The sequence below is a fragment of the Arachis ipaensis genome, chromosome B7, assembly GCF_059453495.1.
Source record: "Arachis ipaensis isolate K30076 ecotype BB chromosome B7, ASM5945349v1, whole genome shotgun sequence".
Taxonomy (NCBI): domain Eukaryota; kingdom Viridiplantae; phylum Streptophyta; class Magnoliopsida; order Fabales; family Fabaceae; genus Arachis; species Arachis ipaensis.
The window spans coordinates 135,807,581-135,871,427 of NC_142442.1; the positions used below are offsets into that span (position 1 = coordinate 135,807,581).

A 63,847-nucleotide genomic window follows, 5' to 3' on the forward strand; every position below is an offset into this window, starting at 1 on the left:
AAAAAAACAAAACATAATAAAATTTAAAAATATTTTAAATTTTTAATAAATTTTAAAAAATAAAAAATATACTTTATCATTATATTTGCATTATATTGATGCCTGGAACCGTCCAAAAGTCAAAAAGTCAAAAGTATTACCCATGACTATGAAGAGGAAGATGTCACTTCATCGCAATTGGGACCATGCCGGGTTGGCTCAGCTCAACTAACATTATCTTTTATCAATGGTGCCTATTAATCCACTTTCATGTATGCAATAATAGCTTCAATAATGCATGCGGTAGTAATAATAAATACTGGATTAGTTAGGTTGCCAAATTTGTAAAATGTTTAAAATTTAAATATAAAACTAAAACAAAAAATGTGTATAGACTATAGATACATAAAAAATAGGTAAACCTTTTCTTAAAAAATTATGCATCAAATACCTCCTAATTTCTTTATTATATAGAGAGATTATCGTGTTAGTTATAGAGTGTTTTAAAGTTATTTTATATCAAAAAAATAAAACTATCAATATTTTAAATAAATAATCTTTTTGTCTTCTTAACAACTACTTTTATACCACTATTTTTTTTTGTTCCCTTTATACCACTATTTAAAAATATAACAAATTCTGGAATTTTTTTTTTTAAGAGTAGAATGATCATTAGATTTTTAAAGATTTTAATTTTGAGAGAGATTAATTGTTAAAAAAATATCAATTAATTTTTTTATGATAACAAACAATAAATATGTATATTCTTTTATTAATAGACAGTGTAAAATAAAATGAAATTATTCATGTATTTTGTTAATGCGAGTTTTATTATTGTAATAACATGAGCATAAAAATAGTATTTTTAAGTTTTTATATAATCTTTATGAACTGTTCTTTATTTAACAGGAATCCTATTAAAATAAATAGGAAGAAGGATTTCGCTATAAAAAATAATTATTTACATAACAATCTTTTATAAATAGACAAATTACAGTAGTTAATGATACATATAAACACCACCGTTAAGTTTAACTCAATAAATTGATAAAAAAATATAACGTGTTCATAATTTACTATGGTAGAAGAGCTGAAAACAAAATTTTCAGATCTAATTATCACTTTATTTTTATTTTTTTTTATCTCTCTGCCAAGGAAATCGTGGCAAGTATAGTTGGATCGGGCCGAATACTTCTTTATGGGAATCTCAAAACCCAATGGTAATCTCTTGGACCGTACGTCAAAAACTAACGCAGATTGAACTTTAAAAAACCCTAATGTTGCTTATCGTCCAAAAATACAATATTAAAAAACTTAAAATAAAATGCTGCTTGATCTCTCTATAAAGGCTTTAAATAGTTTTGCCCGAAAATGATTTACTTTCAATAGAAACAGTAGTATTGAAAAAAAAAAATAAAAAATTTACTTAAATTTATTTTATTTAACATTTAAAATAAGATAAATTTAAATTGTTTAGATGGATTTTAATTGTATTTTTTGTTTGGACGTGGTTTTTTAATTGTATTCTAAACATATTAAAATGGGTGATTCTATACTTTTATCAAACACACATGTACGTACGGGTGTTTATGGTCCCGTACGGTTCGAAGATCTGATCCGGCCCCAAATATTTTAAGAGTTAATTTGATATGATTTTATCGAGTTTAGGGTTGAGTAAGGGTCTTGAAAATAGACTCGATCATTATTTTGGATTGGACTCGGATCAAGACAAACTTAGTTTCACCCGACCCATGTGCACCCTAAGAAAACTAAAAAAGATATATATGTTTTAAATTAATTTTGATATTATGTTATATTAATTATAAACTTATTGTTTTATTTTTAATCACACTTGTTGAATTAAAAAATATATCAAAGAAGCATCAAATTAGAATTTATGGACAAATTCAAGTTCAAATATGAATATCAACTTTTCGATAATAAGTTTTTCTTTATAAATAAGTAGATCATAAATAATTTTTTTTTTAAAATTATTGTTAAAGTTTTAAAGATTCGATTTTCACCCGATTTAGACCTAGTATATTTGTGACCCAAAAATATTTAGGTTTCATCGACTTTAGAACCAGATTAGGGTATAAAAAATAGACCTAATATATATTTAGACCGAATCTGGATCAGGACAAATCCGATTCCACCCATTAACATCCTAAATCTGCGTACCTAATACCTATCTCACACTGTTTCTTTTTTATAATAATATTATTATAACTAATCACATATTTCAAATTAAATTAGAAAGGTTAAAGTCAAACCCCAATGTTTCGTTGTCATAGCAAAGCCATTATTGCAACAATGTTATATAAGTTACAAATTATACATGTTAAAATAATAAATTGAAAAAAAAAATACATTTTTGGCAACATTTCTTTTACTTCCTTCATATAAAATAGTTGTATAAAATTTATGTAAAGAAAATAGTATTAAATAAAAGGTTGATCAATGGCATGGCAACAAGAAAAAAGTGGTCTCATTTCACGTGGGATGTTGTAACATACATAACTTTGAAATGAAATTGAATTGACAAGAAAGGGATGGAGAAGTTAAAAGCAAAGTAATGTAGAGAATAAGTGGCCAATATATAAACCAAAATCAATAGGGGACAGGGCAGAGGTTGTGAACAGAACCCTAGCTACCAAGATTGTCTGAAATTTGAGCTGCATTATGATCTTTTACAATATTTGCCTTTGCTCACACTTCTACACATAGCAACTTAATTCACCTTTTCCCCCCTTTAAGTTTGACAAACAAAATAATGTATGTGCCTTAGTAATGGTTGTTTCACCTAAGAATCATTGACACATTGTTCATTTACTAAATTAAATATGGATCTTACTATAAGTAAAATTCATACTTCACCTAATAAGTTAGGTTAAATATTTATATCACTAATTTGGGTTGGTGGAGTGGTCAACTCACTCATCTGCTTAAACAAATGTCGAAAGTTTGAATTCCTCTTTGTATATGCAGCAATTCATTAGTTAGCGACAGACCATTAAATAGAACTCAAATCCGTAATGAATTTGGCGGGTTAAGAGAATACCGTAGACAACCAAACAAAAATTAAATATTTATGTTTATGTCAAAATTAGAGAATTATAACTATCAAGTGCTATGGCTCAAATTAAGTCTATCAAATCCTAAGATAACGTTGATGGAATAAAAGCAATACAACAATAGGTTGATATAATAAGTAAAGATAGAATAAAATAACAACTATATATGTTGAAACAACCCTACATTTTCATGATATGAATTAATTCACTTTATCACTGGTTACAACTTTGAGGGATACACAATAATTAGTCTTCTCCATTCCCATCACATAATAATTAAAAGCCACACAATAATGCATGTCTTCTACGCAATGCTATATATGCTATACCAGCCACACCATACAAGCACATGTTCATATGAACATATACACAAACACATGCACATATATACAAGATATTACCAACAAAAAAAAAACATCAAATATTAATCATTTTAACTGTGAAATAATAATGATGGTATACATGTGTGTGACACACACGTACATGTGCATGTGCACTTAGGCATATCCTGTGTTTGGCTACTGTTTTAGAACAATAAGAATTGGAGATAAAATGTCTATCAATATACGTAATTTATTGAGAAAAAGACAAATAGGTTCTTAATTTTTTGCCTTACAGACATTTTTGTTTTTGACCATTGAAAAATACTTTTAAGTCTCTGACCTTCACAAAATTTGGACGGATCAATCCCTGACAAAGACATTTGGACGAATCAGTCCCTGGCGGAGGCATTTAGACGGAAGGACTGATCCGTCCAAGTTTTGTGAAGGTCAGAAACTTAAAAGTATTTTTTAATAGTCAAAGACGAAAATATTCGTAAAACAAAAAGTCAATGACCTATTTGTCTTTTTTTCTAATTTATTTAATTATTAATATATTAATAAAAAGACATAAGCATATTTGTTATTAAAAATTAGAAATTTAATTTTGATATACTGATAATTTTATACTATTATTTAATTATATTTATTTTTTTAAATTATTATTTATATGATTAATATAAAAAAATTATTTTTGCGTGCTAATTTTATATTATGTAATTCAATATATATATAAAATTATTTTACATTGACAATGTATTAAATTAAAAAAAAATTAACAAGAACCATTAACAAAAATTAATTAATAAAAAAGCAATATTCTTATTTACATATATGCTTATGTCTTTTTAATTTATAAAAAAGAAATAATTCTTAATTTTTAATGACAAATATGCTTATGTCTTTTTATTAATATATTAGCAACTAAATAAATTACGTATATTGATAGACATTTTATCTCCAATTCCTATTGTTCTAAAACAGTAGCCAAACACAGGATATACCTAAGTGCACATGCACATGTACGTGTGTGTCACACACATGCATACCATCATTATTATTTCACAGTCAAATGATTAATATTTGATGTTTTTTTTTTGTTGGTAAACATGTGTCTAACCGCCATAGACATTTTTATCATTTCGGGAAGTGTGCCCTTAGCATGCATATTCTTATTTCTTAGTATGTAAGACATAAATTTCGATTTATTTTGTTAGAGAATTGAAGATGTAATTAATTAGCTATATCCAACACTTACCCTCAATCACCATGCATGGGACCCTGATATATGTTATCTAAAACGTAGTAAGAAAGCAAAATATATATAATATGCGTTTTGTGCTATGGCGTTGAACAGAATAATTTGAATCATATAATTTCATATGATCCAAATGATGCCACATTAGCTCCTTCATCGGATGCATTTGTTGATTTTAGTGTGAATGAAGATTCGATTTTGTCTTGTCATTTTCGTCTGCTCCGATTAAAGCTTTTCGCTATCACCTTCTTCAACAGTGGTCCTGTATAGTTTGGCACATACATTAATGTCCTTACTCTAAGTTCCCAATTCCCATCACACCGCCATATTTAAGATTAGGATTACCACTTCAACCAAATCAAAGGATTATTATTATTATTATTATTATTATTATTATTATTATTATTTTCAAGTAATTGCTATGATACTTAAAAAAAAGGAGAAAAATCTAAAATAGCCCTGACAATTATCTCGAAAGTCAACGAGATTTTTGACAAAAAAAAAATCTAACGCGATTCCTGATAATTACCTCAAAAGGACAAAGAGGTTTTTGTACAAAAAAAAGTTAATGTTGTTATTTTTGGCACATAGGTTAATTAGTCCAAAAAAAATTAGGAGTCGAATTGGGTGTTTTTTTTTTAATTTCGTTGTCCTTTCGAGGTAATTATCAGAAATCGGGTGGGATATTCACTCGAAAAAATATTATTTATTTTGTCAAAAAATATTAGTATTTAATTTAAAAATAAGAATAAATAATTTTAAATATTTAAAATTTATTATGAAAATAAGTTAGACAAAACAAATTTTGACATTAAATAATAAACACTACAAAATTCACTTTATTTTCATTTTACTCGTTTATTTTTGTTTATTTTATATAATTAAATAGGCGATCATAGAACTAATATAACATGAAATTCACATTCTATCTAATATCAAATCAATAAACATAAGAGTGAATTCATGGCAACAAATAAATTATTGAGCATAAATGAAACAATTTTTAAATCAAAATTACAAGTGTTGATCATAGGACAAGCGCAATAGCAACTATGCAATATGATTTGCACGTGGGAACACCTTATAGTTTGGTCTGATTATTATTGAGAAAATAATTGCTTTTTCCTATTAAAATAATAATTTTATATATAAAAGAAAAAAAAGAGAAATAAAGATAGTACACACTAATAATAAGAGCAAATTACTTAATTAAATAAAATAAATTTAAAAAAAAATGATCAAATGCAACAATTAAAAATTAATTATATTTTGATTCTATAATTAATATATATAAACTACTATAAGAGGTAAGATTTTTAAAATTTAAACATAAACTACTCTAAAATGTCGTAGTTTATGCACTTACTAAAATACAATATAAATCTTTGTAATATCTCGCGATTTATATTGTAATATTATGCAAACTTTATAAACCTTACTACCTAATAGCAGTTTATGAAGCCAATGAATTATAACTCAAATGACATAATCTTTCTATACTCTATTAAGAAGTTGCGGGTTCAAGTCTCTTATCTTTGGTTAAAAAAAAAAATAGCAGTTTACGAAGAGAGAAATTTTTTTCAAATTAAGAAATGGCATTGTTACTCCCAACAGTCATAAAATCCCAAAATATATATATGAGGCTGCATAATGTGCCAAAGCAAGAAAGATAAAAAAAAAAAAAAAAATAGACATGGGTCACAATTTTAAATTTACTAAATTTTTTATTATTATTGTTATTGTTTTTATTATTATTTCATCTAAAAAAATTATCTAATGATCAATTATATGTACAGCTAAAATTTTTAAATTTTGAAACAAAATAAAATACATATTTAAAACAAAGAAAATAATAATTAATTAAATTTTTTTAAAAATATAATAAACTGCATAGCCTTCCTGATTCTTGAATAGAGAGATTTTTGCCACTCATCCTTTAATTTGTTTTGCATCGTTTTTAATTTCTCATATATTATCATGTCATGTTAAAATTGCTAACTGGTTTTGTGAATTAAAAATCGGCCGTTGATTTTTAATTTATATTTTTTTCATTCTATATAAAATTTTTAAATTTTAGATATTAAAAATTTTATAATTTAAAATTTAAAATTGTTAATTTTTAATAAAATTAAATAAATCAGTCCAATTTATCTCAGAATAATTTAAGTTAAACTAGTATTAAAAAATATTTAAATTGAAATATAAAAACTGTTTGCAAATGAGATTTGATCGATTAAAAACATATTTATCTCTTTTATTAATTTAATTAATTAATTAATTCTAATTATTTATTTATTCATTTATTTCTCTTTATCTCTTACTTTGGTACTTAATCCAGCCCCATATTTTAGAATTCTTTGACTGTTAGGAGTGATAATGTCACTCCTCAATTTAAAAAAAAAAATTATTTTTCATAAATTACTACTTTGGCAAGATTTATTGGTAAGATTTATGCAGTTTTCATTGGCAAAATTGATGAAGTTTCTATGATATAAACTCTGGGACGAGATAATATTTAATTTGGTCTCTCAATTTATATGTAATTTTTAATTTAGTTCTTATTTAATTTTAATTGTCTTTATTTAGTATTTAAATTTTGTGAATATAATTTATGTTAGTTTTTGAAACAATTTTCAACGTATAAATATTAACAAACACTGTTGTGAACAGCTGGATGTCACACTAAATTTTGTAAAATGATGTCGTTTTAGTTTTGACATTCAAATAATCAAAAAACATCCTAAATAGTGTTTATTAAAATTTTACCTAACAAAATAAGTGATACGATGCTATTTTTGAGCTATTTAAATGTCAAAACCAAAACTACATCATTTTACAAGTTTTAACCAGTCTATAACAGTGTGTCATTAACGTTTTTATACTAAATATCGTCTCAGAGACTAATATGAGGCACGTTTTTAAATTTCGGGGACTAAATAGAAGTAATTAAAACTTCAAGATTAAATTGAGACTCGTATGTAAATTTATAAACCAAATTGAGTATTATTTGTAAAAGTTCATACTGTGTTTTAGTTTGCGCATAAATTACAACACCTTAAAATGGTTTATATTTAAATTTTAAAAATTTTGTACCCTATAATAATTTATATAAATTAATTACAGGACCAAAACATATTCAATTTTTAATTATTAATTTATTATATTTAGATAATTTAAAAATCTATTTTATTTAGTTGCGTAATTTGTCCTTAATATTTGAATTTCTTTTTTTTAAAAAAATTAAAAGAACAAGATAGACATTATGATCTTCTCATACTAATTAATCAAATCTTGTAGCATTATGCAATTGGGCCCTTAAGCTTTATTGTTTCCCACCATGGCTACCTAATATGGAAGCCTCTATATGGAAAGGAGCTACTAATTTCCTTTTTTTTAATATAGTAATAATTTTCAAAATTAAACAAAACAATTTTCAACAAACTCTTCTTTTACAGCCTGTACTACAGTAGTCTATAGGATGGAGAAATTAAGAAACATAAAATAATAATAAAAAAAAAATGGCAAAAGAGTAAATACAAGAATAAGAACCTCATTCCCTTCTCATCAAAGCTAGCATGCAAAGCAATACCTTTTTTTCCCCCTTACTTTTTCCTTTTTTATAAATTTAAAGCACATTTTCGAATGAAAGAGTGACAAAGCTATTTTTGACTTTAGCATATGGGAAAAAAAAAATAAAAAATAATAGTATTATATATATATTTTTATATATAACACACTTTACAGTAGTCATACTGCAAAGAACAAGGGACCAAATAAAAAGGTGGTTGTTCTTCTTGAATTCTTGAGTAAAGAGTAGTAATGTCACTTTCTTTTACGAGAGACTCTTAAAAACTTTATTCATTTCATTCCATGGTCTTGTTCCTCTTTGTCAGAGTCCTCATCCAATTACTCTTTCTGACTTTGACTCCCTCCACCTTGGTGCCTACGTGGCACACGCCACCTGTCCTCTTCCACCTCATGAGGTGGAATATGTGGCCAATCCTCTTTCGCCACCTCAGCATGTCACGTGACTTTCCATGCTCTATCACACTCTTGTTGTTACTGTCTTTGGTGGTGGTGTTCTTTGACATCATTTTGGTGTTAGAAACCGTGTTCTTTTCCCACGAGGCAATACCATTCTCTTCAAACTTGATTGAAATGAATGAGTCTTCTGCACAAAGTTAAAGTCGTTACCAGAATGTTTATCATTCTAATTCGTCGGTTTTCAAGACCCCATCAAAAGCAAAAGCTTAGTGTATAAAAAATTGAGACTATCCAAGTTTTATTCACCATTTTCATTTCGTTTCATTTTTTCAACCTTTCAATTATGTAATATTGGACCCAACTTTTTCCCCCCCTTAAAAGAAAAAAATTTTAAGGCTATGAATTAAAAATTAAACAAAAAAATTAATCACCAAGCTAGATATGAGAAATGCGCCGCAATCAATTTTTATTTATGTTGACTAACATTTTTAGTCAGCATTATATCTTACACTAGCACTATGCTGATGCATTTGAACTTATTTTTGACATCATTAAATTGTTAATTAATTAATGATCAAAAACAATAAATTATACGGATAACTAAAAATATATAGTAGCTTATTCTATACAGAAGAAATAATACCCATTATTAATGTGATTTTATACCTACATGAAAAATATATATTTGAGCTAAATTAGTGTAATGCACACAAACCTAATTGTTCCGTTTCACTATTATATATGCTGCCGACGGATTTAATGAAAAGCACATGCATATTCAAATTTCAAGTGTATGTACTTTCTTGGCACCAGTTTTCCCTCTACAGTATATGCTACTAGATACTGACATACACTTTTAATATAAACGAAATTTATTTATATAGAAGAATATATATATATAATGTATGTGTTCAAAATTCAAATAAGGGCATATAGACCCATCATGATAACACACATGAATGACATTTTGCCAGATTAGTTGTGCACCCTAATTCCCCCACCAAATCAATGTAACCAATAATAATATTAATATATATATCTTGCAAAAATAATTTAATTTCCTGAGTGTCATAATGCTCTTTGGCGTTTGTATCTGACATGGTCATATGCCACGCCAAGAAGAAAAGGGGTGACAGAAAACCGAAAGAACAAACACTAGTAGGAAATTAAAGTTGCGATCTCAACTCTGATCTACAATGGTTTATTTGTCACTCTTTATTATAATGTCTTTTGACCTTAAATTTGTCACTATCATTATCATCACAATGTGTATCTTATCTTCCCGGTGAAGGGAAGGCACACAACATGCACCACCCATGATATAATTCTCCACCAACAATAATCAAACAAAAACACCAACCATTGCCCCCACTTAATATTTCCCTCATCACCACCATGGACATTATTACATTAAACATGAGGAATATTTGCATCATTTTTTAAATATATTTTAGTGTGAAAAATTTGAACCTTGTTGGTATAGGCAATGTCTTTTTTTTTTCCTCATCTATAATATAATTTTTTAAGCATTATTAAAAACATAAAGGAGCAAAAATAAAACCTTTTTTTTTGGGGGTATTCGTTCATAGTAGGAGAGGCAATGCTAATGACAAGAATAATCATCACAACCGAAGAACTAAAAAGGGTTAACAAAAACTTTCTGTTTTTCTTTCTCGTTTTTCAATGTTTTTGTTCATAGCGGTAGAAAGAAATTAATTGGACGAGTTATTGAGACTGAGAGATAGAAAATGAGAGACAAGGATTAAACGGCTAAGACTAAGTTAAATTTTTGTGTTATATTTAGTATTAAGTATTAAGGACCCAGTTATATTTTATTATTATATTTGATTTAAAATAAATATAAAATTAAATAAAAATATTTATCACAATATTTTTAGTTATTAAAAAAAAATTTAAAAATTTCAGTTGTGTTTCTAATTTTTGAAAATCCGGAAGGATTAAAAATTTGATATTATAAAATTAAAATTTGCACCAAATAGAATACTAAATTTTTAGAGGATTGGGTCTGCAAAGAAACAGTAACTAAGAACTAAACAAGTTAAGGGTATTACCTTCTGGACTTGAAGAAGCATCATACTCATAGTTAATCTGAGTTTTCCACTGGTGCTGATGAGAGTCTTGGCGACTGAAGAGAGAGCCAAAAGCAAAGATCTTGTGAATAGAAGAACTACTTGCTGGCTTTCTGTGTACGGAAGAAGAAGAACTCTGAAGAATCCTATTGTGTGAGGAAGCTTTGGAAGAAGAAGAAGAAGAGTGGTGGTGGTGGTGGTGGTGGCGATGACGGTGGTGGCCTTGTTTTGCAGCTACTATGAGAAGCCTCTCATTGAGACACAAGGGACAAACACCAATAACAAGTTGCTTTGGATGGAAATAGCAGCATGGTTTCTCATCTCTACTGTTGCCATTATTATTATTGTTATTTCTGTTCATATTAATGTATGTTATATTACACTTGAATGAAGAATGAAGAAGAATGGAGAAGGTGAAGTGAAGGGGACCAAATAACAGAAAAAAGCCCAAAGTGGGGTGAAGTAATTTAGAGAAAAAGTTGGAATTGGAAGGTGGTGTTGTGAATATATATGGTGCCACAGGGAAACCAAAATGGATGATAACACATAGGTGTGGGGCCCACCAGCTACTGTTTCGATATTTTTAAAGAGCAATATTACCTTTTCAGCAAATATTATCATTTTTTGCTGTTATTTTTTATATATATTTATTAAAATTTATATACACAACTTAGTATAATTTGTATTTATATTTATCAGAGTTTATATATTTAAATTAATAAAAATTTATTTATTAAAAATAATTTGATATTTATGTTGACTAAATGCTCCAAATTTATTAAAATTATTAACGGATTTTTTTTCAAAATAAATTATAAAAAATGATTAATTCTCCAAAAACGATTTTTTAATTTTAATTTTTTAAATACATTTTTTTTAGACATTTGGGCAAGTTCGTCGGACCCAACAAATTCCACTCAAAATTTTTAAAATGCACATTCTTAATCCATATCATCGTCTCCAAAATAGTATACAGATCTACAAACAGTATATAGGAGTATATAAAAAATACACAAACAATAAGCATGATTTTTTTACAGATTTTTTTAATTATAAATTAAAAAAATCATATTTAATAATAGCAACCATTATTATCGTCTCCAAAAATACACAGGTACACTGGAATAAGCCATATTTAACAAGAACTTTTTAATTATAAATTAAAAAAATAATTTTTTTCCAAAAATAAAATACGACTTATTCCTGTGTACTCTTGTGTACTTTTATATACTCTGGGGACGATGATAATGGTTACTATTGTTAACTTTCCAATCTGATATATTTGGAGAGGATTATTTTTAGGAAATATTTATTTTTTTAATTTATAGTTAAAAAAATTCTTGTTAAATATGACTTATTTCGGTGTACCTGTGTATTTTTGGAAACGATAATAATAGTTGTCATTGTTAAATATGGCTTTTTTTTTTAATTTATAATAAAAAAAATCCTTGAAGAAGCCATGTTTGTTGTCTGTGTATTTTTGTGTACTTTTATATACTGTTTGTAGATTTATATACTATTTCGGAGACGATGATATAGATTAAGAACGCGGATTTTAAAAATTGAATGGAGTTCACGGGGGGTTAAGGTTTATAGAGTTCGCCGGGTTAAAGCGAACTTGCTAATTTTTATAGAGTTCGCTGGGTCCGACGAACTTGCCCAAATGCCAAAAAAAAAGTGTACTTGAGGAATTAAAGTTGGAAAACCATTTTTGGAGAATTAATCATTTTCCATAATTTATTTTGGAAAAAAAAACCAATTATTGACCGCTAAGATTTTCTATTAAATTATAGAATTTTCTCAAAATTCCTTAACCCAAAATTATCCATATTAAATTATTAAGAAAGAAAATACTTGAATACAAAAGCATACCTGAATTTTATAAATATGAATCATGATTGAAAGAATTTGGATCTTGTGATTCTTTCGATTTTTCTCAACCAAAGCTTTCTGTATCCCTAACAGGGCTGAATTGTGACTCTTCTAATGGGAAAAGGGCAACAAAGGCAGCTTTAGTGTGTTGGGGACCAAAACCCTGAAGTCATTGTTTATATTTGAGCAATGCATTCATTAAACCTTAAAGTCCCAATAAACATAGTATCTAAAGTTCAAAAGATAATATATCTAAAGTCCAAAAGATAATATCTGATTTTATTCTCATTTAATTCCAAGTCAAAAGTAATTATAACTTATTCAATTTAACATTTATAATAATAATTGAGATCACTATTATATAAGTCATTTAATTTGAAATAGCATAATTTGTTATTACAATTAATATATGTATTACCCACAAACAAATTAGAAAAGAGGCATGCTACACATACAAGTCTTTTTGACTTACAAGCTATACAAGTTGGTCCAAGTACAAGAAAAAAACACGCTCACCACTCCTTCAAAATCGAACGTCCACTCTTCCACAGCACGTTCGTTATGCCGCACTCTTCCTCTTCTTCCTCAATCAAAACGCAAACCGTCAAGATATAGAAACAAATTACGATTCTGCATAAACGTTCCAACTCGTTGCAAAGAGTAGAAGAAATCGAGAAGAAAAGATACAAATCTCCATCAAAAATCACCAGAAAAAACGAAGAAACATTATTCAAGGTACTGTTTTACTGCTCTTCTAGGTTTTTTTTTTTTTCTAGATTATCTTTGCCATGTGCATCATCCTTAACCAGCAAAACATTAAAAGATTTCAAGAAGAAATATACTGTCTCCCCCATATTTTGGGTGTATTTCTGTAATCCTTTCTGTAACCGTTTGGGTGTATTTCTGTAACCATTTGGTGTATTTCTATAATCGTTTGGGTGTATTTCTGTAATCGTTTAGGTGTATTTCTAAAGTTCCAGTATCTTCAAAACAATTTCAAAATTTGATTTTAAAAACCATGAAAATCGAAAAAAACACGAAGCAAGAAGGAGATCCAACAAATTTGGTAAGAAATTCGAAAAAAGAAATGAAATCTTTTGAAAAATGAAAGTTATATATTTGTACGTTAATTGATTTGAATTGATTTAAAAGTCTGTTAAAGAGGCACGTAAAGCAGCGCGTTTAGTGGATTTTATTCTCTTCAGACTTGTAAAGCTTGTAAGCATAAAATACTTGTACGTAGAGATTAATCCATTAGAAAATTATTATAATCTCCCACTTGGACTATTCATATTCTTTCTTGACAAAATCACATCTTATAAACTTTATGCGCGCATCTGAATGTTATTTTCCTTATTACTTTAACAATCTGGTCCGACTCATATATTAGATATGGAATCACCGCAACTTTTATCATATTAATGTCGTGAACCACAATAATCACCATCCTAATATACTTAACGACATAGATCAAATTTAGATGAGTAATATGGAAATTACATGCCAAGTGATCTCATGCATGTCTATTTCTAGCTGGTCCAACTTTAAATCTTTATTGAGATCAAACACAAAACAAACATTGTAAAGTAAACGTTACATATAACATGAAATCAACCATCAACTTAATTTTGCAGAAAGATAATTCAATATCTGTCATAGGACATATAGCATAAAATAAACTTTCACTAAACCAAGATATTATAAATATTGACACCCATTCGAGTAGTGTACTCATGAAAGACTTTAGAGATCAATTCCTTAATTAATGGGTCTGCTAGCATATACCCTGTCCCTATATGTTCTATGAAAATATATTTTTCATGAACTTTCTCCTTGACAGCTAAGAACTTGATGTCTATATGCTTCGATTTTCTCAAGTTCTTATTGTTGTTGGAGTATAGTACTACTAATTTATTGTCACAAAATATCTTCAATGACCTTTTTATGTCATCTACAGTACGAAGTTTAATGACAAAATTTCACAACCATATGCCATGAAATTGGAATCAGAGTACCCAATGATCTCCAAATTTTCTGATCTCCGATAAGTAAACATGTAATCCTTTGTTCACTTCAGATTACGCATTACGCGTTTAACATCTTTTCAATGATTCATGTCCGAATTTCTCAAGTATCTACCGAACACTCCAACTGAACTTGTGGTACACACATTCATCTATAATATTTACCTCAAAACCATATGAGGTAATGACTTGATGAAGCTTGTGATACCATTGGCGAGAAGCTTGTTTGAAATCATAGATGGATTTTTTTTAACTTACAAACCATAGATTTTGGATCACCTGATACAAAATTTTTTGGTTGTACTATATACATCATTTTATCAAAGTCCCATTGAGAAATATTGACTTTACATCCATCTAATGTAGCTCCAAATCAAAATGAGCTGCTAGTGCCATTATGGTTCTAAAAGAGTCTTTCGATGATACCGGAGAGAAAGTCTCTTTATAGTCTATGACTTCCTTTTAAGTAAAGCCTTTAGCGACTAGACGAGCATTATATCTCTCGACATTACCCTTAGAATCCCTTTTGGTTTTAAATATCCATTTACAACCAATTGATTTCACACCTTCAGGTAATTCTACGAGGTCTCAAACATCATTGTCTTTTATAGACTTTATCTATTCTTTCATGGCATCAATCCACTTTTCAGAGTTTTAACTTTGCGTGACTTGAAAAAAATTGATTGGATCATTTTCTATCAAACCAATACCATCCTCATGTTCTTGGAGATAGACTACATATTCATCTGAAATTATACTTTTTATTTCTCTGTTGGATCTCCTTAATGATATTTCTTGAGGTTGTTGAACTTGTTGTATGGATTGGAATTGAGTAAAATTCTCATTGTGCTCTTGTACTATAACTGTCTCTTAAATAATAATAGGTACAAATACCTGATCATTATCAGTTACAAAATCCTCATCAAAAGCAACATTCGTAATATTTTCTTCCCCCAAACTCAACGTTCTCAAGAAATTTCGCATTTTCCGCTTCAAAAAATAGATCTTGATGCAGGATTGTAAAACTTGTACCCGTGTGAACGCTCAGCGTAACCAACAAAGTAGCAACTAATTGTTCTTGAGTCCAATTTTTTTCATGTGGCCTATAAAATTGCGTCTCAGCTAGATATTCCCAAATGTGTAAATGCTTTATGCTGGACTTTTTTCCAGCAAATATTATCATTTTTCGCCAACACTTATAGCCATCATTTAGCCAGTAATAATTTCTACTTATATTTACAAATATTTTATACACAAAAAATATATAATTTACATCTATATTCACTAGAATTTTACACACATGAATCAATACAGTTTGCACCTATAAATCAATATAATTTACACCCAAATTTTTTAGAATTTATATACATAAATTAATAAAATAATAATTTAATATTTATACTGGTTAAATAATGACAAAAAATACTAAAAGTTGCTGGCTCCTATAAATTTTCTATTTTTAAATTTTTGAATTTTTGGTTACAAAATTAATCAATATTAATAAATTTTTAAAATTATTTTTTATTTTAAATTTTAAATCTCCAAAAATAAAAGTTAAATATGATACTTTTATAATAAAAAATAATTAGTATTAATTAATTACTTGAATAATATTAAATAATTAATTTTTTAACTAATATCAATTAATTTTTAAAAAAATTATTTTATTTATATTAAATTAATAACAATACTACATAATTAGTAAATATTATTATTTTTGGTCATTTAATCAATAATATTTTTTATCTATATTTATAAAGATTTGTATAGATATAATACCTAATTTGAACATATATTTATTAAAATTTATATATATAAGGTAGCATAGCTTATATTTATTATAATTTGTATATTTAAATCAGTAAAATTTATTTGTTAAAAATAATTTGATATTTATGTTGACTAAATGTTTTAAAATTGTTAAAAATTATTGACCCCTAAGATTTTTTTTTAAATTATAGACTAATTCGATAGCCAATTGATAACAAAAAAATAAAAAAAAAAAGTCAAAAATTGATTTAATATTTTAATAATTAACTAATTTAAAATAATTAAATAAAAAGTTATTTTTTTAAAATATATATTTTTAAAAATAAATATATTTATTTTATTATATTCAATTCAATAAAAATTAAAAGTTAAAATACGATTAAATTTCTAAACTTTTGAATTTATAACTTTTGATTGGATGACCAGTTCGATTTTTCAGAATATCGAATATAGGCAAAACTCTTTGTGGCTTAGCCAGTACATTAGAAATGCATCTAAAGCATAAGAGATTTGTTATTTGCGGGCTATTATGGTAGTTTCAATTCTATATATCAGCTATGTGTTAATAATTATTCTATCTCAAGTTGAGGATTTTTTTTAGAAATAAAATAAAAATAATTATTTTTTTGTACTTAATTTTTTAACTTTACTTTTTCAAATACAATTTTTTTTATTTATGGCGAATTCGTGGCACTTCTCCCAAATTCTATATTTTTGATAGAGTTCGCCACAGATATACGAGAATAAACCATATTTAACTAAAATTTTTTTTATTATAAATTAAAAAAAGCTATTATTTTTTATTAAAAATATGATTTATTTTTGTGTATTCTTATGTACTCTGGAGACGATAATAATGATTATCATTATCTGTTGTGAAGCTTAAGAAGTTAAATTAGCCATTTTTTTAGAATTTAAATAAAGTTCGTCCGGATTAGACGAACTCTATACAAAAATATAAAATTCGTTGGGGATGCGATGAACTTGTTCTAAAAAAAACCGTATTTAAAAAATTAGAGTTAAAAAATGGAGTTTGAAAAATTAATAATTTTTTTATTTTATTTCAAAAAAAAAAACCCCTCAAGTTGATGATAGTAATTAGTTATATGAAGTTTACTATGATTGAAGTTCGATAACGAGATGTATTGTTGCTTGTGAATTTTAAAAATATAACAATAATAGTAATAAAATTTGTAAATTTTATAAATGGCTTGTATTTGAAAAAAAGGTCACCCTAAAATGAGGATAAAAAATAAAAACATAATTTAAAATATAAATTAAACAAAATTATAATTACTGAGAGGAATAAGTACTGTTTTAATTCCTAAGATTTAAAATCAAAATCAAATTTGTTCTCAACATTATTTTAGATTTAAAATCGTCACCAACGTTTTATTTGGTATTAAAATTATCTTTTTGATTTTTTACGAACAAAAATATCCTCCACTACCACCATCTTTACCACCACCACCATCTTGCTCCCACCAAATACTAATAATTAGATTCAAGAACACCAACAATAACACATTATTCAAATTTAGAAACAACAAAATCAAATTCAACAACAAAATCAACACACAACAACAATGAAATCAGAAAAATAACAAATCAAAGCAGAAGCAAAAGTAGAAATAGACGCAGAAACAGAATCGGAAGCAGAAGTAGAAGCCGAAGCAGAAGCCGAATCGGAAGCAGAAGCCGAAGCTGAAGCAGAAGCAGAATCGGCGAGGTACAACGGCGAAGACGCAAAGTGGCGGCGAGGTCGGTAGCAGCGGCAGCAGTAGCAGAGCGCGACGGCGAGCTCTCTCCCTGGCTCGCGTCTCCTCTCTCCCTTGCGAGCTCTCTCACCCTCTGGTTCTGATTTCCGACGGCGACGGCGGCTCCAAACTTCACCGACGCCGTCCCCCCTTCCCCCTCTTCTTCTTTCCCCTCATCTTCCCCTCCCCCCTTCCCTTCTTCCTCTTTCTTTCTCCTCTTTCTTCGCGTTCTTTCTTTTTTTATTTTATAATTTTTTATTAGGAGTAATTCAGTAATAAAATTAAAAATTTTATTAAAAATGACAATTTTAATACCAAATAAAATGTTGGAAACAATTTTAAATTTAAAATAACATTGAGGATGAATTTAATTTTAACCCTAAATTTTAGGGACCAAAACAGTACTTATCCCTTACTATAATCACCATAATTATATCGGAAATCAAAGATACTTCGTACATAATTTAAATAAAAATGTTCCCATTTTATTTTGCTAACAGACTAATTTTTAAGGTATTCATATATCATGAATAATAAATATAAACTCTCGCTCGTCTTCATCTTTTTTCTTTTTGTTTTTTTTTTTTACTAAATATAGGGAGATTCGAACCCGTAATCTGATAAATGAGTATGAAGATTGAAGAGACTATGCCATTTGAGTTATAATTCATTGGCACCTTTATCTTTTTTCTTGATTATTTTCAACCCCACGATATTATAGAATTTAGCTTATACATATTTTAAAAAGGTAGGTTAAAGTTATATATTAGTTGAAAAGATTATATAAAAGGATTACAAAATTTTAAATTTTTATTTATTTAAAAAAGTAAAATTGTTTAATTCTTTACAATAATAACCTTAATATATGTTTAGAAAATATATAAAATATATGTTTATCTAATTATATTATTATAAAATTTATGAAAAATTATTTATTATAAATTTTGATTGAAAGCACCAATTTATTTAACTAAAATAATGTTCAATGACTTTAGAAAAATAGAAATCTGTTAAATACTAAAATATATATTTTCAAATTTAATTGAAAGAAATAAAAAATCAATCAGTTTGACTAGAATAATATTCAAAGAATTTTTAAAAATAAGAACTTGTTAAATATTAAAGTATCTAATCTAAATTTTTTTATTTAATTTAGAGGTTTCATCTATTATATATTTATTCAAATTTTAGAATAATTATTCAAACCGGTCTCTAAAATTTTTTAAATCGGACTCTTTAGCCATTTAAGGTTTAAAATATAAAAATAGTTCTCAATGTTTATTTTCGTTAGATACAATTTTTTTCGTTATTCACTAACAGTAACAACTGACATGGAACGTTAACTCGCACTCATGACCATTAAGTGTCTAATATTAGGGGTGTTCAATACCTGATCCACCCAAAATCCGGCACGGACCCAAGACATATTTTGCGGGTTTTGGTTTATTATTTTTACTTTGTGTTATTTTTTGTTGGCTTCGACTTATGCTTTTTATCCGACTTATAGATATACTAATTTTATATCGGGTTTATATGATTTATTCGGATTTTTTGTTGCCTTTTGGGTCAGGACCGGGCCAAATTAAACCCGGCCCGAGTCGGTCCATTAATATCGTTAGTTCACGTGTTTGATATGGACAAATTAATTCATAAAGTGAAGTATAAAACCATCCTTAAAAAATTTTTAAAAATCTCAAAAGATTCCTAAAAAATTTTAAAAATTCGAAACGAGTCTTTTCAAATTTATATATAATTATTTTTAAATTAATAAATTTTTTAATTTCTAAAAAATTTGGTCTATTTATTCGATTATTTATATACAATTAATTTTTTAATGTATTTTTAAAATAAAATATAAATTAATTTTGAGAAGGTACTATTTAAAAAAAATAAAAAATAAACTCATATTTATTTTTGAGCATGTAAGATATTAATTTAATTTAATTCAATTTATATGTATTATATTCTATGATCATTTTTTAATGACGAAAAAGATATTGAGCTAATGTTATTTGAAGAAGAGATAGAAAAACTTATATTTAGCATAAAATTTTGTATATAAACAATTGAGAATATTTGTGTAAATATTTATGAAGGTAATGCTTTGAAACTTGCATGTAATGCGAACCAAAGTAATCTATGAAATTAAATTTGTAAATTTTAGTCAACCACAAAATTAATATGAATGATTTAAAAAATTCAAACGTAACTCTTAATGCTTTACAACACTTAAAGAAAAAATATCTTGATAAATCTAAATGTTTTATTTATTTATTTTTTAAAAAAATTCAGAATTCACTTGTTATAATTTTGTATATAATAAGTTTGCAATTAAAATTGTTTGTGCTACTAGAATTAGCAATTATACTATAAGAAAATAAAATTTTTTCATTTAAGAATATTTTTCTAAGTTTATTTAATGTCAATATTTTAGAAATTTAGGCATATAAATAATGATCTCCATAATGTAATGATTTTTTAGATTCAGTTGTTATTGTTATAGTTTTTATATCATCTTAATTTAGCTATTATAGGTTAGTGATGAAATAATATTATTTTTTATAATATTTTAAATTAATGAATAAAATTATCTTTTAATATGTATTTTATTATTTTTATATTTTTATTTATTATATATTTTTAATATTATTTTATTATTTTGATTAATAAAAATAAAAATTTTCAAAAGATTATTTTAGAATTAAAAAAAAATTTAGATACTATTTTAAATTTTTTAAAGTCTTCAAAAATTAATTTATTTAGTTCGCACATATTGATATTTAATGTTTTAAATTAACTGTCACTATTAATAACTAAAAAAAAGTATATTATTTAACGAAAATAATATGAGAAATCTATCTAATTTTTTTTACAGCCATGCAAGTACTTGTCAGTATACAGAGTGTAATAAAACAAGTTGTACTTTTAAGTCAAAGGGTTGGCTTTGACCAAAATATAAATGCAAATCAGAAGATATACTCTTGAGCCAATTGAAGTAGATAGCTGCAACAAGTTCGACAACTAGTACTTTTTCTGGTTCAACCTTATAAATGCAATGGCTAATGCACGCTATTTGGGGTCCAACCTTGGGAAAATTTTTAAAATTAAGAGCCACTATCACCATCAAGTTAATATTTAGCTGTCGATCAATTCTATTATTTGATTTCCATTTCTTTTTCTATAAAAATAGAGAAGGCTTAATCTTTTAGATGAGTTAATTATTGTGAAAATAAGAATGCATACTTGATACTTTGTAGTAAATGTAATTTGTTATTGAAATGATAAAAACTAAACTTCTATCTTACATAACTATAACACACATACTTAGGTCTAGTTTGGATAAACAATTTAATTAAATTATTTTTAAAAAAATAATTTAAACAATAAATATTTGTATTAAAAGTAACTTATAAATAAGTTATTTTGTATTTGGTTTTTTAGTTTTAAAAGTACTTATTTTAAGAGAAAAGTGATAAAAAGATTTTTATTATGAGAGAAGTCATTTTTTTAACTTCTCCTTAAACACAAAAATAGTTTTTTAGAAAGTTGTAATTTTGTTTTAAAAATTATACCAGACATTAATACTACACATTTTCATAAGTTAAAAGTTAAAAAAAATCACTTATAAACCTATCTAAACGGACTCTTATACATGTTATTAGAGTCTTGTATATAAAAGCTATTATCATAAACAGAAGGAAAGTGTTAGGTAAATAATGACCATCTTGAACAACATAAACAACTACCAATCAAATAAAAATACACTATATCATAATTTAATATTATTAATTAAATTTAAATTTAATTTATTCTTTTAACCCTATTAATTCACATTATTTATATATTATTAAAAAATATTATTACTTACCTATACTTTTCCGATATATTTTGTTCTCTTCAGTGAATGTAAAACTTCACAAAGTAAACTTTGAAGCAAGACCCTTGCACGTTCATTGTTTTCTATTATATACTCCAATAAAATTTAAATTATTAATGTGATCCGTTATTAATATAGAATTGCTCAAAAAGAATATAATATCCTCTTTAAAAATATTTTATTGTGAAACGATTTTGACCTCTTACAATTTTATTAGAGAATTCCAAATCTCTTTTTTGTCTTCTTTTAACAATAATACTTGACAATAATAATTTTGCTAATCATGCATATTTTTCAAATGAGACCTTAGAAAACATGTTGAAGACTTCTATTTATATTAAATAATGAATGTAAGTAGTTAATAATACTTTAATTTTTAAACTCTTCACTTACTAAATAACATATCACTAATTAGTATTAACTCTATCACTAGAATATTGTTTTTAAACAACCAACTAAATATTAGCACTTTAATTATGTGTCACTAAATATGGTTCTATGTTGTTCGCAAACATAAATATACAGAAAAAAATATTAAATATTTAAACATTTGTTTTTATACTTGAAACTTTTAATCAATTAAAATGATGAAATGTAATATTTTAATTTGCATAAAAACCATTAGTTAAAATTTCATTATCCTATCCTATAGCCTAGTCGTCTTGATAGAAAAAGAAAATTAGACCACAATAAATGTACACCAACACCTACAAATAGGAGTACGGTTGTTTAGTGGATAAGGTCAAAATACGCGACTGCCACTTCATTTTGTTATCAGAGCTTTGAAAAGGTCAAAACAAACCACTGTTCATGCCGGCACTTTGGCCTTTGTCATTAAAATATCCAAGGAATTAAAAAAGGTGCGAGTAATTTTGTGACTTCCCTTGATAAATTCAATTTTATTATTTGACCTTGTGTATTACCGGCAAAATAATTTGGTTATAGGTCTAAATTTGGTGTTTGAGATTAAAATGGTGCTGTGTGTGTATTTGTAAATTGGTGGGTGTCAGAATGCACTTTCAACATGCGGCGGGACATGTTGCATGAGACTGCAATACATGGGGGCGTGCTGAGTCAGTATATGGGTGAGCGTAAATATTACTTGGCGAAGTCTGGTTGCACGAGACTGCAACACATGGAGGGCGTGCTGAGTCAGCACCGGGGGGGAGAGAGAGGGGGCGTGTTACACGTGTCGAAGGCTGGTTGGTGATGCAACACGGGGATGAGCGTGCTGAGTGCTTCATCTATATAAGGCAAAGTCCGGTACCATTTTCATTGCGAGAAATAGTGTTCTTTGAGTGTGTTGCTAGTGTAATGGAGGGTACCGCAAACGTGATAGTATATCGCAACGGTGAAATTATATGAAATACTCATAAGAGAGTGAGGTTTATGTGTCAGAATCCGTTTTCGTTTGTGGTTCCATGCACTATGACGTTCATCGAGCTTCAAAATGGTCTCTGTCAAAGCATGGAGAACAGTATATTGAGGAGAGTGAGCAGTATATTGTACCGGAATCTGGTTATAGTTTTTGGTGGTCTAATACAGTTTGATATCATGCCGATAATTGACGAAGAGAGTATACAGAATATGTTCCAAATTCACTGGCAGACTCAGATGCGACAGCCACAGATTGAGCTGTATGTTGTGTTTGAAGACGTAGAGGTAGATGAGATTCAAAATGATTTAGATATAGAGGATGATAGAGCTGCAGTGTACGAAGGAATGAACAGTGACAGCGAAGAGGACTTCGAAGCCACTTATGAAGCTGGCGATGAAGACGAGGATGGTGATGTGGGAGTTGAAGCAGCAGCGGAGAATGTGGTAGTTTACCCCGCAGTCAGTCAACCGATGAACGTCCCACCTTTTATGCGTAATTTGGATCTTGACACCATGAATGCACCGGAATTCCCGGAATATGCAAACATAGGTACGTGATGAGTGAATAATATGTTTTTGTAAATTTATATTTCGGATGGATCAATGAATGGTGATTTCTGCTTTTTATATGTGTTGCTGATCCTGAGGACGGAGAGTTCAGGATAGGAATGGAGTATAGTTCTAGAAAGTCTGTCGTCGCAGCAATCAAAAGTTACACTATCTCTAGAGGAGTCGACTACAATGTTTATGAGCCTGAACCATTGACGTTCTATGTAAAATGTAAGACGTATGGGAATGGGTGCAACTGGCTTATCCGAACCAGCTTGATACGGAAAAAAGGTTGTTGGGAGATATGGAGATACAACGGTAGGCACACATGCACCATAGGAACAATTTCACAGGATCATTCCAAGTTAGATTCGGAGACAGTTGCTGAGGCTATAAGGCCATTGGTTGAGAGTGACTCGTCCATCAAGGTCAAATTTAAAATTGCGGAAGTCCAGTCAAGGTTCAACTACACCATCAGTTACCAAAAGGCTTGGTTGACAAAGCAGAAGTCTATAGCCAAAGTTTTCGGTGGTTGGAAGGATTCTTACCAAGCTTTGCCATGGTGGCACTCGATCGTGACTCAGAAGATGCCTGATCAATTGTCCAAATAGAAACACGACCACTGTACAACGGGACTGAGGAGGCGAATGGTGTCAGAATACTTCACCGTGTATTTTGGAGTTTCAATCCATGCATTAGGGCGTTCAATAATTGCAAGCCTCTAGTTCAAGTTGACTGTACAGAAAATACAAAGGTACACCTCTAGTTGCTGTTGCACAAGATGGGAACCAGAACATTGTGCCTATCGCCTTTGTCCTGCTAGAGGGCGAAACAACTGATGCGTGGCACTTCTTTCTAAGGAATCTACGAAGGCATGTTGTTAAAAAAGACGGTGTGGGTATGATCTCAGACCGGCATGAGTCAATCCGAGCAGTAGTAAATCGTTTCGGTAGTAATTGGCAACCTCCGAGAGCATGTTGGATGTTTTGTATAAGGCACATCGATAGCAACTTCTTAAGGACATTCAAAATACCGCACTTGCAAAAACTTGTTGTCAACATAGGGTATTCAAGGACAGTGGAGGAGTACAACATCAACTATAAGAGGTTGGAAGAGCGAGGCGAGGCATATGCCCGGTGGTGCGATGCCATTGGACTTAGACACTGGGTATTGGCATTTGATGAGGGTCATCGATGGGGCCATATGACGACGAACCTTGTGGAGTGCATTAATTCAGTTTTGAAGGGTGCCTGAAACCTTCCTGTGTTGGCGCTCGTCCGAGCAATGTATTATCGGTTAAACAAACTTTTTACGCGGAAGAGTGCCTAGACTCACGAACGCAAGCGTGCTGGATTTACTTACTTTGTATTTGCACAACAGCAGATAGAACCAAACATGTAACGTGCTGGGAATATAGTTGTGCACCGGTTTGATAAACGAAACGAGGTGTTTGAGGTGCGTGAAATGCCTAATGGAAAGGTGTTGGTAGTTGATCTTCCGCGACGGACGTGTGACTGTGGGCACTTTCAGGTGGAACGACTACCATGTCGACATGTTATTGCTTGTTGTGCAAACCAGCGACTCGATTGGCAGCTGTATGTGCATGATGTGCACAGGATGACAGAGGTTCGTAAGGTCTACAGATTTGAGTTTGTACCATTAGGCGATGCAAAGACATGGCTTGCTTATCAGGGACCCACATTGGTCACTAATCCCGCCTTGAGGAGAACATTGAAAGATCGTCCCAAATTGACCCGATACCTGAATGAAATGGACTCACGCAATATGCATGGTCCTCGGATATGCCGTCTCTATGGTAGACAGGGTCATAGTCGGAGTCGATGTCCTCAGCATGCTGGACTGAGTGGTGCTGGTGACGATAGTGGTCCCTAGATCTTTTCTGGCCTTTGTGTTTGTATGTTTGGCTTGTTTTATCCATTAATATTTTTCTAGTTTGTCGTGTTTGTATTTTTAAATTTGGCTTTATCCATTAATGTTTTTCTCGTTCATCGTATTTGTATTGTTAGGTTAATATTACCATCTAATGCCTTTGTGAGGTAAACATACAAAAGATTAACGAAGAATTATATTTACTTAATTCTGAGACCATATTTTGAATTTCGATTAGGTAAACATACAACAGATTAACTAAGAGTTACATTCAGTTAATTCTAAAATAATAATGAATTCTAAAAACATACACAGGATTAACTAACAGTTACATTCACTTCTTTCGAGTCAACCAGTTCAGTCCCTTACCCATCATGCCCTGACCGAACCGCGACGGAATAAACCTATCAAGTGGATTTCGTTCCCTCCATAGGTCATACGGATGACCCCGGACTGAGTCATCAATAGCCGAAAAAGCCGACCCACCTGCCTTTGCCTGAGTGGCGGACCCACCTGCCTCTGTAGGTGCAGATGCACTGAGGTTGAACTCATCAACAACCTCAAAGGCCACATGCGGCTTGATGAATCCACTATCACAGGACGCCCGCCCTGAGGTGTGATCAGAACAAGGACCCCGCATACCAGTGGCCATATCTACTGATGCCCGATGTGGATCATCTACCTCTACTAGTGAAGGCATAGTGGTAAGAGCTGGACAGCCACCCAAACCAGCGTTGACCCATTGCTGTATTTGCTGAACTCTATGACCATCTACGGGAATCTTCCATGGGACCGACGGAAAGTCAAACCATTTCTGTTCGGGTGGAATGTACAGTACAGGATGAGAGTGTTGGCTGGACTGAACTTGCTGGCTATGCTGAGAATGCCGGCTGGATTGACCCTGCTAAGAGTGCCGACTTTGCTGATGGTGCCCGCTATGCTGACTACGCCGACTGTGATGACTGTGGTATATAATAAGGAAACGGCTCAAACACTGCATACTGAGGTGGTCCCTGAGGTGCTGGCTGTGGTGCTGGTGGCTGTGGGACTGGTGGCTGGTATGGATGTTGAGGAACGTGCTCTGACAATCTCAGCAGATGTCCGTACGAACCCACGTACCAATCTCGGTACTCCACCAACGATCTAAAGTCCCAAGTCGGAAGGGGGTGTAGATCCCGCAACCAAGTGTTATGGCGGTTGCCCCATTCCTCTATCCATCCCCCATGTAAAACTGTCCAGTCATAAAGCTGCACTCCACAAAGAGTGATGCAATACTCTCTTAGTGAAATTTCTCTTGCTACCGCCGGGGGAGGGTTGTGCATACCCAAACTGACGCATCACTCGGTTCGCAGGGTGCCATTCAACACACTCGAATGACAATAATGGAGTAATGATGTCACACACCTCAAGGCGTCCATGTAACTCGTCGGGTATGATCAATCCTTCGTACGACCGTCACACAAATTTCCAAATAACATTAGAATATTAGAACCCTAATATTAATGTTTTGATACGATAATCACACGAACCATAAATATTTACCTCGTCCATGTTGTCTCTCTCCTGCCTAAATACCTCTACGGTCTTCGATAACTAAGCTTTACTCCGATACGAATGATTTCACCTGAAACATGGTTCATTGAAAAAATTAAAAAATATATACCTTCAATCAAATATGCATTCTCAATATAATGCAGGACTAGAAGAGGAATTGTTACCTCATGGCAACTGGTATCTCAGCCGGTAGAAGGGACTGTCTGGGTACGGGCGCAATACACGGCAGTTGCTCCCATGCCTAAATAAATAAAAAATTAAGAGGGCCATCCATCTCCTTAGTATCATATCGTGATGCATGACATAATGCTCTGTAAAGATGCGCGAGACATGCTGACCCCCCAACTATAAGTATTGATCAACTCGAAATCGCGAAGCAACGGTAGATACTTCGCACGGGCATATGTGGTCGACTTATCTGTGAACAGGGTCAAAACCAACAAACAAAAAATCTGGCATCTGACATATCTCTTAATAGACTCCTCGCTATCTAATGGCTCTACGTCTTTAATAATCTGAACCCAACCCAACTTTATATAAGATTTCGAAGAACTACTGACAGCCAGTTCGCGACCGAATATCGCGATGCTCTGACTTTGTAGGAAGTCGCTTCTACTATCTGTCCATCCGCTCACAGGCTCTCCATCAATGGGTAAGCCAAATATATGAGTGACATCTTCCAGTGTCATAGTAACCTCACCCACTGGCAATTCAAACGAATGAGTTTCTGGCCTCCACCTTTCCACCAAAGCAGCTAATAAGGGGGTAAAATCCTCTTATCAACCCAATCCAAAAAATGTGGTAGAATCCCGTTGAGCGTAAGTAATTTTCGACCATCGGATTCCACGTCAGCGGCGGATCCAATTTACGAACCATCAAATTCCTGTTTGGCTGGTTCAACAAAAACATATTTATTCACTAAATATTAGTTTAAATAAATAAAAATTATTAAAAAATATTTATAATTATAATTTACATCAATATAAAATATTATTATTTCTATTCATCCACAAAAAATATTTACTTATTTAAATATTATACATAAATATAATTAGTACAAATAATATTTATTTTCGAAAATACATAAATATCAATAATAATATTTATATTAAAAAATACACTAATATAAATAACATTTATATCCGAAAAACAATTCAAATAATATTAAAATTTATATAAAACAAAATATATAATTATATTAGACAACCAAAAATATTATTCATAAATATTATTAAAAAAATAATACTAAAATAATAATATTATATTTTCATATAATACTAACAACAACAAAAAATTAAAAAAATATTAATTTAAATACATAAAATAATAAAATTTATGAACTTACATAAACTGGATGATCCAAATAATTGATGATATGTTTTTCGGGTGTCGTATAATTACGTACCATTTTTAATCAGTACAAATTAATAATATTTTTTATATAATTTTTTTTTCAAACAACTCTAACTCTAATACTCTTATTCAGCCTCTCAACTTCTTCTCTCACGATAAAATTGTGAACCATTCAACAACAACACAAAAAAAACTTAACTCTAACACTGTTCTTCAGCCTCTCAACTTCTCTCACGATAACATTCATGCATGACAACTGGTCCCAGAAGCTCAATTTATAGAGCTTCTTTGAACGTTGCTGATTAGCGGAGTGGGGGGCTGTCCCCTGTATGTAGACCACTTGCAACACTCCTCCCGTGTTGCTCCAGACTCCTCGAAAAAGAGCGAAGACTCTGCTACACTGCCAAGATTCAGAGGCAACACGCCCCTTGCGTGTTGCCAGGCCCTCCTGCACTGTCAAGATTCGCAGGCAACACGCCCCCTGCATGTTGCCAGGTCTGTGCCACCCGTCCTTCCAAGTCACGTCACCAAGCCCCCATGCATGTTTCCAGTATCTGCCACGCCTCTGAGGCCCTGTCAACACTCCCCTAATATTTGGCCAATACACCAATGTAACTTCCATAAAGAAAATAATATCTGTGTAATACCATGTGAAAACGTTAAAATAGTGCATTTAATTGTATATTTTTTATTATAATTTTTTTCTAATTTACTAATATTTGTAAAGTTATGGGAAAAGGGCAAATAAGTCTTTTACTCATGGACTTTTTTGAAAAATACAAAACGATTCCTGACCATTCAAAATACCATACATATGAGTCCTTCCATTCAATCTGTCCTCTAATGTCAAACGGACAAGGCTGATGTGGCGTCCATGTGTCCATAACCAAGTGATGTATTCGTTACGGTGTCAATGTGTGATGTAGACAAAAGTTGGGAGGACAAGTAGGTCCTTGTGCTCCTGAAACAATGACGTTTTGGGAGGTGCCCTAACTCTTCAAATTGGTTCCAGACGCCATCGCAGCTGTGTAGTTAGGGCTCTGTGCTATGGCCAGTGAAGGAGGTTCTTTGAGCACGCAACGAGTCCAATTGCCGTTTCACATTTGTTGCGTGGAAGGTGGAGACGAGAAGGACGACATTATTCCGATGTGCAAATGTAGAGTATATGCTATATTGTACAAGTTCAGGACACCAAATAATCCCAACCGGTTGTTTCTTGAGTGCCCCTTCTTCAAGGTAACATGGTTTTGTGAAGCTTGAAGCAGATTCATGTGTTTAATTGAATTTTGATTTTATTTTTGATATTGCAGTTGAAAAATCCATCCCACTGCAAGTTCTTTGTCTGACTTGATGATCATGTTGTAAAAATTGGGGATACAAAGAAGTTAATTTGTGACAATGAGGTTGATGACCTAGAACAATAGTTATGCAAGAAAAAAGTATAAGTTGGACAAGAAGCTTGCTTATCTAGAGAGAGAAAAAAAAACTAATCTGTTGGTTATTCTTGTGTGTTTGTTAGTAACTTTGTGCTGCTGTTGTTGTTATTAAGTGTTGAAAAATAGATAACCAAAGATGTTGTGCATTGTTGTTATGATGAACTATAACTGAAGTTGACAGAATGTAGTTATGTTTATCTTTTAATGAATGATAATATTTTGTTACTGTAATATTATGTGTTTGACGGGTAGAAAAATGCCGGTTAAAAAATTTTAGTAAAAATCGCATTGTGAGTACAGTCTTAACCGACAAAATTTTCACTATCAATTTAAAAGATGTCACAATTAAGAATAAATAACTGGGAGTAGGATTCCCATGTCGTTTTCTAAAGAGTTGACACAGCAGTGCAATTTATTGGTCAGAAATTTTCTGAGAAACTTTTGAAGGTTGAGAACGAAAAAATAAATAATTAAAAATCAAAGCAGTGAATGATAGCAAGAGATGTTATGTATTTGAAATAAAAGGCCTTGGCTGAGAGAAGATTAATTGGAGTTTCTATCCTTGTTGACTTTTCCAAGTATAATAGTAAAAGATTGTTGCTTCCACTTAGTTATCCTCTTGTAGTTGCGAAGGAAGGTCAAGTGGGTAACACTAACTCTGATTCACAAGTCCTAATCCCTTCCTAGGAAAGGATTAGAGTTAGTGAAAAGTGAGATAGCCAGCAATCCCCAATTACAAATTAATACTTGAGTTTTCCAACTCAAGGGGTTCCAATTAATCAACTCCCAAACCAAGTTGAGAGTTTTAAATCATAACATGAATGCCATTTTTCAACAACATGGAATAAGAATAAATAAGAGACATGGTAATTAAAATAAATTAATAAAAGAAAATTTTGAAGCTGATAATTAATTGAAGGAAATCAAACAAGAAATGGAATTAAATGTAAAAATTGTTCATTACTTTAATAAATCCCAAAATTAACAATATCCATATATGACCACAGCAAATTAATTAGAAAACAAAAGAGTAGAGTAATAGAAAAGCAAACTATAACGATGAAGGTTTCAATCGAAGGTAGTAACTCTCTCAATATCCGAACCAAAAGCACAAAACTTAAGAAATCTAAGAACCCTAGACGAAGTAGTGTTTTCTCTCTAGAATTCAAAACTAAAAACTAAACTAAGTGAATATGAATGTGTGTTGAGTCTCTGCTTATCCCCTGGCTCTAGTCTGTATTTTTGGGCCAAAAACTGGGTCCAAAACAGCCCAGAAATCGCCCCCAGCGTCTTCTGTAATTGCAGCACGTGACGCACGTCACGCGTACGTGTCAGTCACGCATACGCGTCGATGGTCTTCTGCGCTTGTCACGCGTACGCGTCGCTGTATGATACGCCAATGCACGTGCACGCATCGGCCATGCGTGCGCGTCGATTCTCGCTGCTCAGCTCCTTAGTTTCTTGTGTTTCTTCTACTTTTGCATGCTTCCTTTCCATCCTCTAAGCCGTTCCTGCCCTATAAAGCCTGAAAAATACTTAACACACAGATCACGACATCGAATGGTATAAAGAGAAATTAAAAATTGATAATTTAAAGGCTTAGGAAGCAAGTTTTAATCATGGAACAAAATTAGGAAGGATTTGTGAAACCATGCAGTTTGTATGAATAAGTGTGCGAAGAACTGATGAAAACCACTCAATTTAGCATAAGATAAACCATAAAATAGTGGTTTATCAGTGTTTAAATGGCAATATATAATATCTTATTGATGGTCTAACTATGTGAAATTTATTAAATAATTTGGTTCATTAAACATTGAAACTATAAGATAAGTTTGAAGGATTACAATCCTAATAAAATAACATAACTATTCTCACAGTAAGTCACCAACTGAGAACAAAAAATTTGCCAAAAAAAATACTAGAATGCATAACGCATAAAAAAAAGGCTTAATCTCAAGTTTCACATCCACTACAACTGACTTTCTAAAATAACTACATCATTTCTTAGAATTGTTTACTCCTGAGGTGGGGATGAACTTAAACATTGTAACATCATACCACACAAAGTCTTATGCTTAAGTCATAAAATTGAGGTGGTAAGGTATTACGACCTCTAAAAGTAAATATATATATATATATAATAATAATAATAATTGAAAGAAATTTTATAACGAGGAGCCTTTGAAAGGAAGTCTAAAACAAAAGTCGTAACGCTCACGTCAACGAAGAACTTGTATACAAAGAAACGTAAGATATATATATATATATATATATATGAATAATAAAAAGAGAGTGTCAAAGATACAAATATTCAAGCTCCAGGCCCAACTTACTAAGCCAAGGTTGGTAGGAGAATATTTACATAAATATATACAAAATAAACCCAAAAGGCCCAAAAGACAGCTTGCAGAATCTGTTTCTCCAGATCAACCTCTAAGAGGGACATAACTTAATCTATGCAATGGAGATATAACATATCTACATTTATATATCAAAACAAAATAGGAACCCATAAGGCAAAAGTCTTTGCTTCAGAAACTTCCAGAATGCCTCAGCGAGGTGCCTCACGTTCTGCATCTGAAAACCACAAATATTGTATGGGGTGAGAAACAGAGTTTCTCAGCATGGTAATGGTACCCATATAACTAACATAAAATGTTCCGGGAAAGCCAGAGGCGATCCTAGAACTTCGATATTCAGATTATAAAACTTAAAGATAAAGCTGAAAACGATAAACAGGGTGGTTTTCTAAGGTTCTTCAATTTAACCAAACTCTAACTAAAACTCTCGACTTTTCTCCTCCCTCCACAATCCTCCAAAACACCAGTAGAACCACACAGACAAACAAGATACAGACAAAACAAACACAAGTAGAATACAATTACAGTAGGTAACAAATTTAACAAGTAGGTATAATAATCACATAGGCAAGCCCAATTAATGCACAATCAAACAAAATACACATAAGCATATGATGTATGCCTGCCCTATAGCTGATGATATCATGGTCAGTTATATAGCCAACCCGACACGTCCTGGTAGCTAACCTTGGACAGAAACACCCATTGCGGAGCAAGTGGGTTTGAGCTACAACCCCCTTGCTACTACCCGCTTAACCCAGAGCTAATGATATAACCACTACTACGGCTACTACCCAGGCGGGTGTTTAAAAGCTCAACCTGGAGCAAGTGGAATAATCCACTACTGCTGCTACTACCCAGGCATCACAAACACTGACCTAGAGCAAGTGTGACGAACCACAATCCTTGCTACTGCCCATGTATCTCCAACATACATTCATTCATCTAATAATCAATCATCATTATTATCAAAACTCAAACATTGACCCGGAGCAAACAGGACGAACCACAATCCTTGCTACTGCCCAAGTTTCACATTCAAAAATTTATTATCATTTCAATTATTTCATATTCATTCAAAATTCCATAATTTAAACTCAGTTTTCATAATTCTTCTCCCTCATCTCATACCCGAAGCAAGTGGACAATGCTACTGCCTATTACCCACTCGCATATATCTCAATTTGTGTCTCATTCATCACTTATAATACTTAATACCGCCCCAACTTAATCATGCCTTTCTCAAGTCTCCTTCCATTCCAATTCTAACTTCCCTAATATACTTATTCCTATTCCGTAACCCATGCCTAGCTATCGGACCTTCAACAGAGTTATTAGAGGTTTGGAAAAATTAGAGAAATGGTCAATAATTCAAAAATAGTGAATTTCTATCAAAATAGTAGTTTCAGGTGTTTGTAGGCTTGCTGGGAAGGTCAAACAGTAAAAAATTAGAGTTTTATGTGAAAAACAGGATTTGTGCGTACGTATAGCTTCTGTGCGTATGCATACAACAGAGCGTCCTTCCCAACCTGTGCGTACGCACACACACCAAAATTTCTGTAACTTTGAAAATTCCATTTTCTGCACCCGTTTTTCCGATGTCCATAACTTTCTCTACAACAAATTTTGTTTTTCTCAAATTTTGTACCATTTTAAAGCTACTGAAAATATCTTTAATTTGAGATATATTTTGTTCAAATCCAAAATTCGAGACTCAAGTTATGGACCGCCAAACTTCATTAAAATCACATTTTTACCAAAAGCTAAATTCTCAATTTTTCCCAAACTTTTCCAATCCAAAACCTTTTTAACTTACCCAACCTTACCACATCAACACCAAACTACGCAATCTATGCTTCCAACGTACTAAATCACTCCACAACACTCCAAATCTACAATTAAACTCAATTCATACATTAATTCATACCCAAACAACATCTTACATAATTATCAACATATATCATTAATCACTCAAAAATCATTATTTCATTAACAACAAACTCATTCATATTACTAATTATTAACCTCATAAATGCCAACAATTATCAATCTCAATAACACCAACATTTCAATCCTATCTTACGGTTATCTAACCTAAGTTTTCACCACACATTATATTTTAGTTACGAAAAACTAAAACCATACCTTGGCCGATTCTCCAATAAACCCGAAACACCTCAAGCGTTCATCGTTAACAAATATCCACAGCCCCAAAGTTCAAGCAAGCTCAAGCTTCCAACTTTGCCAATTCGACTCCAATATCACCAAATTGTTTCCAAATACATAATTCAATCTAGATTTTCATACAGCAACACTAGAATTACCTTAGGATTCACAAATTTAGTAATTTGACAAGGATCAAACGTTTCTTACCTTGCCAACGGAAGTTTGGAACAAGATCCGGCAAGCCCACAAGGTTAATTTGATCCTAAGGCACCAAAATCACATAATTCTTCAAAATAAATCCTCAAATTTTCGAAATTAGGAGGGAGTGGCTGAGAAGAAAATACTTAGGTACTTACCAAATTATTCTATAAGCTTTGTAGAGCTCGACGTGGTGAACGTGTGACCGCAAACGGTGCGGCGATCAGAGCTCCGCATTGAAAGTTACAAGGATTTAAAGTTGAATTGAAATTGGAACCTAGGGTTTGCTGCCTCCAATCTCTCTTTCAGTGTGTGTGCATAATGAGAGAAGAAGATGCTGATGATGGATTTTATATAATGGGCCTTGGGCCTGATTTGGGCTCGGTTCAATCAGTTCGGCCTGTTCGGTCCAATCTTAGGCCAAATTCTTTAAAATTAATGTCAAAATTTATATTTTAATTAATCATATCTCATTAAACTATAAAATTCTCTTTTTTTAATTTTTTTGGATTAATAATTAATTTATTAACTAATTATTTACTAATTTTGCGGGTTTTACAAACATCCTTTGAATTCCAGTGCTTGTTGCAACCAAAGTCTCCTCAAATGGTCCTTCACTAACTCTTGCAGTTGGTTGCTGTGATGCTTGAACATGTTGTTCGCCAACAGTCTTTCTCTTAATTGGTTGTTTTGGTCTCAAAGTACTGTTGAATGGCCTTGCTGAAACTTGTGCTGGAGGTTTGAATGGTACTTGACCTTGCCTTACAGGGACTGCAGAAACAAGCACAGATGGAGACACTTGTTTCCTTTTTTCTTTGGCAACTCTAACACTTCTGCCCCCCTCATCATCTTCACCACTATCACTCCCACTTTCATAATTAGGAGGTGGTGGTTTATACAATTCATCTTACTCACTGTCATCACTATCATGATCAATAGATGAGTCATCCAATATTTTGAACTCACTTGGATCGATTTCTTCCTCAACCTGATCATTTTTCTCACAAGTACCATTTGCGATCTGAGGTTGATTAACAGGATGATAAAAAAAATGTAAAATTCATTAGTGTCTTTGTTCCTCAACTTAGCCTGTCGTATTTGGTTGATCCCTACACCCCCCTCAGTACATGCAACCCTAACTCTATATCCGTGCTTTTCGGATCATATTAGTAAACCTCCTTATACGATTAATATCCTAGTCCTTTGAATAGCGTGATTAAATCTCTAAAATTGACAAAATTCAAGTCCATGGGTAAAAATCTCTCAACTTGACCATGAAGATAGACTAACTCACTAGTAGGTACCCTTAAAAAGTAGCCCCATGGTGGAACACGAAAACACCAAATACATCACCATCTGCAATATTTTTCAATACACATCACAACACAAAACTATACATTATTAACAACGATCCAAAACCTCACTAAATATCACCCTAAACCTGACTAACCCTACAACTAATTAGCTACTACCCTCACTTACAGTCCCTATAAATTCCATCCTACGTCATGTATAAAAAATTAAAGGCAGAAGCACAACAAGTTTCAACAATAATGTACTTACTACTCTTCACAACGGACGCAGCTACAACAGCGAAGCTTCACTGGAACTGCTTCACAGAACACGAGCTGCAACAAGATCGAGATGAAGTGTTGTATTTTTTGGAGGGAAAACGTCAGTGCTAGGGCTTTCTGTAATTGTCTATGATTCATATGGGCATCCTTGGCATATCTGATATGAAGTATTGAACAATGTTTTGCGAAACATCGTCGTGTTAGTACATAAGGACTAATATGTCCCATAACTTTCTATAACGGACCACGTCAACCCCATTCACAATATCTTGGCGACATGTACTCACCCCCACGCCACATAAACGTCACCTAATCTGAATTCGTAACATTTGGTCAAGCAGATTGAACGGAAGGACCCATAAGTACAGTGTTTTGAATGGTCAGGAATCGTTTTGTATTTTCCAATTTTGAGGGAGTAAAATGTCAACGAATAAAAAGCTCAGGGACCTATTTGTCCTTTTCCTAAAGTTATTTAACTTTTATATCGGTTTACACTAGGGTATCCATCAGACCAAAAGTACAATGACTAATCTCTCGAGTGCTGCAGAGGTACAAAGTGGACGACCCTCCCAAACAAACAAGTTCCATTCTCATCCTCTAATGAGTATCGAACTCAGAAAATAACTTTTATAAGTAATTAGTTATTGTATACTGTTAGCACAAAAATTTGACATTACAGATAATTTGACCATGATCGTTTGACCTAAAAGTGAGTTCGTCATATGTAAGTCGAAGTATTATAGCATGTGGGTTGTTCTATGAGAATGTAGGTTGAAGTATCATAACACATGGATTGTTCCAAAAGAGCGTTAGTACAAGAGTTCAACTTATTATAGAAAGTGAAAAGAAAATAATTAAAAGAAGGATTCGAATCGGTGACTTCTAAAATTTGAAATGAAATAATCACACGAAAGCTTTATTCAGAAGCACTTTATGAAATGTGGGGTTTGAACACTAAGGTAAGAGAAGACGTGGGACATCAAACTTGGGAGTCAAGATTTTTCATGGTCAATGCTGTGTCATGGCCTGAGAAATAGAAGGAAGCTAGATTATGGAAAGAGGAAAATACTCAGCAAATCTATTTTTGTGGTATATAAATAGAAGAAATGTAGAAGTGAAAAATGGACTTGAATTTAAATATTACACCATCACACAAAATTCTACAAAATCCAAAATTATACCGCAAAGGAGATTCATGGAGTGCAAGTATATGTGAGTGTTTGGGGTCAATTTTCTTTTATTCTTGATTTTTTCTTTTATTTTCAGTTTATTTTGTTTTATTGTTTTTTATTTTTTTTGGATATTTTAATTTCTTTTGTTCATTTATTTTAAAGTTCAATTTACTTGTTATTTCAATTATAGTTCTTATTTATTTCATTTCTTTTCCTTTGTGTTATTTATTTTGATTCTTTTCTTTTAAGAATTTTATTTCAAGTTTTTATTTCGCTTTATCTACTTTCTTGTTTTGTAATTTATCACAAATATTTTGATATACACAATTTCGATACCTACGCTAAGTAATTTTGAAATTAAAGTCACTCTTTTTTAGATGAGTTATATCTACTCTTCAAATTGAGATCTTGATATAAATTTGATTCGACATCCTTAGAAGTTACAAAAAATCAAATAAAACACATACTAGTTAAAATCTAAAATAACTTCGTGAGTATATATTATTTTGAGAAGAAAGAAAAAAAAACTTAAAAAGTAAAAATAATGAGGTTAACATGATATCTTAGAAAGAAATTTTAATAGAATAAAATACATTCTATTTATATATAAGAAAAAAAACCGTCGAATTAAAAGGTTTGTTTAATTTGGCAGGATGTCTTTGATATATGCTAAATCATAGCATCATAATTGAATCAAACCTTTATTCTTGGGACTTAAAAAAGAAAAAAGGAAGGAGAAAATAAGGAAAGTTTTTCTTTTAAAAGATGGCAATTATTTAAAGTTTAAAATCTCATGATAGACACCCAAATCACTCAGCATTCAGGAAGAGCAAGGGCTTCTCATAACACCACTAAAGATAGTCAAACTAATAATACATTGATTATGTTTATTTTATTTTGTTTTATTTGTAAGCACCGTAGCTCATCATTCAATTGAAGTAATAAATGGTACTCCCTCCTTTGTAAAATAATTAAGTTATGTTTGGTTGGAAGGAAAGAAATAGAAAGAAAAGAAAGAAAAGGAAAGAAATTGAGTGAATTTTTATTTTTTTTAGATGTGTTTGGATGAAAGAAAAATAAGAAGGAAAGAAATAATATAAAAAGACAATTTTATCCTTATGTTATAAAATATATTAAAAAAAGTAAAGGGATAATATTAGAAGTAGAGAAAGAGAATTAGTTTTCTCTCCATTTTCTTTCTATTGTTGGAGGGAAAGAAAATTGGTGAGTCTCACCAATATTTTTCTATCCCATTTTCTTTCTTCTCCCATTTCTCCCCTCAACCAAACAAAGGAAAATAACTATTTTCCTTCCAATTTCTTTTCCTTTCTTTTCCATCCTTCCATTTTCACCTCAAACAAACACACAAGTGTCAATTTCTTTTATCAAATTTTAAATATATATTAATTTTTCAATGAAACAAAAAAGTGAAAACAATACTTATTTTAAAACAGAGTCTGCAAATAAAAAAGGAGTCCCTATTTGAAGTAAAAATCCACATAAGCATCATATGTACGTAGATTGTGGTACCTCCTCCAATGAATTAGGCAAAGCTAGTTTGAGTGTGGGGGCATGTGCTAGGCACTAACTAGTTAGGGAATTCGTGCAAATCTTCTTCTTTATGATCTCTCTCTGTTTTTGTCAAACATGTGAATATGATGAACCGTAGATGCATTCACTTGTTCCAAAATCAGAAGTACTTTGGGGAAAAGGAGGAAAGGGAAGAAAGTATACTAAAAAAAATGAATTAAAGAAAAGGGAAGGAGAGTGGTAGTAGGCTAGTTAATAGTAGTGGGCATGAGATGAACAACGAATTGTGAATATGAAGTGTCTATGAAACATCCTAAAAGGCTTTAAATAAAGGTGATAAAAAACAAAGTAATAGTCACATGGGCAGAAATGGTGGGGACTGTTTCGGATTTGGTTGGCTTTCAAGTCATGCTCATATCATGCCCCAAAGTTGGGTATGGTTTTGCTTTATTTTCATTCAACGTTGCTCTTTCATCTATAGTCTCCCCCCAATTTCAACCCTACCTTCACAATTTAATGTTTTCACCAAAATAAACATTGTGATATATGTAGAAAAATTAAGTTGGAAATCTACTTTGCTATTACAAAAACACTTCTTTTTGTTTTTCCCTTCTTTTAATCATGGTAATATGATATTGCTAAACTACCTATTTGTATTTTAATCTATTGAATCAAGTAGTGAATAATTCATATCTAGCATTTCTGTTTAACACATTCAAAATTTTGGCATTCTCATTTATAAGGCCCACCAACAGAATAATTGTAATTTGCGAAAAATATGAAAACAAAAAACCAAATTCTTGTACCCACCCCTATGTCCCTCAACTCCAAAAATAAAAGAAAAAATATTAATGTGAAAAACTGCAAAATAGATGTAGCTTCTTTCATCAATAGGATGAAAGCTAGATCCTAATGTAGTGCAATAGTGGTAATCTATGAAGAATACAATTCTTTGAGCTCATTATCAAAAGTTTTTCTGATGGATTCTCTCTTGATCTTGAGAGCTGCAGTGACTAGGCCAGACTCAGGAGTCCATGGGTTACAAAGCAACTTAATTTTGGCAGGAATCTCAAACTTTTCCAAACGAGAATTCTTAGCTTCCTACAAAGAATGGTGTCAAAAACCAGCACAGTAAGAGATAATTATCTAATGATAAATTGATGTTAACCTCATAAAACTTGCCTTCATTAAAGTAAATTGGTACATTTTGCTTTAAAATTGCGACAAACTAATTCGTATATATCATTAGAGCAATTCCAATGTGTTTATTTGTATGTCCCTATTTTCTCTTTATATTAAGAGAACAGGGGCTTTGCCCATTAGAGATAAATTGAGGGAAGATGAGAGAATATATAGGATCCCTGACGAAGAGTGAAAAGTGTGGTAAGTGATTTTTTGGATTAATAATAAAATAATTTTTGAAAGAATAAATGCGCATCAATTTGATTTTTAAAAGATACATTGTAAATCATACTAGTCTTTTTTATAAGTTAGATGATGATATGATATAATCATTTGCGATATATCACCATCTAATTAGTCAGAAGACCAATTTGATTTAATATTGTATATTTCGGAACCAATTTGAGCTGTTTGATGTTTTGAAGATCAAATTGACAAATGTGAAATTTTCTTCAGACAATTTTGACTATTAACTCTGATTTTTTTAAGTTAAAAGAATAATATAAATTGGATTATAAATGTGTGGGATAAGTTAATTTCTTCCATTGAAAAATGGAGATATCATTGGTTCTCATTCATTATTTATGATATTAATAATAATGTGCCATTATTTTCTTTTGTAACAGATGGATCATAAATTAGGATCAATGAGAATTTTCTATTCGAGTTTCTGTTGTAACTCAAAAGATGTAAAAAGAATGGTAATACAGAAGTTATACCTTTAAAAGTGATGCATATACCTCCTTCATAGCTTCTTCTTTCTTACATAGTTCTGAAATATCAGAATAAGTAATTCCCTGCTTTGAAGCCCATTTTTCCAATGCTTCATGAGAAGCCACCACAAGTGCCACACAGTAGCTATGAAAAGGATCAGCATGTAGCATAACGTTGTCCACATAGGAGCTGCCTATAAGGGCTGCCTCAACCTGCATTCAAATAAATTGTTAGTAACAAAACATGAAGAACATTATATTACATTCCACAATCCAGCATTCATCCATACCTTTCCCAAAGAGACATATTCTCCATGCTGCAATTTAACAATGTCCTTTTTCCTATCAATGATTTCAAGGCAACCATCTGCATGAAATCTACCTATGTCACCAGTGTAGAACCACCTCACCCCTCTTTCGTCAACCTTTACAACAAAACATACAACAATGAATATGTATAATTATATATAAAAGTAACAGGTTTTAATGTCACTATGCAAAATTATCACTTTTTAATTTTGATATTGAAAAGATAACGGTATTTTACAAAGTTGTTGGAGTATGATGTGTTTGACTAGGATATGAAAAACATAAATCGGACCAACAGATTTGCCATTTAAAACACAAATTTAACACTTATATTTGTGTACCTGAATTTTATTAAATTTTTATAATGCACAAATATAACCCTCAAATTTCTGTATCGAAAATTTTTAAAATCTTTAATATATAAATTTGATCCTAAAATTTGTGGACCTCACTCTATTCGGATGCTCAGATTTTATTTTTCTCCTCTCTTTTTGATAAATGTGACTATCACATTTGTTCAATAATAATTAAAAAATTAATTCCATATTGAGAAAAAATACCAACTCTTTCAATAATTATGCATTACATACCAATTTTCTCTATGTTAACAAAACTTAAGACCAACTTGGAGATTCACAAATATATTTTACCTAACACACCGCCATCTACAAGAGACTTTTAGGCTAAAGGGTGTATTGTATAGTGATTTGACATGTCTACTTGGTGTTAAACATTCAATTTAAGTATAATAGGAGTGCATGATCAAACTCTTGATTACTTTGTTATATAAACTACGAGAATATTATATGGATTACTATTGTATAAATTTTATGCGTATATTTTCTACTTCATTATTAAAAGTGATTGATAAAAAATTTATCGTTTATGCCATAATTTATCTAAAAGTGGTACAAATATAATTTCTCATTACAAAAATTGAAAAGTAGAGGAAAATAGTAACCAAAATCTTATGCCAGTTCAGATTTTTTTTTTTTCCCAGAAGTCAAAAAAGGAAGAAAACATGAAGCCATACCTTATAAGACTCTCTAGTCTTTTCTTCATTTTTGAAATATCCAAGGGTGACATTAGTACCACCAATGACAATTTCACCTCGGGGCATCGGTGAGTCATTAATTGAATATCCACCTTCAGGCCAGTCGATTAGCTGAGTAAATAATACCAAATGCTAACATAAGACATATTTTTCGAATGCATATATAATGAGAAGGTAAACCCCCATTTTAAGATAATCATATAAATAAAAGCCAAATCATTAGAGTATAACTCCAAGGGGTCGATCACGGGAAAGAGGGTTAGATTTAGCATTTCTATTCATGTTATATATTCGGTTGCAAGGTAATCAACAACAACATTTTAACATATTTGCACGTTACAGGGAGCAGAAATAAATGACAATTCAAAGTTTTAGACAAGATTAATAGTGATAATTGGTTTTAAAAGCAGGAAACTACTAGAAAACAAAATCACCTCCTATACGAAGAATATCTTAGATATGAAATGCAGGTTAAATGGTTAATTGTCCTTATGATATGATGTGAATTGTGAAATAATATAAAATGCAAGGAGTAGATACACCAAATGAGGGTGAAATGGTATGATTTCATTTAAAATATAAGGAAATAAAGATCATATAAATTTCAAATGAATAAAAAAGATATCCTTATACAAATTGCATTGGGTTTAGCCATTACAAGGATAATTAGATTTGATCGCCACCACCTTAATATATGAAGAAGGAACAGGTGGTCCAACATGGCCAACACTTGAGTCATCAAAATCAGAAAATGCTCCACCGGCACAGGTTTCTGTGAGACCATATCCTTGACCTATTCCAGCACTAGAGTTGACAATTAAATTTCAAATTGGATAGAAAAAGATGATTGAGAAAAAATTGGAAAGCAAAATAGAACTAGCAGACTAGCAGCAGTACATGGAAAAAGCTATAGTTTAGATCATTCTAGTTCGAATAAATAATAAGATTTATTTTGGACAGCATGCATGATTTGTTCCTACTTCCTACCTAACTCTATCTAAAATAACGAACAACCTCTTGCATTAAAAATTGTGATCAATTTACATGAAGTTATTTTCCTGTGAAAACCATAGATGGAAATGGTTAAACAATTTGACATATTTTACTATATGTCGTCTAACAATTTTATCTATTATTTTCACCTGATAATTTCATGTGAGTAGCCACCATTAAAAATAGAGATGGTTTGGTTACGGGCTCGAAATTGAAAACACTAACCTAAAACATATGTTGATGAATCGTTGGGCATCAGCAGAAAGTGGAGCACCACCTGATAGCATAAGACGGATATGACCACCTAGAACTTTTCGGATCTTCCTGAAAACAAAAAGATTCCATAGAAATGCTTCCAATCCCCAAGCACCAAACCAGCTACCATTAAGTGCTTGCAACCTCCGTTCATAGGCTAAATTAAACAATTTCTTTGATAGTCCTCCCTTTGTATCAACCTGCATGATCACTCAATTTAAATTAATTTGAAGCATAGCTAAAGAATCATTCACCAAACTCACCAACAAAACACAATGAAATACCTGCTTGAGGACTCCATACCGTACGCGATCAATAATGGCCGGTACAGCTGCCAACAAGGTCGGCAGCAATACAGTAGCATCTCCTTTTGTTCCCTTTTTTATCTTGTTTGATGAATCAGTCAGAGTCAAAGGAGATCCATACCCTATAGCACCCCCAACAGCTACAACTATATGCTAAAACAAGTTGTGATGAGTTGAGTTTGTCAGAGGAAACAAGATAAAAAAATGTCTTTTTTTAAACTGAAACTTTTATTTACATAATCCACTGGCTAAGTTAGTTTCCCATACCTCAGCTACCAACTCAAGGACATGAGCCATGGGCAAGTATGCCAAATATATATCATTTCTCCCAACGTTAGGAACTATTCTCATCACAGCACTAATTGTGGCTACCATATTAGCATGTGTCATCATGACACCCTATTATGCAAAAGAAAGAATTTGAAGTAAATAACCCTTTTACTTTACCATTTTATGATAACTTGATAAGTTTTTTCAGTCTTAATGGTGGTTCTGATTAACCTTAGGCATTCCTGTACTTCCACTTGTGTACATTATAACTGCAACATCTGCTGGAAGGGGTAGATCTGCCTCAACCATGACTCTGCCACCAAGTGCCCGAACTTCTGCAAAGGAAAGTACTCTCCATCCATGCAGAGCAGATGAAGTATCAGATGGGATATCTTCATCCAAGCATATCACACGTTTTACGCACTCCAGTTGTCCACGAACTTTAGCAAGTGTTTTCAATTCTTTGCTCCCACAAATCAGAGTTGTAACCTCTGTCTGGTACACATTTCAACATTCTAATTACGAACAATACACACTAATAGAGAACAAAAGTTTAAACCATAGACAAAAGAGAGATATAGATTGAAAAACCTCATTCAAAGAATGACACAAAGCTTCCTCTCCCAAAGATGCATATATAGTCACAACCGTCACGTTTCTTCTGAAGCAACCCTGATGAAACCCAAAAAAAAAAAAAACTCAAATTATTCTGTTTTTGGAAAAAACCAGAGACTCATGTAAAACTGAAATATATCGGTCACTTCATAACTATATGTTTGTCACTTCATAATTATACAATAGAATGCAATATAAGTATATAACTTGTTATTATACGCATTATATACTCGTCACTTCCAAAAGTTGTCAATTCATAACAGATGATACAATACAATGGCCACTCAAAATAGAGCCACGCCAAGATTGCTAGGAGGCAGCAACTTTTGTGATTTATAGCCATCAAGTAACCATCAATGATTTTTTTAATAGTGTGAGATTTTATCTAATGTTATGTGATTACTCATTTTTCTTTTGCTGGTTGTATGCTGGCTAAAATTTAATAAAGTTGTTGGGTAATAAACTTTTCCTTTCTGAAATAATAATCCTAATAAGAAAAAGCTCTGATTACATATGAAATATCAAGTTTATGTTATTGCACAACATGCATGCGGGCGGTTGTATTTGACAGTGTAAAGTTGTTTCATATTGTGCATGAAAATGATTAGGATCCTTTTCTCTTAAGAAAAAAAAAAGCACATTTCTGTTAGGCATCAAAACAAACACCTGCAATGCAAGGAGCCACTCGGCTCTTGTGTCAGCGAAGATAGCAGCACGCTCGTGCCTGGAATGCCCAAGCTCCGCCAAACCATTGGAGAAACAAACCACGGCTTCGAAGGCGTCGCGGAACGTGAGCCACTTGTAACCGCCGAGATGAAGCTTCTCGAAGGATTTGCCGTCGGGAGCCACCTCATTCTCACGCGCGATCAGCTCGCGACTCCCGAGAAAGATCTGATCGCCGTAGTTCTTGCATGAATGCTCCAGAAGCTCTGCGAGGGTGGTTACGCCATCCCAAGCTGACGTCACTAGCGACTCGAACCGGGCGTTACGGACGGTGAAACCTGGCTCTCCGCCGACGTCGACGTAGACGCCTTGGCGCTTGTGGCGGCGGTTGCGGTTTCGGTTGCGGAGGGAGAGGAAGATGAGTGGGAAGATGAAGCCGACAATAACGGTCTTCATGGTTAGAGAGTGCGCTAGAAGAAGAAGAAGAATGGAAGGGAATGAAGAAGAAGCAGTTGCGTTAATGAATCGGAAAGAGATGGGATGAGAGTTTTAAGGAAGTGTTGAGCTTTCCACTCAGTGACTCAGACGAAGTCACACAGTATAATCAGTTTAGATTATTTTAGTGTCATAAAACAAGAACAAGTGTTTTCTTTTTTTTTTTAGAAATTAAAAATGTTATTCGCAATATATGTGTAATTTAATTAGTTATTGATATATTTGTGTTTAAATGTATGTGTAATTTAATTTATTTTTAATATGTATTTATATTATAATATTTATTTTATACTAATGATTGATTTTAATAGATAATTTTAATGTAAACAAAACTAAAAAAAATTTATATTCCTTAACTAAAATATTGTTTTACATTTGTATACATATTTTAAATTAATTGACACACTCAAGTTTTATTAAAAAATAATGGTTGAATAATTTTTTTATGAAATAAAATTTTTGTTTCATTTTATGTCAATTATTTTTAATAAAAAATAAAAAATAAACACGTTAATTATAGGTTTAATTACTCTGTTGGTCCTTATAATTTCACGAAATTTTTAATTAGGTCCCTATACTTTTTTTCTTTTAATTGAGTCATTGCACCAATTTTTTTTTAATTGGGTCCTTACATTTTTTTTTTTATTTAGGTCCCTATACCAATTCTTTTTTTTAGTTGGATCCCTATAAAATTAAGCCAATTACTACTAAGAAGGACTTAATTGAAAAAAAAATTAGTGTAGGGACCCAATTAAAAAGAAAAAAAAATATAAGGACCTAATTGAAAATTTTACGAAACTATGAGGACCAACAGAGTAATTAAACCTTAATTATATATATAATATTATTTTTTATTTATCTTTTTATTTTGTCATGATTATTTATCTTTTTTTTTTTTTTTTTGATCAAGTCATGATTATTTATCTTTTTTTTTTTTTGGTGATGATTATTTATCTTATTTTCCATTTCTTTTAGGCAAGTGAACAGGGGGCCAAGCCCAAAGTCTTTACGTTTTTCTAAATTTGATAAAAGTCTAACTACAATAGGTATATTTTTGGACTGGTGTAACAATAGATTTGTCTTACTGTTATTTATAAAGGTTACAAGTTTCAAAGGATTTTGGATCCAAAAAAGATGGGTATTTGATAGAGAGAGATACAGATATCATTGGGTTTGGGCTTCTTTGTTCACTAACATTATCTTATCCAGTTTTCTTCTTTATCTTGCTTTAGAATTGAAGAAAAAAAAAAATTCTTTCTTAACAATGGGTAACCGTCTGGTGGGGTGGAGAGGGGATGTTAGTGGAAATTTGGGATTTGATTAGTTTAGAAAAATGAGTAATTTAAAGATTTTGAGTTATTTTATAGTGTTTTGGTAATTTTGTCGATTGAATTTTATTTTTTATGGGCATAACTTTAGTTTTAATTTTTTATGAATAATTTGTCAACGTTCAAAGAATTCGTAAACAAAAATATAGTTTACTCAAATATAAAATTAGCTTGTTCTATTAACTCATATATATCATATAGCAGACGGGGTACCTATTAGGGTTTAGGTGCTCTAATAGAATTTACATACACTTGTATACATTTTATGTGGAATTTTAATTCTAATCTTCTAAGAATATAACACTAATTTGCAGTGTTGGTATCTAATGCAAACAAAGATTTAAGAATGGCTAGTAAGGAGGAGCAAGGAGGAATGAAGAAGGAAGGTATAATCTTTTTTGATTTTACGAATGTCAAAGGGGGTTTGGAGGAATGCCAAAAAAATTTGGTAGGGAGATTAATGGTAGATAGATTGCTCAGCATTGGTACGATTGAACTAGCTATGTCTACAATCTGGCGACTACTGGATGGACTGAGGATTATTGATCATGGTGACAACACATTCTAATTTTTTTTCGATCATGAACAAGACCTGATTTGGATCGAAAAGGACGTGCCCTAACTGTTTAAGAACTTTATATTGAACATTCGAAGATGGACAGAAGATGAAGAGGTACCAAAGATGGATTTCTCGATTGTTCCAATCTGAATCCAACTCTAGGGAATGCTAGAGTATTGTAAAACAAAAATGCTAGAAAGGAAAATAGGAGAATCTATGGGTGAAGTACTCGATGTTGCTATTTTTTCTATGAGGGGAAGAGAAACAAGAATTGTTAAGGTGCAGATCAATCTCAACGTCACTAAAAAGCTCCAACAAATAGTGAAGATTGTTGGTCCTAATAAGAAAATCATGGAGGTCCAACTGAAATATGAGCGAATTGGGATTTTTTTCTATCTTTGTGGCTATCTAGACCATGAAGTTAGAAATTATATCAACGTAGCAAATAATGAAATAGAACGGAGACCAATAGAGGAGCATTTGGGGAGGGGGGAATGGTTGAAGGCAGAACAGGTAGGTAGAAGGGTGGAAGATTTGAAGGAGAAATCTAATCTTAACAAATTCAAGGCTGACTGGAAGAATAATAACAGATATAACAAAACAACTCCTGTCAGTTAAGAGCTTTGCAGGTCTATCAATGGGAGAAAAAGAGAAATCCAATCAACAAGTACTGGAGGAACTCGGGACTGTTATTTGTTTGGAAAATGAGGGCAATGTAAATGTCAACACAGGGTAGATAGCGGCTGTAATTCAGGAAAGTCAAAGCAAAAGCATATATAAAGCCAACCGATACAGTAATAAAAAGCCAAAACTGAAACAGTAGTTGGCAAGGAAACTAGAACTAGGAGAGATACAGGTGGCATGAGTGAAGAGAATAAACATCGAGTTAGAAGAAGAAGAAGAGTAGTGGCCGAGTAGGGAGAAGGAAGATATGAATATTGCTGAGTTGGGAGAGGGTGTCAGCCCAAAATTGGCACCCCACTCTCAATAAAGATGTTGACGTAGAATTGCCAGGGTTTGGAAAAGACTCTAGTAGTTCACAACATTCAAGGAATTCGAAGATCTCATTCCTGCGAAGTATTGTTCTAATATGAAACCAAAAATAATGCTTCGTTTATGAAAGGTCAGTGTGAGAAAATGGGCTTTTCTAGTTTTTATTGTATTGATCCAATTGGCATGATTGGTGGGTTAGTTTTTACATAGAAATCAGAGGTACAAATAACAGTGGTGGAGGCTGAAAGTTTTTTCATTCACTTTCAATGGATGGATATAGCTCAAAACAAGTGCAGAAATGTTATAGGAGTGTATTTTGGATAATGAAAAAGGTCTCAGGAATCCTTAATTTGAGAAACTTTTTCAGATTCTGAAGTCAGGGAATGAATTTTTTCTAGTTGTTGGTAATTTTAACTCTATTCTGGCTCACCATAAAAAAAGAAGGAGGAATAAGTAAGTCGGCCATCTCTATTAAAAGTCTTTAACAATTTTCTAAATGGTTGAGGGCTGTACGATATAGAGTATGAAGGTAGCAAGTTTACCTGGAATAATAGGAAGTTTGGAGAAAACTTTATTAAAGAACGACTTGATCGGTGTTTAGTCTCAATGGCTTGGATGATAGCTTACCCAATAGCAAAGGTGTTACACCTAAATGATCAAGGATCATACCACCGCCCTTTGTTATTAGAATCAGAAGTGTGCAGTAAAAAACCAAAGAGACGATTTTGTTTTCAAGAAAGCTGGTGTGAGGAGGAAGAAGTTACCAACATAGTCAAAGATGCATGGAGGTCGAAGTATGCTAAGTTTCCTATGTTTATACTATTCAACAAATTAAAGCACTACAGACATAGTGTTGTTGAGTGACAAAAGAAGAAAAATAGGAACTTGGCAAGAATTATTGAAGAAACTAAACAGGTACTAGAGGAAGAAAAATTGAAGGTGCAAAACTTTGGATATTTGGAAATTAAATTATAAGTTATTTGAGATTTATGATATTTATTTATGATTTTAATTTTAAAAAATTATCGTACAAAAAGGTAATTAAAGCAAATTTATGAGGCTTTAAGTTTAAAATTTATTAGAACTCATATCATTTTCATAGTAATTGGGTATTTTTTATTTATAATTTAAAATTTTAGTAATTAAAAAATAATAAGAATTTTATATGGCTTAATGTGAATATTGAGATTTTGAATTTCATCTTATGAATAAAGGAAAATTAATTTGATTATCTCTAATTTTTGAATTAAAGTATTTATTTGAAAATAATTTGTATGTTGATAATTAAATAATATTGTTAAAGATAATTTATGGGGCTAAATTTGGTTTTCAATTACTACATTATCCTTAATTTTAATAAAAATACCTATCCTAACCCTAATTTCATCACACACACACAAACACTAATCCTAGCTCCTTCACCCAGCCGCCACCTCCTACCCCCTTTCAACATAATAGAAGACACATACACATAGAGGAGAAGAAGAGAGGGAGGAGAGGACTGTGCGGTGCTGGCGAGGAGTGTCATCACCGTTGCTGTTGCGGGAGAGAGGGATGCGAGCCAAGGATAAGCCCGAGGGAGAGAGAGATCGATGAATGGTATTGTTGCTGGACCCATGATCGCCACCGCTGAGGGTTCAGTAGCAGTTGTTCCAGTGTCGCTGTCGTGTCTCCGTTGTCGTTAGATCTATCATTGCCGTTGTGACGCGCAGAGATGGAGACAGCTCAAGAAAGAGAGGAAATGCAATGGAGGAGAGGAGAATGTTGTGCTCTGTCATCACTGAAGCCTTCATGGCTGACGCTGCCATCGGAGCTGCCACCAGAGGAAGCTGCTACTGCCATTGAGCTGCTCCGCCGCCGTCGCCAAGGTCCGCCGTGGAGGGGAGCACGAATGGGAGAGAATAGGGAGCTCTTTGTCGCCAAGAACGGTGCTATCGTCACCGGAGGTCATCACCGGAGCTGCAACTGCTCCATCCTTTGGTTTATTTTGGTATAGTGAGTAACTCTTACCCCGAAACACTTACCGCTATTGTTCTGTTATATATTATTGAAGATTTTACGATGTTAATGTCTTAGGGTTGAGTCATGGTGCTTGCATGCTGTGTTTAATGGCTGTTGCTACCGTGAAAAATAATCAGAATTGATGCTGCTGCTGCGAAATAAGGATAAAAGGAAGTTTGTCGCGTAGTTGAGTCGTGGTTGAGGTAAGGGCTTTTCTAAAAACTTATTTTATTCGAGGAATTTTTATAATTGATATCAATGTGAAAAGTGCATTTTTCTGTGATTGTGCAAGTCTTATGGATGTGATGGTTTTCAGTTGTTGGTTAATTATGTGTGAAATGTGGATTATGTTTGATTTAATGATTGTTTTGATGGTTTGGCTAGAATTCTAATCCTTAAGGGATTATGTTGATTTGGTTGATGTAGGATTGATCTTGAGACTTGTTGAAAACATTGAAATCTGAATGTTAAATCATTTTCTTGGAAACCTAAGTTTTGAAATAAATTAGTAACTTTGAAAACAAAATAGTAACTCGATATTTAACGAAACTGCATGGGATTAAATGTTGAGTAAACTAGAATAAGTGAAATTGTTACCGTTTAATTTTGAAATGTTCATTTTAATTGGAGAATTAGTTATGGATTTTTGAAGTTGACTTTTCTATGGTTATGAACTGCGAATGATTTCCTAATTATTGGAAAAAAAAAAGATTTTAAATTGGTGATTATAAATTGGTATGTTGAGAAAAGGGTTGAGAGATGCTAGTTTGGTTGGAAACCTTGAAGGGTGGTAAAGTTCGAGCTTTAGAGGAGATGCTGCCGAAATTTTTGTAAGTATTTAAGTGAAATTGAATAATAAGAATTAACTTATTTTGGTTTGGTTAATTATGAAAAGAATTATATTTTGGGGTGCTTTAAGCGAAAAATAAAGTAATGAAAATGGGTATTTAAGAATAAATAATTTTTGAGTCTTTGAGAAAAAGTTTTGAGTTTGAAAAAAAAAGTTGAAGTTGGTTTTGAGAAGTTTTTAGTGAATTTAAAAGTAATTGAACTTGATCGGTGAAATAAAATGATCTCCGAGTCTTTTGGAAAAGTCTTGAATTAAAGAAATGAGGTTGAAATTAGTTTTGGGTACTTGATTAAACGGGAATGAGTTTTGTTTGATTAATTTTGATTTAAGGACTATGTTTTTGTGGAGTTCTAAAGAACCCTAAAGTAATAGAAGTGAACTGAAGAGTTAACTGATGTGAGCCTGATTAACCATGAAAAAGGATTATGTTTTGGGTGTTTTATCGATTTTTTTTAAGTAAATGTTTAAGAATAATGGATTATGTTTTCAATTAATATTTTATTGGGAGATGAAAAATGATCTTTATAAAGGTTTTGCATACCCGTCCACAGTGAAGACGGTGGCTTTGTTCCGCTCACAGATAGACAAGTTGAGGTTGAGAATTCCGTCTCTTGTCGCATCGGAGAATTGGATAGAAGTTTGAGGATTCTCTTTGGTTCAATTCCCAACTATGGTGAGGATAGTGGTTTTATCCCGCTCACAGTTTGAGGATAATTATACTTGTGATAAATGTTAACATAATGAATTCTGATTGTGATGATGTTCGATTGAAATATGATTATATATAATTACGGTTTTAATTTTGATCTTGATTATGTTTGATTGTAATTATGATTTGAAATGAGATTTTGGTTGATGTTGTGAGGATGGTGGTTTTGTCCCACCCACGGTGGCACTGTCTTGCTCATGAATAGGCAAGTTGAGATTGAGGATTCTCTCTCTTGCTGTGATAGACAAGTTGAGGTTAAGGATTCTCTCTCTTATTGCAGTGGACAGGCGGGGTTGAGGACTCCCTCTCTTGTTACATCGAAATATTTGATAGAAGGTTGAGGATTCCCTTCGATTCAATTTCTAGATGTGGTGTGGACGAGTTAAGTTGAGGATTTCCTAACATTGCATCACAGTCTCTCTCTGATTGTGAAGTGTCGCAGACACTATATCCCAGATAGCGCTGTCTCCAGTGAGATGATGGAAGGTTGAGGATTCTCTTCTAGAAGATTGAGGAATCCCTTCTTGCTTTTCCTCTTGGAGATGCACAACAAATAGATTATGTCCGAGTTAGCTACTGGATGTGTCGGGTCTGGCAGTTTAGCTGACACATGAGCTCATGGCCAGTAGGATAGGCATGCATCATACTGTATTTGTTTGAAATTGCTTGGGTCTGCATAATTATTTTAGTTTTCCTAATTGATATTCTGTTAACCGCTAATTGTACTACTTGTTATAATTATTCTCTATGTGTGATTGTTTGATTGTCTATTTGAATGCTTGTGATTGTGACTTTTTGGTTCGGATTATGGTGGATTGTGGTGGCTTGTAAAAGATCTCCTTATGATGGTTTGAATGTGATTGATTATATTTTGAACCAGAGGTCGTGATTGATTATATTTTGGGCCGGAGGCCGTGATTGATTATATTTTTGACCGGGAGCCGTGATTAGATAAATTATTGGTAAGTTTGGTTAGATTATTTCTTTGGTATGTAGGAAAATGTTATGGGATATTATCGAGATTGGAATTCTTATAAGTGAGATATGAATTTCGATTTTAGATGATTAATTGTTGTTGTTCGAAAAGATTCATAAGACGAGCAATGATCACTGTGGTTGAAAATGGACGAGAAGCCTATGAAGATTCTTTTGCACATCTGGTTGTGCTTTATTGGTTTTATTATTATAGATGTCTTTTTCCTCACCTTTGTTATCGATATTCATATTTTTATAAAGAGGGATAGGAGTTGTAATGATATATGTATGTATTATTGGCATGTTTCTTGTATAAGTTTTCTTGTGAATATATATTAGTATTGTTGATGATTTGTATGTATGGGTGGTTGATCTAAAGAAAGAAAAAGTATTTCCGTTTTTTTCAAAAAAAAAGTCAATGCGATTTTCAGTTAAAGGCTCTTACTATATAAAGATATCTTTAAAAGTCGTCGTAATATCCTCGCTATCGGAGTGGTGCAGCCGGAAGTGTGACATTCTGGTAGTATAGGTGTTACAAAAAGCAGCGAAGGCAAACAAGGTCAGAATTTGTTCTTTAGAGGGAGAGCTTCAGGAGGCATATGAGAAGGAGGAGATGTACTGGAAGGAGAAGTTCAGGGTTTAAATGGCTATAGTGGGGTGACCAAAATACAAAATATTTTCACTCTAAGTTCCGATCTAGAAACAGACACAATAAGATTGAACAACTTAGAGATGAAAATGGTTAACTTCACTTTAAAGTAGAGGGCATTGGAAAAGTGGCTCAGGAGTTTTTTGAGACCTTATTTACTACATCCGTACCTATTAATTAAACGGAGGCCTTGGAGGGTATGACTAAAAGGACTGTGTTTTCTATTAATCCATACTCGGCTCTGGAGGATGATGGTTTCACAGCTAAGTTCTTCTAGTTATAATAGGATATCATCAAATAGGACGTTAATGCAGCTGTTAGGAGTTTCTTTTCAGAGGAAAAATGCTAAGATCCCTAAATCATGCCCATATTTGTTTGATTCTTAAGATTCAAGGAGCAGATTCAATAAGTAAAATTAGACTGATCAGTTTAAGCATGATTTTTTACAAAATCATCTCAAATTCTGGTCCACAGGATGCAAAGATTAATGAACAGAATCATCAGTGGGAACCAAAGTACTTTTATTAAGGGCCGTCTAATCAGTGATAATGTCCTTATAGCTCACGAGTTTATGCATTACTTTAAAAACAAGAAGGAGACTATGACTTTGCACTCAAGCTAGACATGAGTAAAGTCTATGACTGGGTGAAATGAAGTTTTGTGTAGAAAATTTTGAAGAGATTGGGTTTCTGTAATGAATAGATCAGTTGAAAGAGTGTGTAACTATGGTATCCTACTCTATTACTGTGCAAGGTCATTCACATGGTTTTTTTAAACTATCAAGGGGACTCCGACAAGAGGATCCTTTTTCCCCTATTTATTCCTTACCTGGGTAGAGAGATTATCCCATTTTCTCCACAGAGGAGAACAGAGGTAGCAGTTTAGTGGTTTACAATTAAATGAAAGATGCCCTACGATCAGTCATTTATTCTTTGCAGACAACTCTATCTTATTCAACAAAGCAAGCATACAAACATGCCAGAACCTACTTTAAATTCTACAAGAATATAGTCAAGTGGCCAAATGGTTAACCTGACTAAATCTTCAGTCTTCTTCAGTCAGAACACTCTTCAGCACCTTAGAGTTGAACTTGCCCAGCTGCTCCAAGTTCCACACGTTGGCTCTCAGGATAAATACTTGAGTCTCCCTGCAATTGTCACTAAATCAAAGCAAGAAATGTTCAGATATATCAAAGACAAGACTACCAAGAAGCTAAACTTGTGGGAAAGATCCTTACTTTCAGCAAGTGGTCGAGAAGTACTCATTAAAGCAGTTAGCACAGCAGTTCCAATCTATACATTGAGTTGTTTTAAACTTTCAGAGACATTGATTGAAAGCAGTCAGAAAAAGATGATGTTATTTTGGTGGCGACAAAAAGGCAATGAAAGGAAGATGAAATGGATTAAATGGGACACATTATGCAGAGATAAAGACTAGGGAGGACTTGGTTTTAACGACCTAAAAGCATTCAATTTGGCTATGCTAGGAAAACAAGGCTAGCGACTAATCTCCAAAACTAATTCACTACTATACAAGTGATGAAGAGCAAATACTTGCCTTTCTTCAATTTCATAAAGGCGCAACTTGGTAGCAATCCTTCATGGGGCTGCAAAAGTATATTAGAAGGACGGAAAGTGCTGGAAAAGGGGGTCAAGTGGCAGGTGGGTTTTGGGAATATGGTGCCTATTTTTGGAGAGTTATAGGGTGCTAATAAGAAGGTGATTTACAGACATCAAATGCTCAATGATGTTAACAATCTTCACTGTGTCAACCAACTCCTATTACCTAATGGTGGCTGAAATTCTCAATTAATTAATGATAACTTTCTCACAGAAAATACTCAGAAAATAATGCAGATTCAAAAAATGCAGAATCAAGGTATGATCATTTGGAAAAAGGAAAAGAAAGGAACGTACATAGTAAACTCTGGTTACAGGTTGCTTTTTATTTTTTCCATTTTCCATATAAGTTCCAGCCAAAAGTGTTCAAACAGAAGAAAATGTGGAGATCAATTTGGTCGCTTCGTACTCCGACGAAGGTAAAGGTGTTTATTTGAAAGATGATGCATGAAGGTCTCCCTGTCAAATTGAAGCTCCAAGCTCGAATCCCTAATGTTGACCCTCAATTCCCTAGGTGTGGAGAAGACGTTGAATCAGTATTCCATTGTTTAATCCAATGTCCTCAATCAGTTTAAGTATGGAAGGAAATTGATATTCTGGAGCACATACCTAGAGTAAACTCTATTTTTTGGAAATAATGGAAGGAGGTAGTGTGCAAGCATGGTGGTGGCACCCACAATAAGCATCGCGGGAGCCTCATCGCCAGAATTACATGGAAGATTTGGTTAGCTCGGAATGCACTGGTGTTTGAGCAGAAGCCTACTAATAGTCTTGAAATCATTGCCGCTGCAAGAAAGCTCTCGGAGGAATTTTATCGTTAAAGAAGGACTATTTCCTGTTATTGAGATTAGCTTTATTCTGTCTCAATTTCTCTTTCTTTAGTTGCTATTTTAATTGGTCATGGGTCATTACTATGTATGTTTTGGTGAAATCATTTCTCTGTTGTTGTTATCCAACCATGGATCAATTATTTATTTTTTTACAAATCAATAAAGTAATTATCTTTGCTAAAAAAAAGCAGCTACGAAAACTACGGCTGAAACTAAAATGATATTATTCTTGATATTGCTCCTTTACTTTCAAAAACTCGTATCCCTTAAGACAAAAATATTATCCATTTAGAAATGGAGCCTCGACTGCAACTAGGTCTAGAGGGAAGTTATGAGCATTACGTTCATCTTAGTTTTTTAAATAAACTTCTACACGAATCAACATAAGCAAAGAAGGGAAGTCCTATTCAGATATTCACGACCAAGAAGTATTGAATTCTCTTTCTTTTCGGATAGCCCTGAAAGGAGAAGGAAGGTTGGAATGCCAACAGGCATCTATTATAAAATCCACCCAACCTGAGAGTACCCATTACGTCATCATTTTTTTAAAAAAAATCATATCAACATATAATATAAAAAAATCATATATAAAATTATATTCTAAAAAAATAAGAGTGAAAATATGATTTTTTTTTAAATTGACTTTTTTGAGAGACGAATGCGATCAGCAGCAGGGATGGATCCACCTTCAAATTAGTGGGGGTAACATTTTTAAAATATACAGAAAATTAAAATATATATTTATATATACACGTGTCCCATTGTAAAATTATGTTTGTCTCATATCAAAATAAAATTTATTTTATTAAATTTGGTATTAAAAAATTATTTTATTTAATAAATTTAACTATTTTGTATCTTAAAAATATATTTTAAGAGTATAATAGTTAATTTTTTTAGATTTTAATGTGTTCAATGCACTAAAATATAAAAAAATTATCTTTTTAATTATTTCTAGTAATTTTTTTATAATATTCTTAAAGTATATCTTTAAGATACATATTATCGAGATTCTATAAATTAAATTAACTTAATAAAAAATAAAATATTGTGATAATATTTAATTAATAAATTTATTTAGTTGAAGTTTATATTTTTTGCTCAACTTTAATATTTACTAATAAACTACATATGTATTTTGATTAGTTCTTGTTTCTGTATGAGTACCACCTCCAAGGTATAGTTCATTCTGTTGGTGCCTGAACTTGCTTTCTTTGGACATAGGGGATAATACTTCGATCTCTTCCAAAAACGACAGCGGTGGGAACCTGTAAAGAAATTTTAACGCTCAAATAAGAAAGAGTGTGGTGATTTATAAAGAGAATATGGAACAATAGATCATACCTGTGACTTAGTAAGTCACTCATATATATTGAGTTTCTTTGAGATGGTTATTCGTATCTTTTTACTTGTTTCTCAGAGTCTTTCATTTGATTTTTTGGTGACTGAGCTTTTAGTGGTTTAGTTGGAGATATTTTTGGGGAGGTTATTTCGTCTAATGATTTTCGATTCCGGATTTGTTGCTTTAGACTGACTTTGAGGTAACGAATCATAGCCCCAAGCTGGACCTGTTTTGAGAAGCCGAGCTATAAACAGGTTGAGCTTTTCGATGTATAGCTCGGAATCAGAAATCGTAGAGCCCCCAAAGTTGACTTGTTTATTGGGAGATTTTGAAAAATAGGAAAAGCTTGATATTTTGGCGGTGAATATATATATATATATATATATATATATATATATATACGAAAAGTGTGCAGAGGAGAGAGAAATTATTTGAAAGGACATCTGCAATTAATGCGTCTGGGAAAATGAAACGGTTATTAATATCGTCCACTAATTTATGAAGTGCTTTTTTGATCAACGGTTGTGATTTGTTGGGGGATGTTTTACCGGTCCTCTGAAGGTGTGTGTAGTGGGTTAGTGTGTGAAAGTTTGGACCTTTAATTATCTATTCAGACTTTGTGTGTTGGGTATTTACTGAAGATGAGCATAAAAAGTTAGTGATTTTGATTCGGTTTCTTTTTCATTTTCGTTTTTTAGTGTGTTTTTTGGGATGGAGAAAGGAAAAAGTGTGTCGAAGAAGAGTACTAGGGGTCGAAAGGATAAGGAGGTTGACAAAGAAGGTGATAAAATAGTTGAGGAAGTATTTGTGTGGGATCCAAATGATCCCTTTGCTTGGGTCCCTGATTCAGTAAAGAAGTGGGTATCGATTTTTGACAATGAATGTAGTGTGTCTCAGTTGGGGTTTGCATCGTCGTGGGTTAGATATGGTTCAGTTATTAATATTAGGTTTTTGACTTACTATGCTGTTGATCGTGTATACCACTGTGGTGACAGTTTTGAATTCTTTTTTATGTATAGTTGTGTCTTTGTGGAATTGGGTGTTAGGTTCTCGTTTTCAGAGTTTGAATGTGGAGTATTGATGCAATTGAAGTGTGCTCCTTCGTAGTTATACCCAAACTCTTGGGCGTTTGTGAGGGCATTTGAAGTGTTGATGGATTACCTTGAGGTAGACCGTCATTAGAGGTGTTCTTCGCCTTATTCCAATGTAAAGGTGTTAAGAGGGGTGTTGGTTGAATTTGGCTAGTGCTCCTGGCCGTGCCATTTTTAGCTTGTATAAATCTTCTTATAAGGGCTTTAAGTCGATATTTTTGAAAATTGGTGTTGTTGAAAATGAATTTCCATGGTATGTTGATGAATGTTTGCTAGAGAAGTTTCTGCTGTTCTGGGTTCCGAGGCCTAGACAGATATTGGGGATGGAAAGAATGGAGTATAAGAATGAAATGATTGTTGAGATTTCGGTAAACAACATTTCTTCGTCTAATTTGTTGTTTGTTATGGAACTTCTTGAGTTGGAATAAGATAAAGATGCGTGGTCAGAGTATATAGGAAATAGTCGGATGAATTTTGATTTATTTTGTTGGTGTAACGCTTGATATGTGTTTATTTGTTGCAGTTGAGAAAGCTCCAAAGGTGAATTCTAGTAGTTTGCGAGCTTTCTTTTGGACAAAAAACGTTGAGAGGCAAGGTTCGAGTAGCCACGCTATGGTAGAGAAGGGTGCAGAAGTTGATCAACCTTCGCCAGTTAAGAAGGTTAGTTATAAAAGAAAAAGAGGGGATAGCAAAAGGAAGAAGGTTGTAGGTGTCACCGAGGATAAGATCGGTGGGAAAGAGATTGATTTAGAGCAGGTGAAGAAGTTTACTGAGAACCAAAGAATGCTACATGGTATAGGAGTGACCAGGACTTGACCTTGTTATAAAGTGAGCATTTCCCCTTCTCTATGGTGGTTGACGAGTATGGCTAGAGTCCTTCTGATGTTAAGCTTGTTCATGATGCTGGAGATATTGGTATTTCTTACCTCCAGGTATGTTTGTATTATGTTTGGGGTAGTTTTGATTGTGGTTAGTATTGCTGAGTTTATGTTTATTGTATGTTGTTTTGTTAGGTAATGGGAGCTCGGATGATGTGCATTGGCCGATCTCAGGAGCTTAAATGTGCACGAGATGCTTTTGATAAGGCGGCTGTTGATTAGTTGGTGCAAGAAAACTCAGAGAAAAGTAAGAAGATGTGTGAGGCTCTAGACCTGGTGAACTCCTTAGAGGAGAAAGTAGCTTTAGCTGAAAGTGTTAGAAAGAAGTTTGAAGAGGAGAAGAATGCACTAGAGTCTAGGTTGGTGGTGCTCGGTGTGGAGAAGAAACAATTGGAGACTGACAAAGAGGACCATGGGCTTGAAATGTTTGCTGCCGGCTTTGATAGGGTAGTTGAGCAAGCAAAGCTGTTGGCTCCTGAGGTGGATTTGTCTTCCATGGATCCATGCAAGGTTGTTTCAGGTGGAGAATTGGTGGGGGATGAAGAGAATGATGAAAAGGGGGAGGGTGAGAACCTGAATGTCCCTTTATCTTTGTAATATGGTAGTTTATTTATGCGTTTGTTATGGATTTTGAAACTGTTGGCTTGTAGTTTTAGCCAAAAGATATTTAGTACGTTGTTTGAAAATTTGATTGCACAGTTAGTGCATTTTTGGTAAGTAGTTGCTATGTGATTTTCTTTTTGAAAATCTGTTTAGGTGGTTTGATTGTTTTCTCGCGAGATAGTACATTGTGTTATTGTACTTAGTTGAATGGTATAGGAGACAAATGAATTTGTGCTGATAGGAGATAGTATGTATTGATTGAATTGTAAGAGTAAGAATCTTTAGCAATTGTAAAGGTGTGGGGGGTATGCCTCGTTAAAACCTCTCCAGCAAAACCCAACTTAGGGATAAAATCTGGTAGTAAAAAAAAGAGTACATCACCATAACTGACTTATAGACTAACTATAATACAGTTTTAGAGAAGAGATATTCCAGTTGTTTGGTAGTGCTGCGCCTTCTAATGTTTGGAGTTTATATGCTCCTCGGCCGACGACTTTGTCTATTCGGAATGGTCCTTCCCAGTTGGCGCTTAACTTTCCATGTCCTGGTGGTTTCCGCGCTTCTTCTGTTTTCCTAAGTACAAGGTCTCCTTCTTCAAACGTCCTTGGCTTGATTTTCTTGTTATATTTCTAAGCTATAGCACGTTTTGCTGCAATTTGTTGAAGTGTTGATTAGTCACAGTCCTCTTCAATGAGGTCCAGCTCGGTTTTTTTGTTTTCAATGTTGTTATCTTCATCTATGTTTTGGGTTCGAGTAGATTGAAGGGAAATTTCAACGGGCAGCATGGCGTCGCACCCATGTAGCTGTCTGAAAGGGGTTTCTCTTGTGGATGATTGTTCTATTGTGTTATAGAATCATAGTACTTCCGGAATGAGCTCGGCCCATTCTCCTTTGGAATATTCAAGTTTTCTCCGAAGTCCCTGTAATATAATCTTATTAGCAGCTTCAGCTAAACCGTTAGTTTGTGGGTGTTCTACTGATGAGGATTGTTGAATAATTTTGAAATTTTGTAAAAAAAATTGTGAATCTTTGATCTATAAATTGTCTAGCATTATCAGTTATAATGGATTGAGGAATACTAAATCTGCATAGTATGTGTTTCCATACAAAAGATATCATTTTTTTAGAACTGATTTTTGCTAACAGTGTTGCCTCTATCCATTTTGTGAAATAATCAATAGCAACAATTAAAAACTTAACATGTCCTGGGGCTAGTGGAAAAGGGCCGAGGATGTCTAGCCCCCATTTATTGAAGGACCAGCTTATCTTTGATGAGTGCAACTGCTCGGCTGGATTATGGATAGTTGGGGCATGCCGTTGGCAGTGGTCGCAGTGTTTGACCTTGTGCATACAGTCTCTTTGTAGTGTAGGCCAATAGTAGCCTGCTTTGAGTATTTTGGAAGCTAGACTTCGTCCTCCAATGTGCGTTTAACAGACACCTTCATGGACTTCATCTATTGCTAACTTGGCATATTTCATGTCAAGACACTATAAAAGTGGTCTTGTGAATTCTCGTTTGTATAGCTCCGCGCCAATTAGTGTATAGAAGCTGGATCTTCTCTTGAATCTCCTTTTGTTTTGAATATCGTTAGGTATTTGTCCTGTTTGCAAATATTGTATGAAAGGCCTTCGCCAGTCTTCCTCCTGTGAAATACTCAGAACTGTTGTAAGCATAACACTAGGTTCATCTAGTGTTAATTGGGATAAGCTGGGTATTTTAGTCGGGCTTCTTGTTGTTGCTAACTTTGAAAGGATATCAGCTCTGTTATTTTGCTCCCGAGGTATGTGAGAGATTTTAAATTTTTGAAAACCATTTATAAGGGTATGGACAATAGTATTATATTTTTCTAAAAGTGTGTCCCGTACCTGGAAGTTAGTTGTTACCTGTTGTACCACAAGTAGAGTATCGCATTTGACTTTCAGTTGTATTATTCCGACGATGTGGACTAGTCTTAATCCTGCTATAAGTGCTTTGTATTCTACCTGGTTATTACTTACATGGAAAGTGAATTGTAGGGATTGTTCTATTGCTGTCCCTTGGTTATCTTCGAGTAATATTCCTGCTCTGGAACCATGCATGTTTGAGGCTCTGTCGACGTATAATGTCCAATCATTCTTCATTGGGTTAGGCTCATCCAGTGTAAGTTCTGCGATGAAGTCTGCCAATGCTTGAGATTTTATAGCTCCTCGGGATTGACATTTGATGTCATACTCTGATAGTTCTATAGACCATTTGATTAGTCTTCCAACAAGTTTGGGTTTTGTTAAAATTTGCCTTAGAGATTGCTCTGTTCGGACTACGATGGTGTGACTTTGAAAATAGTGTCGTAATCGTTTGGCCGTTGTTACTAGTGCCAAAGATAATTTTTCCAGCTTTGGATATCTGACTTCGACATGTTGTAGTGATTTACTGACAAAGTATATCGGGTGCTGTTGCTTCCCTGTTTCTGTTATCAGGACAGAACTGATAACATGATTAGTACCAGATAGATAAAGATAGAGGGGTTTACCAAGTGTAGGTGTGTGAAGAACAGGAGGTTCTGACAGTATGTTTTTGAGTTCGGTAAATGCTTTCTCGCAATCATCAGACCATGCAAATTCCTCTTCATTCCTTAGTGTCTTGAAGAAATGATGTGACCGGTGTGCTATCCGAGGCAGGAAACATGATAGCGCTGCCAGCCGGCCAGTAAGTTGTTACACCTCTTTGACTGTGGTCGGGCTTCTCATGTTTAATATAGCTTGGCACTTCTCGGGGTCACCTTCTATACCTCGGCATGTGAGCATGAAGCTGAGAAAATTTTCTCCTTGTACCCCAAAAGCACACTTCTCAAGATTGAGCTTCATGTTATACAGTCAAAGTTGTTGGAAAATTTCTTTCAAGTCATTAATGTGGTTTGCAGCAGATTGTGTATTTCCACCACATTGTCGACATATACTTCTATATTTTGGCCGATTTGGTTTGAAAAGATTTTGTCTATTAGTCTTTGATATGTTGCACCTGCGTTTTTATGTCCAAATGGCATGACCTTATAACAAAAATTTCCATTGTCAATAATAAAAGCAGTCTTATCCTGGTCAGCCGAATACATTAATATTTGGTTGTAACCGGAATAAGCATCCATAAAACTTAAGCATTGAAAACCAGAAGAGCTGTCAACCAATTTATCAATACATGGGAGGGGGTATGCGTCTTTCGGACATGGTTTATTAAGATCGGTATAGTCCACGCACATCCTCTACTTACCGTTATGCTTCTGAACCATTACCACATTGGCTAGCCAGGTTGTATATCTGAGCACTTTAATAAACCCAGCATTGAGGAGCTTCTGGGTTTCTTCCCGGGAAGCTGTCCTTTTGTCTGTGCCAAGATGTCGCTTTTTCTGAGCTACAGGTCGGATT

The 63,847-nt window shown here is 32.5% G+C and overlaps 4 protein-coding genes across 5 annotated transcripts; 2 read left to right on the forward strand and 2 right to left on the reverse strand.

The window, feature by feature from the left end:
• Positions 1–8,202: 8,202 nt before the first annotated feature.
• Positions 8,203–11,184, reverse strand: LOC107606057 (uncharacterized). 2 transcript variants are annotated; one of them, XM_021106377.2, is made up of 2 exons: positions 10,688–11,184; positions 8,203–8,799 (listed from the first exon to the last, which is right to left on the reverse strand). In XM_021106377.2, exons 1-2 carry the CDS (start codon positions 11,064–11,066, stop codon positions 8,495–8,497), a joined length of 684 nt encoding a protein of 227 aa, XP_020962036.1. In that variant the 5' UTR covers positions 11,067–11,184; the 3' UTR covers positions 8,203–8,494. The 2 variants fall into 2 exon arrangements, with proteins under 2 accessions (XP_020962036.1, XP_016163511.1); XM_016308025.3 differs by having other exon boundaries at positions 8,203–8,802.
• Positions 11,185–23,319: 12,135 nt separating this feature from the next.
• On the forward strand, positions 23,320–25,185 carry LOC107607822 (uncharacterized). Its single transcript, XM_016309723.2, has 3 exons — positions 23,320–23,932; positions 24,013–24,532; positions 24,675–25,185. The coding sequence occupies exons 1-3, from the start codon at positions 23,395–23,397 to the stop codon at positions 25,183–25,185; spliced, it is 1,569 nt and encodes a 522-aa protein (XP_016165209.2). The 5' UTR covers positions 23,320–23,394.
• A 210-nt stretch (positions 25,186–25,395) lies between these two features.
• On the forward strand, positions 25,396–25,824 carry LOC148554274 (uncharacterized). Its single transcript, XM_088495066.1, has one exon. It carries the CDS (start codon positions 25,396–25,398, stop codon positions 25,822–25,824), a length of 429 nt encoding a protein of 142 aa, XP_088351192.1.
• Positions 25,825–39,991: 14,167 nt separating this feature from the next.
• On the reverse strand, positions 39,992–46,089 carry LOC107606058 (long chain acyl-CoA synthetase 9, chloroplastic-like). The gene is made up of 11 exons (XM_088493564.1): positions 45,530–46,089; positions 44,840–44,920; positions 44,480–44,743; positions 44,246–44,377; positions 43,958–44,131; positions 43,644–43,873; positions 43,112–43,229; positions 42,405–42,536; positions 41,353–41,487; positions 41,069–41,275; positions 39,992–40,268 (listed from the first exon to the last, which is right to left on the reverse strand). Exons 1-11 carry the CDS (start codon positions 45,980–45,982, stop codon positions 40,101–40,103), a joined length of 2,094 nt encoding a protein of 697 aa, XP_088349690.1. The 5' UTR covers positions 45,983–46,089; the 3' UTR covers positions 39,992–40,100.
• Positions 46,090–63,847: the final 17,758 nt, after the last annotated feature.

Coding starts and splice junctions, on each gene's coding strand:
- LOC148554274 (XM_088495066.1), top strand. CDS start 25,396: ATGCCTAATGGAAAGGTGTTGGTAGTTGATCTTCCGCGACGGACGTGT.
- LOC107606057 (XM_016308025.3), bottom strand. CDS start 11,066: ATGAACAGAAATAACAATAATAATAATGGCAACAGTAGAGATGAGAAA. Junction 8,803..10,687: donor TGCTTCTTCAAGTCCAGAAG/GTAATACCCTTA, acceptor AACTTTGTGCAG/AAGACTCATTCATTTCAATC.
- LOC107606058 (XM_088493564.1), bottom strand. CDS start 45,982: ATGAAGACCGTTATTGTCGGCTTCATCTTCCCACTCATCTTCCTCTCC. Junction 42,537..43,111: donor TTCCTTCTTCATATATTAAG/GTGGTGGCGATC, acceptor TTATTTACTCAG/CTAATCGACTGGCCTGAAGG. Junction 41,488..42,404: donor AGACTAGAGAGTCTTATAAG/GTATGGCTTCAT, acceptor TTTGTTGTAAAG/GTTGACGAAAGAGGGGTGAG.
- LOC107607822 (XM_016309723.2), top strand. CDS start 23,395: ATGTGTCAGAATCCGTTTTCGTTTGTGGTTCCATGCACTATGACGTTC. Junction 23,933..24,012: donor CCCGGAATATGCAAACATAG/GTACGTGATGAG, acceptor TGCTTTTTATAT/GTGTTGCTGATCCTGAGGAC. Junction 24,533..24,674: donor CAGAAGATGCCTGATCAATT/GTCCAAATAGAA, acceptor TTGACTGTACAG/AAAATACAAAGGTACACCTC.